This window comes from Artemia sp. Qi Xiang Cuo, chromosome 18, assembly GCF_049724085.1.
Source record: "Artemia sp. Qi Xiang Cuo chromosome 18, ASM4972408v1, whole genome shotgun sequence".
Classification (NCBI taxonomy): domain Eukaryota; kingdom Metazoa; phylum Arthropoda; class Branchiopoda; order Anostraca; family Artemiidae; genus Artemia; species Artemia sp. Qi Xiang Cuo.
Genome location: NC_142811.1, coordinates 57386641 through 57458729, shown reverse-complemented (window position 1 = coordinate 57458729; position 72089 = coordinate 57386641). Strand labels below are relative to the sequence as shown.

The 72089-nt window shown below is 35.2% G+C and overlaps 2 protein-coding genes across 2 annotated transcripts; both read right to left on the bottom strand.

Moving 5' to 3' along the window:
- Positions 1–19886: 19886 nt before the first annotated feature.
- Positions 19887–25702, bottom strand: LOC148941694 (pseudouridine-5'-phosphatase-like). The gene is made up of 4 exons (XM_089104630.1): positions 25544–25702; positions 22912–23136; positions 21105–21207; positions 19887–20266 (listed from the first exon to the last, which is right to left on the bottom strand). The coding sequence occupies exons 1-4, from the start codon at positions 25629–25631 to the stop codon at positions 19957–19959; spliced, it is 726 nt and encodes a 241-aa protein (XP_088960756.1). The 5' UTR covers positions 25632–25702; the 3' UTR covers positions 19887–19956.
- A 26156-nt stretch (positions 25703–51858) lies between these two features.
- LOC148941693 (pseudouridine-5'-phosphatase-like) lies at positions 51859–70988 on the bottom strand. The gene is made up of 5 exons (XM_089104631.1): positions 70805–70988; positions 68353–68577; positions 63900–64002; positions 55219–55348; positions 51859–52424 (listed from the first exon to the last, which is right to left on the bottom strand). The coding sequence occupies exons 1-5, from the start codon at positions 70890–70892 to the stop codon at positions 52251–52253; spliced, it is 720 nt and encodes a 239-aa protein (XP_088960757.1). The 5' UTR covers positions 70893–70988; the 3' UTR covers positions 51859–52250.
- Between the last annotated feature and the right edge of the window lie 1101 nt (positions 70989–72089).

Here is a 72089-nt window from a genome sequence, read left to right as displayed (position 1 = left end):
AAGTTAAGGAAGAAATACTTTACTTACACTAGAACTAAGGGTACTTATGCACTTAGAAGCCTATTCTTTTTAGGAGCTGAAACCTCTACATAGTTCTCTTATAGGCTGAAATTTACGGTGCGATTTTTATCAAGATCAGCGGGCCTTTTTAGAGATGTTTTTGAAAAAAGTGCTTAGCTTTCGATCGGTAATTTGGGATTAGAATGAAATGTTGATTCTTTTAATGTATTAATTGTTACAAAAGCTTCCTTTTCATCAAGATCAATGGCTTTTTTTAGGGATGTTTTTGAAAATACTTCCAGGCCAGTCTGCATTTACGGTGTGATTTTTATCAAGATCAGTTAACCTTTTTAGGGATGTTTTTGAAAAAAGTGCTTAGCTTTCGATCGGTAATTTGGGGTTAGAATAAAATTTTGATTCTTTTAATGTATTAATTGTTACAAAAGCTTCCTTTTTAGAGTTTCGGTTACTATTAACCTGATTTGTTCCTTACTTATAGTTCGTTACCAATTTTAAATAGTTTAGAAATAAAAAAAATTAACAAGAAATGGCTGAAAAGTGTTTTGAGGGAGTTGAGTTGCACGAGGGTTCAGTTACATGCGGATTCAGTTACACGGGGATTAGTTAAATGGGGTCGAGTAGCACGGAGGTTCAGTTGTACAGGGTTTTGGTTATACAGGAGTTCAGTTACATGGGGGGTTCAGGTGCACGGGGGTTGAGTTAAATGGGGATTGAGTTCCACGAGAGTAGTGCTTTTTCGTGGTTTAGCTTGTCACAGTTTTAAAAGAGCTTTACGGGGATTGAGAGACTCAGTTGCCGGATTCCGTGTGGTTTTTCTTTATTCCAGTTTTTCTAAAAACCAGTATTGTCTATAACTTAATTTACGTTGGTTAAACTTCCGATGGTTAAGAAAGCGTAACAGGTAATTAAAGTATGAGGAATGGGATGCTATAATTAGAATGATTTTAAGTTGAAAAATTGTGACGTAAAAATAACTCAGTTATTTGCTTGCGTGTATAGGACTTCCCATGTTATTTGCTTGCTTGTATTTTGTGTTAAAATAAGTAGTTTTTGTATCTTTTAAAAGAGCTTTAAGGGGTTTGAGAGACTCAGTTGCCTAATTTTGTGTGATTTTTCTTTACTTGATGGTCATTAAAAACGAAATTTTTGTGTTAAATCAGTAGTTTTTGTATCTTTTAAAAGAGCTTTAAGGGGTTTGAGAGATGTACTGCATAATACACAAGTGATGTTTTGGAGCGTATTGTCAATTTAACGAGAAATGACTGAAAAGTGTTTTGAGGGAGATGGGTTGCATGGAGGGTTGAGTTGCATGAGAGTTCAGTTAAAGGGGGTACAGTTACACGGAGGTTTCGGTTATACAGAGGTTCAGTTACAAGGGGGTTCAGTGGCACGGAGGTTGAGTTAAATGGGGATTGAGTTCCACGAGAGTAGTGCTTTGTCGTGGTTTAGCTTGTCACAGTTTTAAAAGAGCTTTACGGAGATTGAGAGACTCAGTTGCCGGATTCCGTGTGGTTTTTCTTTATTCCAGTTTTTCTAAAAACCAGTATTGTCTATAACTTAATTTACGTTGGTTAAACTTCCGATGGTTAAGAAAGCGTAATAGGTAATTAAAGTATGAGGAATGGGGTGTTATAATTAGAATGATTTTAAGTTGAAAAATTGTGACGTAAAAATAACTCAGTTATTTGCTTGCGTGTATAGGAATTCCCATGTTATTTGCTTGCTTGTATTTTGTGTTAAAATAAGTAGTTTTTGTATCTTTTAAAAGAGCTTTAAGGGGTTTGAGAGACTCAGTTGCATAATTCCGTGTGATTTTTCTTTACTTTATATTAATTAAAAAAGAAATTTTTTGTATATTTTAAAAGTGCTTTAATGTGTTTGAGAGACTCAGTTACCTAATTCCGTGTGAATTTTTTTTACTTGATGGTCATTAAAAACAAAAGTTTTGTGTTAAATAAGTAGTTTTTGTATCTTTTAAAAGAGATTTAAGGGGTTTGAGAGATGTACTGTATAATACACAAGTGATGTTTTGGAGCGTATTGTCAATTTAACGAGAAATGACTGAAAAGTGTTTTGAGGGAGATGGGTTGCATGGAGGGTTGAGTTGCATGAGAGTTCAGTTAAAGGGGGTACAGTTACACGGGGGTTTCGGTTATACAGGGGTTCAGTTACAAGGGGGCTCAGTTGCACGGGGCTTGAGTTAAATGGAGATTGAGTTCCACGAGAGTAGTGCTTTGTCGTGGTTTAGCTTGTCACAGTTTTAAAAGAGCTTTACGGGGATTGAGAGACTCAGTTGCCGGATTCCGTGTGGTTTTTCTTTACTTAGTGGTCATTAAAAACGAAATTTTTGTGTTAAATAAGTAGTTTGTGTATCTTTTAAAAGAGCTTTACGGGGATTGAGAGACTCAGTTTTACCTTGTCACAGTTACATTCTCTTGATTTTTCAAAGTTCATTTTGAATTTCTTTCGTTGAAATGCAAGAGTTGGAATATTTGACTAGTGTTTGGTTGTGGTTTACCTTGTCACAGTTACATTTTCTTGATTTTTCAAAGTTCATTTTGAATTTCTTTCGCTGAAATTCTAGAGTTTGAATATTACATGAGTGATGGGTATTCTTAGACCTTGTCAAATTTACATTTTCTTTGTTTTTCAATGTTGATTTTGAATTTGTTGGTTTGATATGCAATAGTTGGTCAAGTTTAGTAGTGTTTTGGTGGGGATTTTCCGTTTCACAGTTACATTTTCTTGAAGTTACAAAGTTCATTTTGAATTTCTTTCTCTGAAATGCAAGAGTTGGAATATTTCAATAGTGTTTGGTTGTGGTTTACCTTGTCACAGTTACATTTTCTTGATTTTTCAAAGTTAGTTTTAAATTTCTTTCATTGAAAAGCAAGAGTTGGAAAATTTCAGTAGTGTTTGGATGTGGTATACCTTGTCACAGCTACATTTTATTGATTTATAAAAGTTCATATTTAATTTCTTTCGTTGAAATGCAAGAGTTGGAATATTTCAGTATTTTATTTTCTCGTTCAGTATTTTATGGTCTTCGTTTACTATTTACGAAGCCCGTATGTTGCGGTCCTCGTCTGTATCTTGTTTGTTGAAACATATCAATTTTTCAGTAAAAAATGGTACAGATTCTAGCATGTTTTCTTTTTATCATCTACTTGGAAACAAACTACAAAATCATTTCATGTTACCACTAAAGATTGGTAATGAATAGTATGCAGTATGTATGACTATTTCCTCAGAATAAAAAAGAAAATTGGATATTTCTGGCCGTGTATGCGCACCTCACAATGGAAGTCAAATATTTCAGTAGGCAAAACTATCTAAATTGTTCAATTCTATTTTTCAGTTTTCTTAAGAAATAAGTTTATCTGCCTTTTAGACACGAAATTCTTTTTTTGTTTTAACTTTTTAAATTCTTTTTTCGGTACACACATCCCAAATTCTATGGCAATTAGGCAATTAGAACTTCAAATTATTAAATCTTATAATTAATTGAATTATTTAAATTATATTATCAAGTTCAGTTTTTAATTTAATTTGATAATAAATAATAATTCAAACTGATTTTCTAATAAAAACAATCAAAAATTTAATTTTAAATTAAATTATTTTTATTGCATTCACAAATAGCATTCGAGAGAGCTTACGTGCAAAAAACCGTATGACTCGGAAAATTTTAGAATATTTTAGAGTGGCGCGCCACTCTAAGTGAACCTAGATCAACCTAACTTTTTGGATATCTCTCTCACTATGACTCTGTTTGTGTGTCGTGTCTGTGCGTGTCTCGTCTCTATGTGTGTGTGTGTCATCTCTGTGGGTGTGTTGTCTAAAAAACCAGTCTGGTTGAAAACGTGGAGTTTTCGTACTGCTCACTTTTTTGCAATGTGTAAGAACCATCCCCGCTGGTTTGGAAAGGTGCCAAGGACAGGCATGCAAATAGCATGTAGTTTAAAAACGTGTTTAATCACGTTTCTTGAATGATTCAAAATGAACTTTGAAAAATCAAGAAAATGTAACTGTGACAAGGTAAATCACAAGCAAACACTACTGAAATATTCCAACTCTTGCATTTCAACGAAAGAAATTCAAAATGAACTTTGAAAAATCAAGAAAATGTAACTGTGACAAGGTAAACCACAACCAAACACTACTGAAATATTCCAACTCTTGCATTTCAACGAAAGAAATTCAAAATGAACTTTGAAAAATCAAGAAAATGTAACTGTGATAAGGTAAACCACATCCAAACACTACTTATATATTACAACTCTTGAATTTCAGCTAAATAAATTCTAAAATAAATTTTAAAAATCATTAAAATGTATCTGTGAAAATGTAAATCAAAACCAAACACTACTGAAATATTCCAACTCTTGCATTTCAACGAAGGAAATTCAAAATGAATCTAAAAAAATCAAGAAAATGTAACTGTGACAAGGTAAACCACAACCAAACACTACTGAAATATTCCAACTCTTGCATTTCAGCGAAAGAAATTCAAAATGAACTTTGAAATATCAAGTAAATGTAACTGTGACAATGTAAAAAACAACCAAACACTACTGAAATATTCCCACTATTGCATTTCAACGAAAGAAATTAAAAATGAACTTTGAAAAATCAAGAAAAAGTAACTGTGACAAGGTAAACCACAACAAAACACTACTGAAATATTCCAACTCTTGCATTTCAACGAAAGAAATCCAAAATGAACTTTGAAAAATCAAGAAAATGTAACTGTGACAAGGTAAACCATAACCAAACACAAATGAAATAGTCCAACTCTTCAATTTCATCAAAAGAAATAAAAAAAGAAATATTAAAAAAAATGAACAAGTAAAATATAAAAGGACAAAACCGAACACAAAAAACAGAAAAATAAAAACACTTGAATAACAACGAAAGAATATCAAAATTAACATAGAAAAATCAATAAAATCTATCAGTGACAGGGTAAACCACAACCAAACAATACTGAAATAGTCCAACTCTTGCATTTCAACTAAAGAAATTCAAAATGAACTTTGAAAAATCAAGAAAATGTAACTGTGACAAGGTAAACCATAACCAAACACTACTGAAATATTCCAACTCTTGCATTTCAACGAAAGAAATTCAAAATGAACTTTGAAAAATCAAGAAAATGTAACTGTGACAAGGTAAACCACAACCAAACACTACTGAAATATTCCAACTCTTGCATTTCAACGAAAGAAATTCAAAATGAACTTTGAAAAATCAAGAAAATGTAACTGTGACACTGAAATATTCCAACTCTTGCATTTCAGCGAAAGAAATTCAAAACGAACTTTGAAAAATCAAGAAAATGTAACTGTGACAATTTAAACCAATACCAAAAACTACTGAAATATTACAACTCTTGCATTTCAACGTAAGAAATTCAAAATTAACTTTGAAAAATCAAGAAAATGTAACTGTGACAAGGTAAACCGCAACCAAACACTACTGAAATATTCCAACTCTTGCATTTCAACGAAAGAAATTCAAAATGAACTTTGAAAAATCAAGAAAATGTAACTGTGACAAGGTAAACCACAGCCAAACACTACTGAAATATTCCAACTCTTGCATTTCAACGAAAGAAATTCAAAAGGAGATTTGAAAAAACAAGAACATGTAACTGTGACAAGGTAAATAACAACCAAACACTACTGAAATATTCCAACTCTTGCATTTCAACGAAAGAAATTCAAAATGAGCTTTGAAAAATCAAGAAAATGTAACTGTGACAAGGTAAACCACAACCAAACACTACTGAAATATTCCAACTCTTGCATTTCAATGAAAGAAATTCAAAATGAACTTTGAAAAATCATGAAAATGTAACTGTGACAAGGTAAACCACAACAAAACACTACTGAAATATTCCAACTTGCATTTCAACGATATAAATTCAAATTGAACTTTGAAAAATCAAGAAAATGTAACTGTGACAAGGTAAACCACAACCAAACACTACTGAAATATTCCAACTCTTGCATTTCAACGAAAGAAATCCAAAATGAACTTTGAAAAATCAAGAAAATGTAACTGTGACAAGGTAAAACACAAACAAACACTAGTGAAATATTCCAACTATTGCATAAAAACTAAAGAAATACAAAATGAAAAATGAAAAAACAAGAAAAAGTAAATGAGAAAGGGAAAAAAACACACACAAAAACAAGAAAAATAAAAAATAATTACTTTCAATGAAATTAAATCAAAATGAACTTTGAATAATCAAGAATATGTAACTGTGACAAGGTAAACCACAACCAAACACTACTGAAATATTCCAACTCTTGCATTTCAATGAAAGAAATTCAAAATGAACTTTGAAAAATCAAGAAAATGTAACTGTGACAAGGTAAACCATAACCAAACACTACTGAAATATTCCAACTCTTGCATTTCAACGAAAGAAATTCAAAATGAACTTTGAAAAATCAAGAAAATGTAACTGTGACAAGGTAAACCACAACCAAACACTACTGAAATATTCCAACTCTTGCATTTCAACGAAAGAAATTCAAAATGAACTTTGAAAAATCAAGAAAATGTAACTGTGACACTGAAATATTCCAACTCTTGCATTTCAGCGAAAGAAATTCAAAACGAACTTTGAAAAATCAAGAAAATTTATCTGTGACAATGTAAAACACAACCAAACAATACTGATATATTCCAAATATTGCATTATAAATAAATATATAAAAAATTATATTTTAAAAATAAAGAATATTTATCTGTGAAAAGTTAAACCACAACCAAACACTACTGAAATATTCCAACTCTTGCATTTCAACGAAAGAAATTCAAAATGAACTTTGAAAAATCAAGAAAATGTAACTGTGACAAGGTAAACCACAACCAAACACTACTGAAATATTCCAACTCTTGCATTTCAACGAAAGAAATTCAAAATGAACTTTGAAAAATCAAGAAAATGTAACTGTGACAAGGTAAACCACAACCAAACACTACTGAAATATTCCAACTCTTGCATTTCAACGAAAGAAATTCAAAATGAACTTTGAAAAATCAAGAAAATGTAACTGTGACAATGTAAATCACAACAAAAAACTAGTGAAATATTCCAACTCTTGCATTACAATGAAATATATACTAATTGTAAATTGAATTATCATCTAATTGTAACTGTGACAAGGGAAAAAACAACGAAACACTACTGAAATATTCCAACTCTTGCATTTCAACGAAAGAAATTCAAAATGAACTTTGAAAAATCAAGAAAATGTAACTGTGACAAGGTAAACCACAACCAAACACTACTGAAATATTCCAACTCTTGCATTTCAACGAAAGAAATTCAAAATGAACTTTGAAAAATCAAGAAAATGTAACTGTGACAAGGTAAACCACAACCAAACACTACTGAAATATTCCAACTCTTGCATTTCAGCTAAAGAAATTCAAAAAGAACTTTGAAAAATCAAGAGAATGTAAGTGTGATAAGGTAAACCACAACCAAACACTACTGAAATATTCCATCTCTTGCATTTCAATGAAAGAAATTCAAAATGAACTTTGAAAAATCAAGAAAATGTAACTGTGACAAGGTAAACCACAACCACACACTTCTGAAAGATTCCATCTCTTTCATTTCAGCGAATGAAATTAAATTTTATCTTTTATAATTCAATAATATGTAACTGTGACAAGGTAAACCATTACCAAACACTACTGAAATAGTCCAAATCTTGCATTTCAGTGAAAGAAATTCAAAATGAACTTTGAAAAATCAAGAAAATGTAACTGTGACAAGGTAAAACTGAGTCTCTCAATCCCCGTAAAGCTCTTTTAAAAGATACAAAAACTACTTATTTAACACAAAAATTTCGTTTTTAATGACCACCAAGTAAAGAAAAACCACACGGAATCCGGCAACTGAGTCTCTCAATCCCCGTAAAGCTCTTTTAAAACTGTGACAAGCTAAACCACGACAAAGCACTACTCTCTTGGAACTCAATCCCCATTTAACTCAACCCCCGTGCAACTGAACCCCCTTGTAACTGAACCCCTGTATAACCGAAACCCCTGTGTAACTGTACCCCCTTTAACTGAACTCTCATGCAACTCAACCCTCCATGCAACCCATCTCCCTCAAAACACTTTTCAGTCATTTCTCGTTAAATTGACAATACGCTCCAAAACATCACTTGTGTATTATACAGTACATCTCTCAAACCCCTTAAAGCTCTTTTAAAAGATACAAAAACTACTGATTTAACACAAAAATTTCATTTTTAATGACCATCAAGTAAAGAAAAATCACACGGAATAATGCAACTGAGTCTCTCAAACCCCTTAAAGATCTTTTAAAAGATACAAAAAATTTCTTTTTTAATGACCAGCATATAAAGAAAAATCACACGGAATTAGGCAACTGAGTCTCTCAAACCCCTTAAAGCTCTTTTAAAAGATACAAAAACTACTTATTTTAACACAAAATACAAGCAAGCAAATAACATTGGAATTCCTATACACGCAAGCAAATAACTGAGTTATTTTTACGTCACAATTTTTCAACTTAAAATCATTCTAATTATAACACCCCATTCCTCATACTTTAATTACCTATTACGCTTTCTTAACCATCGGAAGTTTAACCAACGTAAATTAAGTTATAGACAATACTGGTTTTTAGAAAAACTGGAATAAAGAAAACCCACACGGAATCCGGCAACTGAGTCTCTCAATCCCCGTAAAGCTCTTTTAAAACTGTGACAAGCTAAACCACGACAAAGCACTACTCTAGTGGAACTCAATCCCCATTTAACTCAACCCCCGTGCAACTGAACCCCCTTGTAACTGAACCCCGGTATAACCGAACCCCCCGGGTAACTGTACCACCAATAACTGAACTCTCATGCAACTCAACCCTCCATGCAACCCATCTCCCTCAAAAAACTTTTCAGTCATTTCTCGTTAAATTGACAATACGCTCCAAAACATCACTTGTGTATTATACAGTACATCTCTCAAACCCCTTAAAGCTCTTTTAAAAGATACAAAAACTACTGATTTAACACAAAAATTTCGTTTTTAATGACCATCAAGTAAAGAAAAATCACACAGAATTAGGCAACTGAGTCTCTCAAACCCCTTAAAGCTCTTTTAAAAGATACAAAAACTACTTATTTTAACACAAAATACAAGCAAGCAAATAACATGGGAATTCCTATACACGCAAGCAAATAACTGAGTTATTTTTACGTCACAATTTTTCAACTTAAAATCATTCTAATTATAGCATCCCATTCCTCATACTTTGATTACCTGTTACGCTTTCTTAACCATCGTAAGTTTAACCAACGTAAATTAAGTTATAGACAATACTGGTTTTTAGAAAAACTGGAATAAAGAAAAACCACACGGAATCCGGCAACTGAGTCTCTCAATCCCCGTAAAGCTCTTTTAAAACTGTGACAAGCTAAACCACGACAAAGTACTACTCTCGTGGAATTCAATCCCCATTTAACTCGACCCCGGTGCACCTGAACCCCCCGTGTGACTGAACCCCTGTATAACCGAAACCCTGTACAACTGAACCTCCGTGCTACTCGACCCCATTTAACTAATCCCCGTGTAACTGAATCCGCATGTAACTGAACCCTCGTGCAACTCAACTCCCTCAAAACACTTTTCAGCCATTTCTTGTTAATTTTTTTTATTTCTAAACTATTTAAAATTGGTAACGAACTATAAGTAAGGAACAAATCAGGTTAATAGTAACCGAAACTCTAAAAAGGAAGCTTTTGTAACAATTAATACATTAAAAGAATCCACATTTTATTCTAATCCCAAATTACCGATAGAAAGCTAAGCACTTTTTCAAAAACATCCATAAAAAGGTTAACTGATCTTTATAAAAATCACACCGTAAATGCAGACAGGCATGGAAGTATTTTCCAAAACATACCTAAAAAAAAGACATTTATATTTATAATAAGGAAGCTTTTGTAACAATTAATACATTAAAATAATCAACATTTTATTCTAATCCCAAATTACCGATCGAGAGTTAAGCACTTTTTTCAAAAACATCTCTCAAAAGGCCCACTGATCTTGATAAAAATCGCACCGTAAATTTCAGCCTATAAGAGAACTATGTAGAGGTTTCAGCTCCTAAAAACAATAGGCTTCTAAGTGCATAAGTACCCTTAGTTCTAGTGTAAGGAAAGAATTTCTTCCTTAACTTAGTGACAAGACAATTTCTTTTTATTATAATAATGAGAAAATTTTACTCACCAGAAATTGCTTAGAATTATCCATTTTCTATGTAAATATTCACAAAAAATGTCAGTAGTGTTAAGTTGAATAAACTATTCAAAACTGTTGAAGAATCTAATATGAAACCCGAACATATACAAAAAATAATTGCATAACAGCAAAACAAGACATGCTGGTTTTGATTTATCACTAAAAAAAGACATTGAACTTTGACATTGCGTAAATCTCTTGACAAAGAAAGAGTGTAATGACCAGTAGAATAGAAAATCTATCAGAAAAAACTTGTTTGGTACGGAGGGCCCATAGAAATATAAGGCTATGTGAGAGGATACTCACTCTCTTTGAAAGGTGTAATGACCTGTAGAATAGAATTACCAGAAAAACCGGAAGGAACATAGAGGCCGCAAAATAGTACCTCTTACCCTACTGACAGATCCTCCAACATAACCCCCCCCCCACTACCAGAAAAAAACCCACCTGAAAACTTCTGTATATTTCCCAATAACCAATGCCATATGTTAACATTGGGTAAAGTTCATAACTTTTAGCCCTCCCCCCAGGGACTTTGGGGGATTAAGTCATCCTAAAAGACATAGTTATCATATTTTCGACCATGCTGAACAAAATGGCTATCTCAAAACTTTTATCAGGTGACTTTGGGAAAAAAAATGAGCGTGGGAGGGGGCCTAGTTGCCCTCCATTTTTTTTGTCACTTAAAAAGGGCACTAGAACTTTTAATTTCCGATCCAATGAGTCTTCCCACGATATTCTAGTACCACTGGGTCGATAAGATCACCCCTGGGAAAAAAAAACAAATAAACACGCATCCGTGATCTTCTTCTGGCAAAAAATGCAAAATTGCACATTTTTGTGGATAAGAGCTTGAAACCTCTACAGTAGGGTTCTCTGATACGCTGAATATGATGGTGTGAGTTTCATCAAGGTTCTATAACTTTTAGGGGGTCTTTCCCCCTTTTTTTTGAAAATCAGCCAAATTTTCTAAGGCGCGCAACTTTTGATGGGTAGCACTAAACTTAATGAAAGTTATATATTTGAAATCAGCATTGAAACTGATTCTTTTGATATATCTATTGGTATCAAAAACCCGTTTTCTAGATTTTCGGTTATCATTGAGCCGCGTCGCTCCTTACTTACAGTTCGTTAACACGAACTGTTTGATTAAGATTACCTCTATGTTGTTTTGTTTTGTTCTTTTTTCTTCTGCAAAGCACTGTTAATTTTATGGATAACAATGCTACATGGGTTGAGGGGCATAAGCCAAAGATTTTCGTTTTTTTTTTCTTTTCTTTCTTTTTTTTTATTGATGGAACCACACAGTTTGGCAGTGCTGTTAATTTTATGGATAACAATGATACATGGGTTGAGGGGCATAAGCCAAAGATTGTCGTTTTTTTCCTTTCTTTCTTTGTTTTTTATTGATGGAACCACACAGTTTGGCAGTGCTTATAGCATTAGATTTTCTACAATGCCGACTGGTGATATGAAGCCGCATTCGATTTGCGGTAGTCACGCTTCACGTTTCGCCATTTGGTCCAAAATTCTGAACCTGTTAGGCGGTCAGATTATCAGTAGTTCTTCAGGCTAAATGGGAGAACGTCGCAGAAAAAATACAAATAAGCCCAAAACGGAGAAGGACGTAACTGAAACTACAGCAAATCGAACGCGCCTTTAGCTTATTTGCGATCTGTCGTGACACCCGAATCATTCATTCAAGGACTACTGCAAAGGCTTTTTGCGACTTGGGTTGCTATTGCATTAAGCCCAAAGTTTCTATTATTGTCTTTACGGGTAGATAAGGATCAACGCAAGTATAATCATCCGAAAAACGCCCTCTTTGGCTTTGCTGAAATTTCCTGTTTTTTTCCGAAGCTCGATATACTTTAGTAAACTATCATACCATGGAGGAGTTCTAGCACTATTGTTCCCGAATTGCTGTGCCGAAAGCGGCAACTGCTACGCAGTTTGGACTTAACATACTAAAAAACGAAGGACGTGGTAGTCGGTCAGACCGAGCTAGTAGAAAACGAGACGACTCAAAGAGACACTGTGCCTGTCACTGCTCAAGAGGCACAATCTGGACGAGATACGACTCGAGATGAAGAGCACCATCATGCGAGTGGTCCAACTGATATTTCTTCTTCCTCCCACGACCATCCATGTCAACCACAGCTGCTACGGTACCCCGCACAGGTTTCAGCAATTGGAAAGCTAAGACGTAATTTAATATTTCGTATTATGGAAAGCATCCTTGTTTTGAGTACTCAGTTAAGGAAAAGTCGGTTTTCTGTTTCTGCTGCAGACACTTTGGCGGCACGTCAACCCTTCGCGGACAGATATACGGGGCGAGGCCTTTCATCGAGACCGGCTTTAGAAGATGGAAGGACATCTCAAGCGTTCTAGAAGAGCATGCGAAAAGTGACCGCCACAGGGACAGTGCAGTTTCGTGGACGAAGTTCAAAGCAATACAAGCCAAGGAGATGCAACCTATCGCATCTGTTTTGTCAACGGACAGGAATAAGGAGATGAATGAAAACAGGGAACACGTAAAGGCTTTACTGAAAGTAACGGCCCTACTAGGGCGACTGCGTACAGCCTTTCGCGGCCACGATGAGACTGAATCTTCGGCAAACAAAGGACATTTCGTCGACACTTGCAATCTTCTCGCCGAGTATTCTCCCACGATTTTCAACAAGCTACAAAGACGATACGGACACTATACGTACCACGAATACCAGAACGATCTATTTTCAGTTATTGGATCTAGGCTTCGGTCTACAATAGTGCAAGAAGTTAAGCGTGCCAAATACTTTGCTGTTCTTGTCGACGAGACAAAAGATAATTCAAAGAAAGAACAGCTCGCCATTCTTCTGAGGTACTTCGACGAGCGAAAAGTACGAGAAAGACCAATAGGATGCTACCATATGAAAAGCCTGGATGCTGAGAGTTTAGCCAGCTTCCTTCACGACACAGTGGCGAAACTTGGTCTCGACTGGAACTATTGTGTTGCTCAGTGCTACAACGGAGCAAGCGTGATGAGCGGGCCCTTCTCTGGTGTTCGGTGCCCTTCTCTGGCGGGCCCTTCTATATCGAAGATAAGACTCCGATATGAATGTGTTCTGGCTGTACTGTCTGCAGTCAGTGAGGGAGCTGATAGTGAAGCTCGAGCAGAAGCAGCTGGGCTCCAGAGAAAAATGGAATCTTTCAGAGTGATCTTCCAGTTTCTCTATATGGATACAATTCTGAGGACGACAAAATCCCTTTCTGAGCAGCTTCAGGCAGTCTATCTGGTAATATCTAGGTCTCGTACCTTGATTCAAGCAACAAGGAAGGAAGGAAATAGCTGAACTGCGCTCTGACACTTCATTTGCATCGCTTTTGGAGAAGGCAAAAGAGTTTGCTGAAGGTCTTGAAATTGAAGTACCTGACGTGAATGGACCCGCGACCAGATCCTCCTCTGCGGGTCAGAAGGAACGACCTAGAAGAACTCAAAAAATATCTAATACCTGAAAGAATTCATGACCACTTCGACGTTAGGAAAAAAACTTTGCTGAATCCGACAATAGAGCTCCAACTCTAGCGGAAAAACTGAAGAGAATACCTGGAGACTGTAGATCGTCTGATTGCGGAATTCGACAGACGGCTTACAGATAACCTTCCAGTGCTCAGTACACTCGAAGCACTGGACCCCTGCTCTACCATGTTCATGGATGCAGGGCTCCTCAAGCAATTCTCTGAAATTTATTCTGAAATGGACATTGACCAGATTCTTCTTGAGGCCCAAGCTGGTATTGCCAAGCGGTTTTTGATCGAGGAGGAGGCAAAGCCGAAAAACTTCATGGATGTCATCGATAATATCGAGACACTTCCAGTGGCCTATTCAGAAATTATCAAAGTTCTTCATATTGATGTCACACTTCCTGTCACGACAGCCAGCAATGAACGCTTGTTTTCTGGGCTGGAAATAGTGAAGAACTATCTGCGCTCAACCACAGGAGACGATCGTCTTAGTCACCTGCTTTTGATCTTTGCAGAGAAGCATTTAGTTAAAATTTGGATTTCGACCAGCTTGTTGACGACATTGCGAAGATGACACCACGACGGTTCCCCTTGTTGCCTTGAGTGTTCACCGATCTATTTCAAAATTTTGTATTTTTTGATTTTGTAAATATACTTGATCGGCAAAGTTTTGCATCGTCATAGCCGGAGCGTGACTCCCACTTGGACTAAAGTATTTACTGTAAGTAGCGAGCTGAAGAATTCGGCTACAGAATATACTTTAGTCAAAGCGTGAGTTTCTACAGAGGTTCGGCTTTCGTCAAGTTATAGGTTCGGAATAGTGGAAGATTCCCAAACGGCTGTTTTTTTAACATCGCACATACCGTTTCCGCTTTCTTCAGGTATCTGGCCTTTCCCGAACCTATGGCATAAGAGCAAAGCAATTGAGACAATTTCCTTAATTTTTACGGTAACTCCCACGGAAGGCAGTTTTTTTTCTCGGATAAAGCTAGAGGCAATTTTTTTTTTTATACAAGCCTGCTTCGGGGCCCATGTAGATTGCTTGACCACCCTAAGGTTTGGCTGAAATGGCACCTCTGGTGGGAGGGGGCCTAGTTGCCCTCCATTTTTTTGGTCACTTGAAAAAGGCACTAGAACTTTTAATTTTCGATCCAATGAGTCCTCCCACGATATTCTAGGATCACTGGGTCGATACGATCACCCCTGGGAAAAAAAAAACAAAAAACAAACACGCATCCGTGATCTTTCTTCTGGCAAAAATGCAAAATTCCACATTTTTGTAGATAGGAGCTTGAAACCTCTAAAGTAGGGTTCTCTGACACGCTGAATATGATGGTGTAATTTTCATCAAGGTTCTATAACTTTTAGGGGGCTTTCCCCCTTTTTTCAAAAATCAGCCAAATTTTCTCAGGCACGTAACTTTGGGTATGACTAAACTTGATGAAAGTTATATATTTGAAATCATCATTGAAATTTGATTCTTTTGATGTATCTATTGGTATCATAAACCCGTTTTCTAGAGTTTCGGTTACCATTGAGCCGGGTAGTTCCTTATTTACAGTTTGTTACCACGAACTGTTTGATATAATTTCTAATCTCGCCCAATCTAGGGTTTTTTAAATTAACTTATATTAGTAACTATTGTTTGTTTGTTTACTATGATTGTTTAATTAATTTATGTTCGTTTTGGGTTTTATTTATGCCTCAATAGCAAAATATTTTTCTTAATTTTAACTTTTATTTGAATATTCAACATAAGCTTTACTCGTTTTAAGATTTATTTATTCATTTATATTAGTACCTGTTGTGTTTTTTTTGCTATTATTGCTTATTTAATTTCTATTCGTTTTGGGTTTCATTTATTTTTAATAGTAATTTCTGGTTGTTTTGAGTTTTGAGTTATTGTAGATTTCTATTGCTCCTGATTTTGAATTTAATATGGCCTTTACTTTTCTTTAGAAGTTCTTTTTCGGAAAGTTTTTTTTTAATTAATTATCTGAAAATGATCATATAGAAGGGACAAAACCGTGATTGAAAAAAAAAAAACAATGAATTGAACGCAAGTCACTAATTTGGTCCATTGCTGTACAAACAGAACGACGCCACTAATAATTTAATCTGATATATTGGTATTTGTACCTTAATTGTGCAGCTTATTAAGGGCGCTTGGGGAAGGAACGTACGATAGGTGTTCTTGCAAACCTCCAGTTAAGAGTTTCGAACCATAGTTATTACAATGATGATATCGTTTTATACTTCCAAGCTTTTCTACTTAAGAAGTGACACCGAAAGTGTTTTTAGTGCTATGTCTCACTTACGGATGGTAGAATTGATAAAAATCACCTAGATACGAAAAATAGCTTTCAATGAAGCCATTAAACATCACTAATTAGTTCTGGTAGGCCACTAGCCCCAGCTTTCCCACTTGAGACATGGCACCAAAAGTACCGTTATAGTGTCAATTGGAACTGACGTAGATATGAGCAATATATTTTATGAACTATTAAAAATCTGTAAGAAGCATGCGATGCCAATACGCCCAATAACAACAGGCCTATACCGACACGTATCATATCGATACGTCCGATACCGATACAGCCGTTTTCCTAGGGACTAAGGACGGTCATATCACCATCCAAACAGATAGGTGACCTTTGAACCATGTTGAATAAAATGGCTATCTCTAAATTTTTATTGGATAAATTTGTGGTGGGGGGGGTCTAGTTGCCCTCCAATCTTTTTGATCACTTAAAAAAGCACTAGAAAATTTATTTCCTTTCAAATGAGCCATCAAATCTATAAATGATGTTCTGGTCATTCACTAGCTCTGGTGAAAAAAAAGAAGAAAAAACAAAGATCAATGCTACCAATGCAAAAAAGTGGTTTTCCTTGGGAGTTCAATATGGACTGTAATTTTGCTACTTAAGGTTTCCGACCATTTCGTAATGGCGTGAACCCTTTCATTTGTTCCTGCTTATGGCATTGTATCAAAATTCTCATTTCAAAGTGCATTTAGGTATTCATCTTACCGATTTTATTCGAGTAAAGATAGCAGTAAAGCAAGGTTCGCTAGCTTTGTTTAACCCTAGAAAGGTAAGGTTCCCAAAAAGTTACGTAGATGGTAAGCTTTTATAAAAATTACTACTTGCAGAAACATTTACTTTTAAAACTCATCACTTAAGTATATTTTAAAAGTAAGTGGGAATTATCAAAAACAGATCTTCGGATAATGTTTTACACAGCACAAAAGGTTACTTTCATTTCTTGGAGTCACATGGTATGCATGACTTCGCACGGTGTTCACCGCAGAACGGCTTTTTGCAGTGGTTGTAAAAATTGGTAGTCATTCGGCGAATGCAGTCTGGGCAGAGGCTGAAGGTCGTTCTTCTCCCTTCCACAGACGTTCCTGAATGTATTTCACCTGTCACCTCCATTGTTTGACTGATATCAAGTCTGATCGAGCGCTGCAAAGTGGGGGTTTCTAAGCGAGTGGTCATATGCGGCTGGGTCAACTCTTTGAACAGAACATTCATGAAATCCTTTTGTGAAAGTGGTCTTCCACCAGATTTGGAGATATTGAAGGAGTAGATGGCATAACTGTTGATACACGCGATGTTGATCAACCCATAAAAAATGTACATGGGCCACGTGTTGATCTGCCAAGCTGTTGCCATTGAACTACACATTTGGTCAAACTTGTCTTCACCCCCGTTGGTGTTATTGTAGTGCTCAATAATCTCAGGCTTCTTGCTTGGATACATGGTACTGTTCACCTCATGGCAAGTTGACAGAAGCTAAACCATTTGTGATGGCTTAGGAAGATAAGACACTAGTCAGCTCCCGATCGAAACAGAAGATTGAGGTTCCTGTGATTCTCCCTTTGCTTACAAGCAGGTCTTCCGGAATTTCTCTCTTGTTTTTTCGTACTGTACCAACTGTAGTCAGTCGATACGGTTCTTTCAGTAGTTCTGCTGCAAACAGAATCGATGTAAACAATTTGTCAGTCGTGACATTTCTATTTGTCAGTGTGAAAAATTTTTGCTGCTCATTTGTTAAATCAGAAAATAGCCAAATTCAGCATTTTCATGTGCTATTTCCTCACGAAATTGACTACGAAGAATGTAAACAACGTTAAAAAACTGATCTAACTTCTTTGTGCAAAGAAGCTTTCTAGTAACCAAGTTTTTGTGAAAAAATCCCTTTTTCTGACATAGGTGAAAAAGTTAAGAACATGTTAAGCTTTCGTAAATTTTAATGCTCCCCTTTAATATCTCCCCAACCAGGTCAGATAAAAAAACCTCGGGGACGGCACAAGAGCTGGCTAGTCATAATATTAGCATATCAGGGAGGTCAGTTCGCAGGGAGGTAAAATTTACGAAAGCTTACCCTTCTAGGGTTAATAACTATCTAAACAGCTACTAGGCATTTTCTCCCTTTCATGATTGATCGATTCTATTTATACCTGATTTCTGTTTTCTTAACTATATTTTTTTTAATGCTATGTAAGTTCATTTGTTTTATCTTTCCATTGTGTATTTTTGTTTCTACTGCTTTTGTTTATTTTTCTTTTTTTCTTGTTTGCTCCTGTATAATAGGATATTGTTTTTAAACAGTTTAAAAACGAATGATTCTTTTAGTGTTAAAGCTTTTATTATGTAGTAGTATACCGTATTACAAAGGTACTGCATTGCGCAGTTTGTTAAATATTTGAACTACTCCACATGATTAATAGACCTCAAGAATGAAGTGGACCCATCACGGGGATTCAAGACTGCAGTGCTTGTGCCCACACAGCCTAAATAAGTAAAGGTTAGAAAAATATGGAAAATAGTATATACCGGTTCTTTTGTGTCTCCTTTAAGAAATATATGTTTGAAAAGGAATATTTTGATTATAGACTTAAGAAACTTTTGATGTAAAGTTAAATATTAAGAATTCACTTTCAAACGCTTGAAGATCGCCTGTATAATAATCCAGGCCGTATCCAGGGTGAGGGGGGTTTGAACTCCTCCACTCCCCCCCCGAAATTTTCGACTCGTAAGTTGCAGGACATGCGTTTCATGTGTTTGAATCTAGCCATTTTTTTTTTTAACAAATTAGAATGTTTAATCGATAATGGTCGTTCCCAAGATTACAAAATTTTCGAAAAAACTACCTATAAAATTGAAGGTGTTGAAAAAATTTATTTACATTGTTTTTTGTTCATGGTAGGCTTTCAGTTACTCCACAGCTGGCACCCTTTCCAGTGGTATCAATCACATAAATCTAGGGGTGGGGGCAAAATGTGTTTCAAAATCTAGGTAGTTTTGTTGAGGACAACTTAGGATAAAAAAAGAATCATTTACCAGCAAAATACCCTCCAAACAGCATTCAAAATGTAGAGGTAGGATAGCGAAACGAATTGGAGTATTAACTCCTTTGAAGTAGAGTATGAAAAATAAAAACTTAAACAATTCAGAGGCACATTTAATAGCCTGTGTCAGAGGCAATACCGTCAAATACTGCGTTACATCATCTTGTCTGACTTATAAATTTACTTGAGGATCTAGCTGTTTTAGAACACAAAACGTATAAGGATATAAGGAAGTACTGGAAAACTGACATTCTCGTGGAAATAAACTTGCGGCCAGATAAAATCTAGCTGAAACCAATTTAAGCAGTTCAAGCTTTGAAACAACCTGCAATTTGAGGTGTAGAAAGCCGTTTTAGCAACAGCAGTATCTGAAAATGCCCATAGTGAACAGTAGTTTTGTTCATTGCAGATTCTGACCAATAAAAACCCGCTGAATTTTCAAATTTTTTTTTATTTTTACTTAGGAGCTTCGGAATCCGGATCTATTCCTTTCAAAAAACAACCGCGCTACCAGTTGGGCCAACCAAACGTAGCTATTATCGGTCATAAGCTAACCCAACTAGAGACTATAAACAGAACTGGGATATACCTAAGATGCCCTACCCACAGACCTCTAAAATTTTTACACAACTTTGTGACGTGCAGTTGTCAAATGCTTTGAATGGAGACCTAAAAATACCAGACTAAAAAGGGAAAAAGAATAATATATCCAAAATGATAAATTGTCCAGTTTTAATACGATACGCTTGGTACAAAAATTGAAAGAAACAAAGAAATTAATCGTCAAAAGGTGGCAGACCAAATAGCTCAGGTCGGAACTCTAACAAGCTGTCAAGGGAGAGAGTGGCTTCACTTCGACTTTCCTCGTCCATGCGCGGATCAGGTACCATTACAACCTGCATGCCCGCAGACACTGCAGCTTTCACTCCATTGGGAGCATCTTCAAAAACAAGACACTTCTCTGGGGCAGGTGTGTCAGGGAAGCGACTTGCGCATGTTAAGAAAATATCTGGGTGAGGTTTCCCCCTCTTCAATTCGGGATCGGAGCTTCCGTAGATGTGATGGTCAAAGAGTTTGAAGAAATCTCTGCAAACAAAGAAGAAAAATTTAGAACAAGGAAACCCGATGACCTATTGTATTTTAGCGAAGTCTGTCAGACTTTCTGTGCTAGTGCTTTCTAGCCAAGTCTTTCTACCCGAAGTCTTTCTGTGCTAGTGCTTGCTCAGAGGCTCTTTCAGCAAAAGTTTCAGAATGCTTCCTAATTTTGATTTTCACTTTTATCTTGTTTTCAGATGTTACCAAGGTATTGAAATTTTGCATAGCAGGGAATATGGCGAAAAAATTGCAATTTTTGGATATAAAAAAAAAAATTAAGCAAACAGGAATTAAAGGCAAGATTTTTTGAGAATGAGAAAGAAGTTACATTACTTATTTTACTCGGAAATTTTTTTCTTCTTTATCTGTTATTATGAACTATTCTCTTAGTAGTCTCAAAATTATGCAAGTTGTAATTGTAAATTTCATTGTCTGGGAAATGTCAATTTTTAAATTAAGCTAGTAGGAAACTAGAGGAAACTGATAAACGTAGTACCTAAGCCCAAGATAGCCGTTGATCAGATAGCCACAGTAACTACCTATCTGACGCTGTATAAACAAGTGTTTCTTACTACGGGAACTATATTTAAACTTTAGTTTTTTGGTGTTTAGGAGGAAAAAAGGTACCTAGTTTAGGTTAGGTTCCGTATTTAACATATGCTACGCTTTACCCCCCCCCCTCCTAATGTGCAAATATATAGCCCAAATTTGTTCATAAACTATTATATGTTCATCCTACTATGTTTTATTTCATTAGTAGTAACCAAACTTCACTTCTCGCGTGTTTCCCATATTTTAGAACAATACCGAAAAATCAGTGAGTACTCACCTATGATAAGTTGACTTCATCCTGAATGTTTCGGCTGCGCTACTTGTCGCAAGCGCAATCGGAATGTTGTGGACTTTCAAATGACGGATTAATCTCTCAGCGCCTGAAATACAGTACATCAATATGAGGAAAATAGCGTACTAATCAGTGCTTATTCTCCTTATTTAGATATAAAATCTATAATGTTGTCGCCCCTAACCCTCTACAAATTACACAGATACCGTATTATTATCTTGGGAGCAGTATTGTAAAGCAGTGCTTCTACTGTCACCAAGCTTTTTACTTTTCCCTGAATTTCCCCAGAAAACAACTGGGTTCTCCAAATATTCCCAAAATTAATTTGCATAAACACGATTGGCGCCACAAGATACAATTTTTTATTTTCTGTTAACATTAATATTTGGAGATTTCGTAGAATTATTTTTTTTTCATTTTTGGGGGTGGGGGTAGGAAATATTTGAATGTGCTTTTTGCAAACCGTAAAGTTGTCTGTTTTTTTATTGCTAGAATATAAAGCCTCTGTCAATCCCGTTTGAAACATGCCCGTCAAGAGACAGAGAGTAGAGATATAGTAAGTCAGAGCTATAGCCTAGAGTCGACTCGGAGGGTAGAGTACAACTACCTCCTTCCCCCTGTATTTTGGACTATACTTTTTAGTGTCATTTTCAACGAAGAAAATTAATTTTATATTTATTTTAACGGTTTGGTTTGCGTTTAGTTATTTTATGGCAAATTTTAATAGTCAATGGTTTATGTAGCCCTAGGCTACATAAAGTTATAAAAATGTGATTTAGCATGTCACCTTCTGAAGAGGTCAAATTCTAGACCTTTAACCAGAACATTTACAACCAACAATTTTTAATTATTTCCCCATGATAATCAGGTCAGTAGCTATAAACACCCCTCCTTCCCAACTCATCAATCCCCTCCTCCCCAACAGAAAACGTAGTAACGGTTTTCTAAAAAAAACGTGGCAGCCAAAAATTTTTTTATTTATTTTGTGACGTGACGCAAATGGCTCAGAGGTTTGTATGTAGAGAACCAAGTATACTACCCTTTAACCTGGAAGTTTCACCCCCCCCCCCAACCCCCGAGTTTTTGCTCGTTTCCACGAAGTTCGCCTCCCAATCTAAGGTGTATCTGCAACCCTGGATTTGGTTTGTGACGGTGCCAACCATTGACCAACCATTTTTGGTTGGTCCAACCAGATTTGGTTTGTGACCAACCAAATCTCCTGATAGTCAATATAAAACTAGGAAGAGAAAACAAAAAACAATACAATTCATACTTTATAATATGCACCCTATTAAACAGCTTCTTTTTGTTGTTATCCGCAATTAAATCATTTGAATATTCAATAACCGACATATCTTATAATTTCTGTGTAATCACATAAGGTACTACTTTCGACGGACAAGAAACCTGTAACAAAGAAATATTCGAGATGCAAAACAACAGAGAAATAAATAATCTAGGCTATAATTGGGACCCCCAGGAGAGACGGGGGTGCATTGTCACAAACCAATGATATTTGGGAAGAATTTTAGCAATTTAATCGTTCTACTTTTGTGTTATCAAAATGTTTCATTCTATGGAACCCAGCTCCTGTAGACAGGGGCGTCCTGAGGCTCCATTTTATTATGGGGGCGATCTTCGTAAATATGAGGACGGCACGCCCCTTCCCGGCCCCCCTTCCCCCTCCCCATCGGGACGCCCCTGCCTGTGGATATCCCTAGCTCGATTTTCTTAGCATTCTAATGCTCTTTCACACAAAACTTATCACTATTAGTATATATTAAATATTTACCTGGCATCATTTCACAATGGGGGAAAAGATTTTCCTGAATGATTCTCGCCTGTGCAGTATATTCCTTGGGTTTCAGAGGAAGGTTGTATTCTCCAATGATCAATTCTGCGAGATCTGGTGCAATTTTGCCCATCTGCTTCTTCTTTACTTCCCAAGAAAGCTCAGTTGGGCCAATATATCGCTCCAAAATAGTTTCGATTGTGCGGGTATAAATTACTTCAGTGTCTTGAAAAGAAAATACCGACATTAGAAATTAAATTCGATAGTTTCTAGTTGATCAATTCCCGTAACCTGAACTATTTCTCGATTTTATTTTTGCTTGCACAATCCATGGAAATTACCCATGAGTGAGATACATAGCCTCATCCCTACCTTTTGTTTAAAATTTATTTAAATTAGCTGAAGCGAAATCAACGCTATACAAAAGATGGGAGCATGCAATTAATTCAAGCTCTGCTCTGTTGGCTAAAGTGGAAATTTTGTCATAACTGTTGTATTAATAAAGATTTACCTTTTATACAATAAACTATGTGGCATTTAAACATGTCCAGCGTGATAATACCAACCACGATACCACCCACGCAATGTAGTCTACTTTCAGAAGGAATTAAAACAAAAATCAACTAAAAGTAAAGAGCAAAATTAGCATACAGAGCTAGGTGTTGAGGGAGCATCCTTCCTCATACCGCGTAATGATTTCTGTTCGTTATAGGCCTTAATGTTGCTCTTTACTTTTAGTTGAAAATACTTTACTGAATTTCTGATATTTTTTAAATGATGCCATGAACGGAAGAATCACCTCCAACGGAAGAATCCACCCTCCCCGTGGAAAGATCCTCTAGACAATTCAATCCCGGTGAAAACTTACCCCTGACAACTAGCGACGAAGACCACCCAGCCTTTTTATCATAAACAAACTAAGTAAAACAATAGGTTTTTTTTTCACTGTGTTATATAAAAAGATTTCCCTATTGTTCTACTTGTTGTTTGTTTACCCCTGACAGTTATCCTAACATATCCACGCCTAAAATTGAGTCGGCAAGAAAGTAAGAAATAAAAATAAATTCGTATTCGAGCTCTTGCAAACTCGATGTAATATTTTTTCCACCCCTCGGAAACTGCCGATTGGTGGAAACTTCACCCCTCGGAAATTTCCCGCCCCATGGAGCACCCTGTGGAAAATAACGCCGCAGAAAACTCCCCCCCCCCCACCCCCAAAAATGTTTGCATACTTCCCAAAAACAAATACTATTCGTAAACAACAGGCAAATCTTATAACTTACAAGACTTATCCAAGGGCTGCGGATGGCTATGTTATATGCATAGGCATAGTTCTTGGGCCTTTCAACTATTCTGAACAAAATGGCCAAAAAAAAATTCGGACGATTTTGGGAAAAAGGGCTTGGGAGGGGCCTAGTTGTCCTTCAATCTATTTTGTCACTTAAAAAAGCACTAGAACTTTTGATTTCCGATCAAACGAGCCCCCTTCCGATCTTCTGGGATCACTGATTCGATACGATTACCCTTGGGGAAAAAATAAATAAAAACGCATCCGTCATCTTCCTTGTAGCACAAAACACAAAATTCTACATTTTTGCAGGTAGGAGCTTAAAACTTGTACGATAGGGTTCCTCCCTATTTAAAAAACCTGAGAAATTTTCTCAGGCTTGGAGCCTTTGATACCTAACACTAAACTTAATGAATCATATTTGGCATTATATTTGGCATTATCAGCATAATAAGCAATTCTGTTAATATATCTATTGGTATCAAAATTCCGTTTAGTTTCGGCTACTATTGAGTTTGCATTATCGATTGCACAAGTTGGGTGATTAAGCGAAATCCTCCACAAGATTTCAGGGGAAAATTGTTAAAATGGTAAAATTCTACTTTAGCTACTTTCGGCTATCTTGGATAGGGGTTAGGTTAGGAAAATGAATCTTTCAGGGATGGATCAACAGGCATAAAGTATTTCCCGAGAAGGTATTTTGAAGTACCTACCTCCACTCCTCCCTCTATAGGGTCCTGACCTTTGATGACAAATGAATTACAACAAAATTGTTTTCAGATTCACAGCTGTGGTCAATCCCAATTAGGTTTTAAAGATATACAAATACATTTCCTAAATTTTGAAAAAAACAAAAAACAATTGATATGGCTTAAAATTCCACTCAAATAACAGGAATTCCATTTTCAGAACTAAAGCCAGAGAAAAAGAAACTGATAACTGAAAATAAAGATAGATTGTTGTTTTGGTTAAAATTTCAATTTTAACGTAACAGGTACAAGCCTGTCACGTAGGCTAATTTCAGGGCCCTCTAGGCTAGAGGGAGAAGGAATGGAGGTAGGTACTTCCAAATACCTTCCCGGAACATAACTTTAGCCTGTAGACCCATCCCTGACAGTGGCAGATCCAGATGGGGGCGAGGGAGAGCGCAGCCCCCCCCCCCTAACGTAGTGCAATTTACTTAATTAACGCCTAACCCCGAAAGGGGTTAACCCCAAAAGTAGAATTTTACCAACAGAACCCTTCCCACTTTTAATAGAAATTACTCCCTCGCAGTGTTAGCCAAAAACAAGTTCTTCGTTATTGAAAGACTAGTTACGAACTGACCTAATGAAATAAACTTACTAATAAGTAGACCATCCATATCGAAGAGAACATGCGACACAGGCTTGAAAGCCTTTCTTTCAATTTGAGATTGCCAGTTGCTTCCCATCTTTGCAATATATACGAGCAGTCGAATGTGTTCAAGTATAGAGTGCAGAAGACCAACTGATGATGGTTACCAATTAAATTTCCTTTTTATACGAAAATTTCATAATGTTCTGGAAACGAAGGGTGGATGTTTGTACAAACAAAGCAACTTTGCGCAACATCTCCAGCGGTGTCAAGGGATGTTATGTAAATGTACAATGGTTTCATAACCCAGAAATGGGTTGGTATCACCATTGGCAATCACAACTGCGTGCCTGGATAGGACAAAATGCATATATGAAGTTCAGAATTCTATAATGTATTTGCAGTGCCGTATCCAGGTTTGAATCCCCCCTCCAAATATTTTCCCAATTCCTGTATTGGTCGTAAAAATACAAGTAATATGAACATCTCCCTTAGCCAAAGAGTTAAAATATATTTCTCTGACTTATAAATTCGTCTTAAAAATTCAAGTTAAAAGCCTTAAACCCCCCTTCAGGAACAAAATTATTTTTGTAAACTTGCCCCAACAAAAATCTTTTGATACCCCCCCCCCTCCCTGTACAAAATCTTGTGTGTGGGTGACAAAAAGACTACTCTTAGAACGTTAAAGAGAAGAATTTAAAAAAAAAATCCAATAAATCTTAGAAGCCGAAAATGGGATGCAGAAGTATTTTTTTGAATAACTGATATCCCGGATGGGGTCTCACTGGCCCTTCTCGGTACATGCCTCATTATGGGTAAATTTCCATTTCCCCATTAGCCCCTTAACATATTTCCTTATGAATAGGAGCATCCTCGAAATCTTTCCAAGACTATTCTATATTTTTTGACAATTCCCAATCCTCTCCAAACAATGTTCTTAGAATGGCTTGTCCCAATTTCACTGGTTCTTTGGAAGACTGTTCAATTTGAACTGTATCTATGAAGTTTGAACCTATGGCATTTTCACCGGAGTGGGATAACAAAGAGGAAGTTTTGGCCCCCTCCTAGATTTGAAAAATATCGAATCCCCTCCTGGATATAAGACTCAAACTAATGGTTTTTTTTTCAGTTATAAACTTGCTTGACTCCTGAGACGGTGTCCCAGCTATGTCCCTAGATTTGTATTTGTCAAAAAATCTAATTGGAAGGGCTTTTCAATCAGGTGCGTAATTTGCTTTAGAACAAGGGGGTAAGGTGTAAAATTGACCATAGACCCCTCCCCCCAGATGAAATTTAGTGTCTTCAAAAACTTTGTGAAAACTAAGATACTCGTAGGCCCACATAATTCAAGCATGCAGAGAAACAGATCAATTTTTTTTAGTATAAAATTTGCCTTTAGGGTACTATTTGGCTAATTTTCCCTTTTTCACTGTCATTTTCACTTGACTTGAGAGAATCAGCTCCAATCTTCCCCTTCTACGATTTTGACGGAATTACGCCACTGTCTTCAACCCTCAACCCTCCCACCACCACAGAAAAAACATACTGCATTTATAATGTGTCCTAATGGCTCACACATCATCTATATGATTTTTTATGGGGTGCATATATTTTTTATGCACCTCTCCCACCCACCTATATCTTTATAAGAGGCGCACTTTTTTCAAATGTTTTTTTTCAAATGTATATCAAACCAATGGCTGCAAAATATGGATAGAAGGCTCATTCAGACAATACCTTTTAGTTCAAATACCCTTTTTAAGTAGCAAATTGCATATGTCTCAATAAATGGATTTCTTGATCCGTTTCATTTCATTCTGTATCCTCTACATATCTAGAAGATAAAATGATCGCTGGGAATAGTGGCGTCGATTTCCGAAACGTAGGAGGAAGGAAATGTATTTATTAAAATCTAGGGGGGGGGGGCAATTTTGATGGTTTCTTCAATTTTTTGAATAAAAATACCAAAGAAAGGCCATTTTCCAAGAAAATTCCCAAAAAGGATTTTTTTTTTCAGAATTCAGGGGATTGAAAAACCTAGGAGAAAGGGGTAATACCCTCTGCCTTCCTTCCAATTGATGCTCCAGCTTCAGAAGCATACGCTTTTCAAAGACCTAGATAAAGCAATATCTTTCTAGCACAAAGCTGTACCTTAAAAGTGTGGCATGTATTTACAAATGAATGCTCTATAGCTGTTTTTAAGATTGTCCATCTTCTTCTTCATTAATATTAGAATAATTTATCTTCTATTTAATTGTTTATAGTAATGAACGGTAAATAAAGAACAACCACTGTCAAATCAGAAAATGAAATTTTCAAGCATACCATAAAAGCTTACTATCCCCCAAAAAGGCTTTGGACCCGGAAAAAAAATCACCATCGGAATCACCATGGCAAACAAGCCCTAATTACATTTCCACATCGGCTTTTCATAAGCCACTTTTATAACACCAGAACAATTTGGCAAATTGTACAGAAAATTACAATTTCCAGTGTCATTTTTGTTTTTTCAACGGCAGCAGCTTATTCGGCATTGTAGGTCGGAAATTCAGAGTTCATTCAGCAAATAACTATTTTGTTGGACAATCAGCTATTTATAAGCTCAATTTAGCAGCACCTGAGCAAAGAGCCATATGGCACAATTAGTGGTCTTTTCTGAATCTGTTATCAAAGTTAGCCGAGGCTGGTAAAAAAAAGCCCATAGAGGTTATGACATAGGTATTCTTTTGACATAAATGTAAAATTGACTAATTTCTTGAGGTCGTGCTAAATAAAAGGCCACCGCCAGGGACTGATTTTATTATCTACTTAGGCGATGAAGCTAGGGGCTATAATGTCTTTTTTCAATCACCCAATAGGTAATTGTTTAAAAAACCCATTCACCAATAGCGATATTTAACTAGCACTCATATGAACTATCCGGAATTCGAAAACTAGCGGTAGCTAAGTCTTGGTAAAGTAAAGTCTCAATGTCAATTGGCCTTAAAGGGCCATCAAGGACTTAAAGGGTACAAGAACCCCGTTAGTCTGCTCATTCCCGTTGTTGCAAGATCTGATGCAGGTGAAAATTACTTTGGTATATACTATGTAAAGTGTGTAGGGCCAGCAAGATGTAAAGACCCTATTTGTAGGTCTTGAGCCCTAATTCGTTTGTTCCCGGGGAGTTTTTCCCTATTAAACTCTCCGTTTCTTAGCAACAGAATTATCTGATTGGTAATGTAGTAATATTTTAAGATTATATTTATGTTAATTACCCCAATAATCTGTTTTGAAACTTTTAATAGATCTTTTCCTTACTACTTCAGTACAAACCAAGTCGGTTAAGTTTTAGCCTGACAATAAGTAATTTTTGTGAAAATAGGGCTTCAAACCTTGTTTTAGGCAATTTTTTAAGCATTTTTTTTTTTTTTACTTTGGAGATTCATGGGTCTTATAATGTTCAAATAATTAAGTAAACTATAGTCTATTTTGACCAATAATTCATTGGTTAAGCTGCAAGATTTTTTTTATATACTTTAATACGCAGTAATGATGCCAATTCATAAAATGTAACGGGGGACAATTTTTTAGACTTTTTATATTAAGGTATAAGAAAGTTATTTTTTTTTTTTTTAATGTAGGGGAAATCAAATAATTTCTCAGACGACATTGCCTTTCCATTTACAAAATTAAACAAATGAAAATATGGTGAAAATGGGAATCATATTTTATACAAAGTAGTGGACAATTTCCCGTTAATATAATACCCTTTATCACTGTATTTTCATTTATTAAATTCTGCTAGGGAAAACTGCCCCCCTGCAATCGGCACCCCTTTTACGTTGTAGTGCCTATTGTATTTGCTAAGAGGTTTTTTGGATTGTTTTAGTGACAATAGGTCTTTGCATTATGAAACTCGTCATGCTAGTGACGTCATTGTTCCGAACAGAAGTGGCACCAGGGCTGGTTTCCATATTGGATTTTCAGGACCCAATGTGTACAACTCTGTTCCTGAGAGCATTCGGGTGGCTGAGCACCTGGATTTATTTAAAAATAAATTTAAGAGATTCATAGTTTATTTATTCTTTTTTTCCTTTGTTTATGGTAAATTATTAGCTAGTAGATGAGTTGTATGTACCCGCCCAGTCACAAGTGCTTTTTTGTTTCTTTTTTGGGGAGGGTATTGGGATATTAGTTAAATGTATTTTTGATGTTTAATAAAATGAACTGAACTAAAAAAAAATAACAAAAATACTACAATTGACTTGTTGAAATTATTTCCGGTTTCCAGTAAGGCAAAAATGACACCTTAGCATCGAAAGTGAAAGGTTGGTCGACATACTGAGGTTAATAATCTCTCTCATTCGTGGGAGAAACCGAAACTAGGTTTAGCTAATAAATTGAAAGACGAACAAAAGTTAAACCTGAAACAATTTCGGTACCTGTTTGTTAAACAGAATACCCTCAAGATTTACGCTTTCTAAGATACGGCAAAACCGGTTTGAATCAGTTATGATTTGCTTATTTTGAGTGAGAAAACTACTAGATATGTATATTTTTAATTAAATATTTAATATTTAGAGATTAAGTTTAGTTGGGTGTTTAATATAATGCGTTCTGTGCGGCCTGCTTTCCACAGTTCTTTGTTATAGTTCCCATAATTTTGGTTCAAAAGTTCTATATTATCATTATTGGTATATTTCATTAGGATTAACCTAACTTCACTTCTTGCGGATGTTCCATTTAACAGACAAGTTCCAATATTTTTTTTTTTCAAATATAAATAGTGAGTAGTGACAAAACTTAAAATGGATAAAAATTAATCTGAATAGGAAGTTAGTTTCTTCCCCCTTTAGCCCCCACTCATAACGCTCAAGCAGTCTCTTGTGTTTACTAGATATATACTGCGGTGCAAAAAATGTCCGATTAGTAATTACCAATATCGCAATGATAAAAAAAAATAATAAGAAAAATAAATAAATAAACAAATAAAAACTTAAACCTGCTTGTAAGGGGAAAGCTGTCATACTAAGTTTTGCTTATTTTAAATTTTGGGGGTAGGATTTACCGCCTATAATTCCTTTATTTGAATAGATAAATGTGGAATAAGAATGCAATTTATGGCTTAGAGTGCGGGAGCTCCGCTCAACTGCGAAAGTCTTTGAACGTAAAATAAAAGCAAATATTTTTATGCTAATCTAAATTTATTGAGAGCTGAGGACTGTCCCCTAAGAACAAATGCTCTCTAAACAGAACTTCAAGACTAGGGAGCAGATAAAAGAGCAAGTGGTTTATGAGGAAGGGGGTTCACATTCTGATTAATCCTATTTATTTCCATAAATTAAATACACCTTAAAATGTTGTCAGTTTAGCTCAGGGGTTGGCAACCTTTTTGATTGTAGGTAAAAATCCGGGAAACCGGGAATATCAAGGGAACACTTGGCTCAGGAATTTTTTAATTTTAAAACGGTTTTTTAGTGCATAAATTTACGTGAACTTTTTGAACTTTACGTGAACATTACGTGAATTACGCTAATTAATTCATTAGAAAGCAAATCCATTTTGACCTGTTCGCTAATATTTTTGGCCGTGTCTTCGACACGACTAAATGGTTCTAGCTGACAGCGGCATTTTATTTATTCTATCAATTTTTTGTTTTCTATTTGCGAAGTCATTAAACTCGTTTTTGCACAAGTTATGAATGTGTTTTCGTAGAACTCAGCAAAAGTAGGCTATATGATTTTATTGGTACCAATGTTAAGATGTGCAACAAGTTCGGCAGATGTAGCGGTAACAAAACTCTTAGAATTTCTTTTTTTTTCAAATTTAATACAAGTTTAGCACGTATTCAGTTTTATCGCCATATTTGATTATACTCACATCTTAATACATTGAAGGTCCTAGCGGTAATCACACATGTGGATAGGGCAGGGCTGTATCCAGGATTTTTGTTTGGGAGGGGGGGGTTAAACAAGAGGTTTTTTTTTTTGGGGGGGGGGGCATAAAAAACATTAAAAAAACAAAAAATTGTTTATATTCATTTTTGTTATGTTATTTGCTAGTCGGACAAACATTTCGGGGGACAGTTCAAACCCCCTAACCTCCCTTCTGGATACGGACTTGCGTGTGCATAAAGTGCACGCCAAAGTGTCACCATCACGGTTGCAGCAATAGCTACAACATAGTAAAGAGCGAACCACAGCTCATAGTAACCAAAAGTTAAAGAATGCGTTTTGAAAAATACTGCCTGGTGAAAAAATGCCATCTGACACTGATTCAGGGATGGTAACTATTATTCAGGCTCGTCTTAAAAGTAAAAGTTTATTGCGAAAAGAAGTTTATGGTGATTATAAAAAAAGCCTGAAACCCCTCGAAAATGGCGTCAGATGAAAATAAAAAAATATACAATTGGAATCAGATTGGTCGAAAACCTGATACAGGTAAATCACTGTCCCCCTCCTTGAACAACAAGGAAAATCACTTATTTGCATCAGTAGCACTGATCCGTCTTTCGTTTTTTTTCTCTCTTTTTTTATTTTTTTTTCCAGGCCTAGCGTGTTACCAGAACATCATAGAGCGATGCTTAATGGCTGATTCTTAAGCTACTTCTCAATATCTACGGGCTTTTGATAAATTCTGCCATCTGCAAGTGCCATAAGGCATTAGCGGGCTACCAAAACATTGTAGACAAATTTTTTATAGCTCGCAAAGAAGGTATTGCTCATATCTACGCTCTCCATATAAATTCCACCATCTGCAAGTTCCAAATGGCACTAAAAACGGCACTTTTGGTGCCATGTCTCAAGTGGAGGAGCTGGGGCTATTGGGCTACCAGCACTTTTTAGAGTGATGTTTAATGGCTCATCTGAAAACTTTTGCTGATATCTACGTGCTTTTTATCAACTACGCCATTCGTAAGTGATATATAGCACTGAAAACAACACTTTTGGTGATACTTCTTGAGTGGAAAAGCTCTGAAGTACAAAACAAGTACTATTGTAATAGTTATGCTCCAGAACCCTTAACTGGAGTTTTACAAGAATCCCTCCCGTACACTCCGCCTTCCTGCCCCCTTAATAAGCTTCTTAAATCGTCTGCTCACCAGTAAGCTTCTACAACATTAGCAGGCTACCACACCCTCCTAGATAGATGTTTAATCGCTCAATTGAAAGCTATTGCTTATACTTACTAGGTTTCTACAAATCCTACCATCTATTAAATTTCACAGATTTCAATTTTAACTAGTTTCTTGGGAGAATTTGCAATGAACTCTTTGTCATGGTTGAAGCAGTAGCTGCAACCTAGTAAACAGCGAACTACTGCCCATAGTGACCAAAAGTTAAAAAACGTTAAAACGGTCTTTTTTCTTCTTCTTTTTTTCAGGCCTAGCGGGCTACTAGAACATCTTAGAGACATGCTCAAGAGCTCATTCAAACGTTTTATGTACATGGTTTATATAAATTCCGTCATCTGTAAGAGTAGAGTAAGAGGTACCATTTTGCCTAGACATATAGCAATTTCTATGTTATTTGCGTACCGCCATAGCAATTTCAACATTATTCTATAGAAGTTCTTCACCTTTTCAAAGAGATTCAGAGCTCCCTCACATGGCATTATACTATGTTCCATCTTGTGCTACTTGGGATTTGCATAATATGCTACGAAGGACAAGTTTTTTTTACATAATTTACGTGGACTAGATTTCTATTTCATGATATACATGTTTTTTTTAGGGTAAATCCGTGTCAGAAAAACCGGTGCGTCTTGTTTAGCAGCCAATATATTCAATTATTTTTTTATATATTCAAGTTTCAGATTAGAATTTTTTACAGTTTGAATAGTTCATTCATTCTAGCAGTATCAAATATTTTTGCAATCATTTACATAGATATGGAATATTCTAAGCGACTTCTGGTGAGTAAAATTTTCTCATTATTATAATGAAAAGAAATCTATTTTTTTTGTCTCGTCATTAAGTTGGGGAAGAATTTCCTTTACCTTCCTTTCTTACGCTTTTTTTTCACTGTGTTGTTAGCTCTTTTAAAAAGCATTTCGCTAAATATTCAAAAAACAGGATCAGTCAGTTTCGCTATAATAAAAAGAAATCTATTTTTTTGTCTCGTCATTAAGTTAAGGAAGAATTTCCTTCCTTACGCTTTTTTTTTACTGTGTTGTTAGCTCTTTTAAAAAAAGCATTTCGCTAAATATTCAAAAAAGAGAGAGGCAGATTCACTTTGATTTTGGCTCATTGTATATGAAAAATTAAAATAGAATTTGCATATTAGTTTCGGTAGATTTGAAAGGTCGCCCCTCTCCTCAATATCTTGCTCTTTACGCTAAAGCTGTTAGCGCTTTCAAAAAAGCTTCCTATTCTAATTAAAAAGTCCCTATTTTTTTTTTCATCAAATTTCGGTAAATATTCAAAAACAGGGCCAGTCAGTTTCGCTATAAAAATAATCAAATCGTTTTTCATCCTTTCCACCTGAAAAAAGGTGTTAATATTCAAACAGGACGGGTAGTTTCACCAATAAAATAATCAAATCACTACGTTCTTCTATATGTAATGGGATGTTTTCTTACTATCTGATTAAGAAGAACATGTTTACAAATTTGTTGGCTAAAAATGGCTTTCTCAAAATTGAGTTATGAATTAACTTACGAATTAACTTACATAACGAAACTTCTATATTTATATGTTTTTATCACATGTATTAAGGGGTTTACCCCCAAGTCAAAACCTCACTATTTACAATAAAGTTCGAATTTTGTTCAAATAACTAACTCTTTAATCATACAGGCCGGTTAATAAGAATATATATCTCTTTTGAAATTGCTAAAAAAAAACAAAAAAAACTTTAGCGTAAAGGGGTGAGATATTGACTAGAGGGTCACCCCCTTCATATACTTAATAATTTTTGGTTTAAGTTATGTCGGAGTCTTCCTTCTTCCTTTTTTCTGTGATTTTAAGTATTTCGCAATTTAGATATATAAAAAGTTTTAAAAGCTATGCATATAAAAAAAAAATCTATAATTGTCAACTTTTTGTGTTTGGTACTATGGAATTGATGCACTCAGTTCCCTCCATTAATATTCTGAATAAGTAAAAATTGAAGTAACTAATTAAATTGTGTCATTTTAGAATGTTGTTGATCAACCATCGCAGCAAAAACGCGCAAAATTGGATGAAATTCTGGATAAGACTGAGACGGGATTAATTGAATCATTGAATGCAAAAATATCAACTGTAATTCGTCTCGCACCCCATTCCAAAGCAGAGAAGTAATCTGGCAACCTAGCTGTTATTATCGACGTAAGTTTAAAACATATATTCTAAAAATATTTTAATAATTAATTAAATCGACTCCTTATATGCATGCGGTGAATAATGCTATTTCATGATTGACATGTAAAAAATTTGTGGCACAATATAACTGAATTAGCATGCATATATTTAGGCTAATGAGATACAGGAACCTTCAGGGTGTTACAAATTTTATAGGCCTGTATACGATTCAAAAATTACCAGTTTTATTGGAACTCAAACATCGTCTGCGGGACATCTACTCGCCTTGTTTTACTTGTTTTAATGCTTTTAAGGTATTACTAAAACCTTTATAAACATCAACTTTGATGGAAATCAACGCTACCAGTGGAATAGCAAATAAAATATATATATAAATATGAAATAAAATCCTGATTCATACAGCCTTGAGCATCCTCAAATTCAATGAGGAAGATTATTCTAGTTGATTTGTACACATACATGTCACGTGTGTGGAGATCTATTTATTTCTTAGAAGGGGGGGAGGGGGATTAGAAGTGTGGATCTAGATCCTAAATATGAACCAAATTTTGAATGCAGGAAGTTCAAACTGGACTTCAACAGCTCATTATGTTATTTTTATCATTATAAAACAATTTCAATTAAATACACGAGAATATTCAAAGCAAAAGAAGACATTGAACTGAAATCTAACGAGACCTTAATCTCGAAAGGTCATTATTTTATTTTATTATTAAACAATTTCAATCAAATAAACGAGAATATTCAAAACATCAAAAGCCTTGGCTATTCTAATTTTAAAATGTTAATTCCAATATGCAAATAAAGATATAATAATAAATGTTGCGTTTAATGTTCTATTAACCAAACCAATTACCGTTTAACTAGGTTTAGGTAGAGATATTATATGTCAGAGATATTAAAATGTTAATCTCCCCCCACCCCCGATGTGTGTGCGTGTGGGTGTGTGTGTGTGCGTGTGTGTGTGTCTGTCAGTGGGTGCGCTTTTGTGTGTGTGTGTGTGTGTGTGTGTGTGTGTGTGTGTGCGAGCGGTGCATGCGCCGCGTCTACTCGATAATTCATGAAATAATGCTTATTTCACATACAAAATAAAACCTTTTTCTACAGATTAATGAAATAGCGCCGCTATTGGATGATGAAACATCGGAATTTACAGGACCAATTCTGTCACCGCCAATGGAATTCAGAGACGAACCTACATTAGTTGTAGATAATATGGAATGGCAAGGGGGCTTCCTTAATGATGTTTTTGGGGACATAGCTAGCCTAGACGATTTAACTTGTGATATTGATATAATGGAGGATTCGGACTGGGTAGATAGATTTATGCATGAACGTTTAGGCGTTGTTACTAGTGCAAGTGAACCGGGTCCTCGTAAAGAAATTACGTCGCAGGACAATACAGGCTGGCTTGATCAATTGTCCCCAAACACCTTGGAATATGTACTAGGGGACCTTATGTCATCTCCAACCACTGCAGTTGAACAGACTGGGGTTATTGACAATTCTTAGTCACCCTCCACCATTCCGCTTAATGATACAACACTGCAAATTGTTGGGCCTAAATCTTCCGGGGTCACTTTTGACGATAACTTTACTATTAGTTAATTGGATCCTGTACAAATAGGTGCAGGACATGTAAATAGTGTCATGTCCCCGGAATTGCGTGAATTTTATTTGTTAGAGTCTGCTCTAAGTCACATACAAGCATATAGGGTAGATTTTAACCCTCCCGAGGAAAACGCGATTGACGGAGGCATTATTTTAATGACCCTGTGAATGTTCTCCATAGCTACATCGACAGAATTCAAGCGCAAATTAAGATTCAGATTCAGAAATGGGGGGGGTCACGGGGGGGTTAAAGCATCGGTGAATCAAAAAGTTTATTTACAGAAGGGGACATCCGGGGATATTTTTTATTTTCATTTTTCAACTGGCAACCAGACTTTTTACCCAGGTCTAAATGAATTTGAAGACAACTTTTTCAACTGGGTGAATAAACTAATTTCAACTTTGGACAAGTTTAATGAGAGAGGGAGTGGGTCCACAATTTTATATATTGAACAAATGTATCTGAATCTCAGTATATTTAAAAAAAACTTTATTTTAAGGAGAGGGCGGGGTAAAAAAATAAAATGCCACCCAGATTTGACGACTACAGGAGGGGTTCAAGGTTTCAAATTTGACACGGGGCTGCAATTCTTTAAATATGCATTTTTAGCAGCAGCCCATAAAACATTATATAATGAATCGTCAATGAAAAATCTCGATGGACTTGCTCGCAACGGTGGAAAAATTTTCCTAAAGTAAATTTTGATTGTTTAAAGGGGAAGTATTCGGTGTCCTTGAAGGAAATAAGCATATTCAAGAAAGCAAATGAAAATATGGGGGTGGGGGTGGTTCTTCTCCAGTATGACACTGAATTTGTAGATGGGGGAAAAAAACCAAATAAAAAGGGTTTTGTATTCAGTGGAGACACGGATGGTGGATAATTTAAAAAATTGGGTATGGGTCATTTATAAGCCTCCCAAAGATGTAAATTCCTATGGTAATCTTTTCCCCGTTACAGCAATAAGTCGACTCTTATCCCACGGTGTTCATAAAGGGGAACGTCTCTATTGCCCCATGTGCTTTTCCCCCTTTAGATCTGAGGGAACATTCCCAGATCACAAAAGCCACTGCAAAATTCATGGGAATCGAACAATTGAAATGCCGGTAGAAGGCAAAGATATTTCACAATGTAAAAATATCCAAAAGTCCCTGCTACAAATTGATAAAATATCTTTGGACTGTGAATCAAGACTGGTTGATGTATCAGACCCATCAAGGCCAAATATAGTCAAGGAGCACAAACTAGTTGCGTGTTCCTACGCACAGGCCCGTCGTGTTTCCAACAATAAATTGCAATTGGAAGAGTTTTTTTTGGCTGTGGACGAGGAGGGTAGTATGGAAAAGTTATCAGTTTCTTTAATAAAAACAGCAAACGGGGCAATTTCACGATTACGTCACATCAATTAACCGATGAAATTGCCATACAAAAAGCAACTGGTATTAGAAAAAGGGACGATTTGCTGGGTATGTTAAAATGCCCTTTTTCTAAAAGCTACGGTGCGGAACTACGACCACCTTTTTAATCCCAAGTCAATAGTGAAAAATAACTTTCGGGGGGTGGATTCTGAATTAGTGTAATTTATAAATAAAACAGCACCTCTTTCTCCCTTTTTTTATAAATAACGCTAAATATGATCTAAAGTATGTGCTGCCAGCAATGGTACATCTTCAAAGAAATGGAACAGGAGATGATGATGCATGGGTGATATACAGCTTTTCCTACAAAATCATACCTAAGTCATCGGAAAAGTTGCTTGTTTTGGAATTTATGTGGAAATTTATTGAAGCCGACGTTGATTACACGAATAAAAATAGCTTTTTAGATTCCTATAGTTTTTTCCCCAAATCATTGAGTAAATTAATTCAAGTGCAGAAAAACGATGACGGTTGCAATGCTTTCCCCCTTCTCAAGCAACAATTTACAATTGATTTATATGATTTGTTAACGGCCATGGGTATATGTCTGTATGACTATTAATTTTCCATGTCGGGATTCGTTGTGGAAGATAGTCTTTCGATTCAATCATTTTATGATAGTGTTTATGACCGTAATTGCAACCTTGAGGAACAAAGTTTTGCTAACAAGTGTTGGCAGACGGAAGGTGTAAAAAAGGCTTTGACTACTGCAAGCTGTATTTGTCGAGTGACGTGTTAACTCTGTTAGACATTATGTGTAAAAACACGGACAAAATCTATGAGGAATTTAATCTTGATTTGGGCTATTATTTTTCATCTCCTCATCTAGTGATGGACCTCATCCTAAAAATTAGTGGGGAAGAAATTGGGCTGATCACAGACATTGATCATCACCTGTTCATCGAAAAGTCAATGAGGGATGGATTTGTTTTTTACGGGGATCGTATCTTGGAAACTGATCCAACAGGAGAGAAGACGGGGACAAAATCGGATTCAGTTTTCCTTGATATTAATTCTCTCTACCCCTCAGCCATGTCCCATTATGCGCTACCTTGCGGTGACTATAAATGGTTCAATGACGCTCAAGCTCCCCATTTCCCCAACATTGACAGTGTTGAGGAGAATGGACCGGTTGGATTGTTTTTTGAAATCGATGGAGAGATACCAGTCGAGCTTCACGATTCAGTAAAGGATTTTGTTTTCCCGTGCATCAATAGACCTGTGACTAGGGACTCTTTGAGTCCTCGCAATAGGCGTTTAGTCGAGGTGGACGGATTGCATTGGTCACCTTCAAAACAAAAACTTATTGCTGATCTTTTGCCGAAAAAAACCCAACATCGGTTTATATCATGTAACTTAAAAATGGATATGCAGCACCAGCTTCAATGTCAAACCTGCTCCAAAAACACTTATGTTAATTCAAAAATCCTACTTGGAAACTTGTGTTGATATTTTCACCTACGAATGTTCTACCGTACAGACAAAAGCCGAAAAGGAACACTTCAAATTCAGTTTGAATTCACATTTCGGAAAAATGTTTGAGAGTATTCGCAATAGAAATTATTGTTACGTCGTGACCGATCCCATACATTGTTCTTGAAATACTACCTTTCCAAACAACAATTCCTTCTCACTAATTCGCCCAGATATGGTACTATTGAATAGGAAAAAAGACGCATTGTACTAAATAAAAATTTTGCTGCAGGCAGTGCGATCTTGGAGATCTCAAAAAAGCTCATGTTGGAATTCTACTACAATGTGGCTAGGGTACAGTGGCCGGAAAAGGGGCAAGTTGAGGTCTGCTACGGGGACACGGATTCTCTACTATTCAAAGTAAAAATCACAAATATAATTGATGATTTTGCGCACGGTGAAATTATTAGCTCACGGATGGACTACACTAATTGGAGTGGTCTTTATCCAGAGATAGAGAAAGGTTGGGCACCAAATCAGCTTTTTTTTTTAAATGAGAAACAGGAAGTGACATAATTTCCAGTGGTGTGTTTGTAAGTCCGAAGGTGTATCTTATACAGACACACGACTAGGAAATCAAGAAACGCTGCAAAGGAGTACACACACGCTGAGTAGATAAGAATTTCAACTTGGACACTTATAGGAATTGTATTGTTCAAAATATAATTCTACGAGCCAAATTGCTGGTGATTCGTTCTCTAAAATACAGGAACTTTACTGTAAATGTAAAGAAAATTGTCATAAGTACCGTCTTCGACAAGGTCTATGTTTGTCAAGACGGTGTGACCACCCTCCCCCTTGGAAACTATTTAACTTCAGACCGGGCCAAATGTGTTATCCATAGGGAAAGTCTCGGTTTGAATAAAGTCCGGTAAATTATTTCCTAAAACCTTGGGGGGGGGGCTCGCGGCCTTTGGGGGGGGGTGCGGCCGCCAGAGGGGGGGGGGCGCACCGCCACTATCAAAGTTATCTTCTTTTTTTTTACTTAGAGCAGATTTTTTTTTGTAAATGTTTCATTCAAAAAAAGTGATATTTTTTTTTCAATTGCTTTAATCTAATGTTGTATTTTTTCTCTATAAATAAACAAAAAAAAAGTGAATTTATTTAAGTGTTTTTTTTTTCAGTGTGCCTATATAAATGTTGTATTTTTATTATAAATAAATTTAAAAAAAAAGTATATTTTTTCATGTTTAATGTGCTTTTTTTTTCAATGTATTGTTACTTTTTTTTATGTATATAATAAAAGAAAATATTATTCTTTATTCGTCTTCTTCTTCTTGAACAGAGTAGTAGTAGTAGTAGTAGTAGTAGGGAAATTATTTAGTCATTAGACAATTAGGGTCTACAGTTAGTTGTACATGGGAACTGTTGAGGGGAACACGTATCAATTTAAAACACCATTCAGATCGTCTCTGTGTGGACCGTCAATGTCGGGCAAAACAACACTCTTAACTAAAATAATAAAAAATTGCGGTAAAATGTTTGCGGAAAAGCCGAAAAAAATATACTATTGCTATAGTATTTGGCAGGAGTCATACGATAAAATAAAAGCAATTGCTGCCACCACCATGGGATTGGTGCAGATACAATTCATACAGGGACTTGATGTTTTCAACATTATTGAACCAAAGTCTTGGCTGATCATTGACGATCTGGCTGAATCTATTGAACAATGGTCCCAGGAAATGCTGCAATTGTTCACTGTTCGCTCTCATCATGAACAGATTTCCGTTACTCTGGCTCTAAACAATATCTTTCATCAGAGCAAATGTATGCGAACACTTGCTTTGAACTGCACCTACTATATCATCTACAGAGTTTTTCGTGATTCTAGCTCGCTAATAACCCTCAATAAACAAATCCATCCAGGTGTTCCTAAATGTTAACTCTCGGCATACAATCAGACAACTAATAAACCCCACGGTTACATCCTATTGGATCTTAATCAAAATACAGCAGAGGATTTTCGTGTTGTCACATATACTTTCGACAGTGAAATTACAGTATATCTCCCTGTGAACACTAAAAAGACCTATTAGTCGCTATCATGACGCTGAAGAAACTACATGAAAATAGACATTTGTTTTCAGTTCTAAGCACTTCAAAACCTCCGCTTAGGAAAGCAATGCTCAAACACGGTATTGACAATGATTTCATTAATCTAATATCCAAACTTTGTTTAAATTTGACCGAGGGTAATGTTTAACTGCCAGAAGTAGTTAAGCAACAGGCAAAGCAACATCGTTCTTTTGTACGTACATTGACCTCTAAAAAGAAAGGAAAGAATTTTAAAAGGAAACGTCTTCTTCAGGCGGGCGGTATCTTTTTCACACTTTTAATCCCAATAATTGCAGGACTTGTAAACAGTTTTTTATAGTGAGAATGGCAAAACCATACAAATTGACTCCAATAGAACTCGCTGTCTCAACCGTCGAACACTTTGAGAACAATCTGAGTAAATTTCTTGACAATGAAAATATTGAGGATGATAAAAAACTGCTTTTACTTCAAGATGCACTTCGCCGAGTGGACAAACACAAGTCCTATCGGTCGAAGCCCACTGCTGCTGCTGGTCCCAAAAAAGAAACATCTTCACAAGAGTCTGCGGCTGGTAAAAATTTAACGAAGTAGTTTTGGTTTTAATTTTTTTTTAAATTGTTAATAAAAAGCCCAATAAATATTCTTGAAAACATAACACGAGTCTTAGCCCATCTTTTGAAAAGTCATTGAGGTCATATTCAAGTTCAGAGTAAAGGGAAAGGGAATATAATTCAAGGCAAAAGCTATAATCTACTTGATTTGATCAATGACATGGTTACAAATCGTAAAGCACTATTATCATTTGACACTCATCTATACAACTTTCTAAATACATTAAACTTCCCCAAAAGTCTTATTGGCAATAGACAAATTCTAAAAAAATTAAATGAACATGCATCATCATCATCATCAACAACATTGACGCCTTTAAAATATGAAGAAGAAGGAGATTTTAAGTCAATTTTATTAAACACTAGCACACCACTGATAGCTAGACAAAAGTGAAGACGTATCAAGTCGACGTCACCATCACCATCAACAGGCAGTATACAAAAGGATAGCGGACGTTACACAACGTGTTTACGTTCAAAATGGTTGAAGTTCTGAATGGTGTTTATGAAAATATTGGTGAGGCGGGGAGTTTAAGTTCCCCCCCACTCTTTCCAAAGGCACGGGGGTTCACACTAAAAGTTTACAAGACTATCTACAAAATTAATCAAGTTACACACTGCATAGAAATAATATACTTAGTGCCAATCAAAATCGAAAAACTAAAGCCTTTTACCCATTGTATATAATGCAAGCAGATCTCCTGAATGTAGATGAGCTTCAAAGACGTCACAATACACCTTACAAGTACATTCTACTTGCAATCAGTGTTTTTAGTCTCTATGGACATTCAATTCCATTGCGATCAAAAAGAAGTGTTGAAGTTGCTCAGGCCATTGAAAGTATTCTCGAACAGGATTCATATAAAAAAATTCAAACGGATCGCGGTAGTGAATTTGTTAATCCCCATGTTGCAAAAGTACTAGAGAAATATAGTACACTGCTCAATCATAGTCACAGTCCTATAAAGGCTGCATTGGCCGAACGATTGATAAGAACTATACGACTTTTAATTTCAAGATATTGTACATTGAAAAATACATCGGCTTTTATTCATGATCTAGATAAAATCATGTTGATTTATAATGAACGACCTCATCGATCATTGTCCAACTCTACGCCAACGGAACTTCATCATTCTGATCATGATACACTAGACACCTTTCTTAAACAGTATTCCAATGAAACGATTGTCAAGAAGAAAAATGAATTCAATTTTGATGATACCGCTCGAATTAATAGAACCGCTATTGTTTTTGAAAAGGAGACTTACTTGTGGTCCACTGAACTTTTTAAAGTGGCAAAAACCCCAGACACTAAGCCCTTAACTTATCGTTTGCGTGATACCAAAGATGAAGAGATTCTCGGTGGTTTTTATGACTATGAACTACAAAAAGTAAAAAATAATAGTGAAATCTATCAAATTGAAAAGATATTAAAGACACGTACTCACAGGAGTAGGAAACAGTTACTTGTTCGGTGGCTAGGATACAACTCTGATTTTGATTCTTGGATCGGTGTTGACGATATTGACAATGCCCCATGATTTCTATGTAACTTTCATGTCCAAAGTTTCCGATACTCTCTACAATGACTTTAATACGAAAAGTGATTTTTGGACAAAACTCTCCACCGCCATCAAATTTGACCGTGCGTATGAAGTGGCTCTTGTATAATTTATTCTCAAAAATACCTATGAAATCCTGAGAAAGGATCCTGCGTATGATATAAAAATTATACCACTCGATTGGACTATGAAAGGGTTGAACTCTGTCGACTATGAATGGGTTGAAGCACTTAAAACTAGCGACTATACCCAAGCTAAATTAAAATATATTGAATACGATAATATGACAGATTTGTGTCGTACAATCAATAGAAAAATCTCATATCGTAGGAATGGTACATTCCATTTTAATTATTCATTGGAACACGATAGGATGTACATTACCTCCCCTGATGACACTGAAATAATTATTCTCAATAATAATATGAGAGATGTTCTTGGCTTTAAGCAAAATATGATAAATGAAAAAAATGCTGGCATCGTTTACGGGTTGAATGTAGTTATTTTTACTGATTATCCACCCGGTTTTTGCTCAGACTCTTGCATATTTCTCTATGTATCCTTTTTGGAAACATCGAGAGTTGGTAATTCAAATGTCCCCCTGCTACGTGTTCTTGAACGAAAAACATCTCATGAACTTGTTCATCCCTATAATATAAAGCATCTTCAGTATTTTACTGTAAACACGTCGCACTTGGAGGTCTGCAAGACTACATTTTGATTCGTATAGAGCGAACCTCATGATACAGAGAAGAGCCAAGCCGGGATTACTGGATATTTCAACCTTGTTATCAGCAGCGCTTAGCTCAAATAGAGCGCAAACGTGGAGAATTCCATCTGTTGGCCCCGAGATTTATCGCTATTTTGCGTCTCTGAGTCCAGGTCAAATTGGGCATGGATTGGACTATTACAAGGGGCGTACTACAATGTCTGGTTATGGTCTTGGTAGCTGGTATGCGTTTCTATTTCGTTCTGCACTACCCGTTCCCAGAAATAATCATGTGACTGCTGCGTCGAATTTTGCTGCCTCCACACTACAGGACTGGGGGTCACGCAAGAATTTCGAGGACTGTGTTAAGGAAAATATTAGATCTTCAGCAAGAGCCGTTGGTGAGCAACTAAAATCTCGACAAAATGGGAAGGGATTGAAAAGAATGCATTCGCGTCATTCACTCATCAGTCTCCACCCAGGCAGGAAGCAAAGGACATCAACAAGGACTTTGAGGAATAAAACAAGGAGGACCAATAAACAGCAGAAGAAGAAGAAGAAAAATATTGTTAGATCAAAGAAGGACTTCTTTTCTTAAGATGACTTATCTCCCCCACAAGGAATCCTATCCATCAATCAGTTCCTAATTGAATTTGTTCAATGCTGAAAATGTTGATTTCAGTGTCAAGTATGGCTAGTATGAACAATTCTATCCCCAGCGACCCCTCTCGGAGAATATACACTTTCAAATATTTTCCAATGAAGACTATTTCATTGATTTGTCATCAACATTTATTGATTTAAACGTTGTGGTGAAGAAAAAGTCAGATAATACAACTCCAAATGCCGGTGACGGTCTCTCCTATGAAAGCTGTATTCTACACAACATATTCAAACAAATTAATGTATTTATTAATGGAACGTTGGTGAGCAATACCAACAATTTATCAAAATCTGCATGCTACATACAATTTATGATGATGACACCAAAGGCATACAAGGAGTTGAGAGGACAATCATTAGGCTATGAATATCGATCAGGTGTTGATATTGACGGTGAGTTGACTACTTCAGTGACCCAGGAGTATCATCTAGTTGGGAAATTAAATCATGAGATAGTCAATATATCCCAATTGCTACCCCCCAATGTCAAGATTGACATAAAGTTACAGATGGCCCCATCGAATTTCATTTTGAGAAAAACACTTCCTGCAGCACCCGATGCAAATGTCATTATCACATCGGCAATTCTCCACGTCCGAAAACAACAGGTTATGAGTTCTGTTACATTGGCAGTGGAAAAGCTAAGAGCCAATGGTAACAACAATAAACTTCTTGTCCCCCATACAATCACCAATCAACGTCACATTGCCACTGACTTTCGTAGCTATAGCGATTCATCATTTATCAATGGAGAAATCACCTCAAAACTGGCTTTGCTCTTTGTGAAAAGTGATAGTGCCGTTGGATCCTGGAGTGAATCCACCCATGATTTCAATTTTTTCGTTGTATCTAACATTGTGTGCAAAGTGAATGGTATTCCACTGTACATTCTATCATTTAACAAAAAATCCTATAGAACTCTTTACGAGTTGACCACGCAATCCCTAGATCATGACTCTCAACTATTTGAAAAAAGAATAACCGATTCAATGTTTTCAAAAAATCATGGGGTTATTGTTTTGGATTTGTCTGGCACACAGGATATGAGCATAGTACGAACAGGGAATGTACGTTTAGAGTGTACATTTGCCGATGCTCTGACTGAGAGTATCACCCTAATATCACTGAGTCAATTTGAAACATATAAGGAAATCACACCCGATGGCAGTGTTCCACTAGACTTTTCACCATTAACACAAACCAAATAATCAATGTATTTGGTATGGACCCATTAATGTGTAAGTACAATTTCTAGTGCATACCATTAGACTACATTGAGAAAATTCCAAACGTTAACGATACCCTAATCATTGTTAATAGCAGTCTTTCGACTTTGAAGACCGGTCATTGGCTCGGACTCTTTCAAACAGCGAAGAATATTGAATTTTTTTATCCTCTTGGCCTTTCGTATAAATTCTACGCTCTAGACCTTAGCAACTTTATCGAAAGCAGGGGAAAAACCATTATTCAAAATCAACAAAGAGTACAAGATTTAATCACTAAGACATATGGCTTTCATGCATTACTCTTTTTCATGTTCAGATGTCGTGGCTACACCTACAAGCAGTTTCTCAACATCTACGTTGACTTACCTCGATTGAACGACTTTCTAGTGGAGAATATACTTACAAGTGTATTTAATATTGATTTTAGTGCCCTACGAATAAAATGTTCTAAAGATGTATGTGAAATTGTTTATTAATAAAAAAAAAAAATTATATACATGATAAAACGATTTTTCTACTCTTTAGATTTCATCCACTAGTAGGAATTTGTCGACAACAACTAGTGCAGGTAGATTCTCTGAATTCACAGTAAACTGATCCTGATGTAGTGCAATGTGGATATCGCATTTAGAGCAGTAGAGCATGCATTTCCTCTTTTCATATCTCTTTGTACAGTTAAAGCTACTCTTCACATTCTTACTGAAGAATCCACATGTTTAAAGTTGCTTATTTGAAATAACTTCATAAAAAGCATCATCAAGTGTCGAATAACATTCCGTCACAGCCAAATAAAAATCAGTGGGCTTATAATCATAACACCCATTGTCTTCACAACAATGACATAGAAACCATATTCTTTTGTTGTTCCAACAGTTAAATCGTTGACCCGGTTCCTCCTCCCAGAACAATCTAAAATCACGACGATACCAATCTCGTAGCAATATACTAAAATCATACTTAGGATTCTTTCCAATCATACCGGGATATGTATACTCCCACTGATTACACTTATCATAATGTCAATTGGAGCTTAGGTGTGCTCTAGGATGATAGTCACACACGTCTTCAATACAGGAATTACAACCTTTAATTTGTACAGCATATCCTCTTTGCAATTTACACGGGTTGCATAATCCACACTTTTCATCATACTCATCAATCATTGTGCAATTCTCACATGATGACCAGCTGCCCAGTGAGTACATAAATAACGGACATGTATGGAAAATTTTGTCATGTGTTGACACTCTCACTACCACAATGAATTTGAGCTAGCAACAACAACAAAAAATTGTCTGAGATAGAGAGAGAGGAGTAAATCATCCTTGAGCACCATCTTTCTCATGAAAAAAAGTCCTAAGTTTCTTAACTAAAGTTTAAAAGAGTATCTACAATATCATTTTGTCGTGTCGTGATCAATATATCAATAAATTGTAAAAATGTATTTGAACCACGATGTAAAAGCTTCATACAGTAGTTTGATGATGAAGAATCAGTTTCCACTATATCGACAGGCATTCCCCGAGAAAATATCTGCCTTTCAATAGACGGTTCTAGAAAATCGTCATCTAGAATCAAACGTTTTTCCATAAGAACTAGATACCTCATGATTCGATCTTTCTCAAATCTATCCATTTTTTAGAGTCCCAACACTCTCACAACCAACTTCAGACTAACCAGAATTTTTTCTACTCTAAAAAATATACGCTAGTCTGCTATAGAAAGAAAAAAAATACCATTGATTTAGAAACAATTTTATTGAACATAATTACAATAATAATATTCACTGATGCATTTTGTTCTCATCAATATATTTTGATAGGACATCTAATGCTGATCGAAGTTTATTTATATGGAGAATATTCACTTTTCCAGCAAAACATAGCTGCTCCTCCTGCTTAAATTTGCTTAATGATATCACATATCTGGCATACATAGTGTCCCATTCAAGACATAGTCTACAACCAGTGGTTATTTCCACAGCCACATTGGGTACTCGTATATCGTTGCCGCTGTTGTCAGCTCCATCATTAATCTCCAATAATGTAAATGCACCACTCATTTTTTCTCCACTAATATCCTCTCAAATAAACTATTCTCTCTGAATTCAATTCTCTTACTTATATGATTTGTAGTGAAAACTATTCCTTTTATTCAATTACCAATCACCAATCAAGTTATACTCACTCTCTTTGAAAAGGTGTAATGCCCTGTAGAAGTATTACCTATATCCATAGGAATAGTCACTCTCTTTGAAAAGGTGTAGAGATGCAAGCAAATAAGTTTGAAATTGCTATATGTCTATGCAAAATGGTACCTCTTACTCTACTTGTAAGCGCTATATGGCACGAAAAATGACAATTTTATGCCATTTCTCAAGGGTAGCGGGCTACCAGAACATCGCAGATAGATTTTTAATGACTCATCTAAAAAATATTGCTCATGTCTACATAATTCTTATAAATTACACCATCTGAAATTTTCAAATGGCACTAAAAACGACACTTTTGATCCCATGTCTCAAGTGGAAAAGCTGGGGCTAGTGGTCTACCAGTACTTTTTAGAGTGATGTTTAATGGCTCATTTGAAAAGTTTTGCTCATATTTACTTGCTTTTTATCAGTTCTGCCATTCGTAAGTGAGATATAGCGCTGAAAACAACAGTTTTGGGGCCACTTCTTAAGTTGAAAATCTTGGAGGTATAAAACGGTATCATTGTAATAATTATGGTCCAAAACCCTTAGCTGGACGTTTGTAAAAACACCTCCTGCATGTCCCTCCTCCAGACCCCCTTAATCAGCTACGGAAATGAAATCCTACAAACACCAATATATTGAATTAGATTATTAGAGGCGTAGTTCTGTTAGTACAGCACTGGACTTCTAATTAGATTTTCATACGTTCGATTTCTGCTTGGATTTTTTTTTCAATCATGGTTTGTTATGATTCTGTTTCTTATGATTGCTTTTCAGATAATTCACTATTTCTGCCAATGTGATGCACTCATTTTAAAACCATATCCCGGAAGGCTTATTTTAAAGCTATTACTCATATCTACGCGCTTCTTTTTGTTTTATCAATTTTACCATCCATAAGTACCATATAGCACTAAAAACGGCACTTTTGGTGCCACTTTTTATGTGGAAGGGTTTGGAAGCATAAAACGGTACCATTGCAATAATTATGGTCCAAAGTCATTAACTGGAGGTTAATAAGAACGCCCCATGTATACTCCCCCTCCAAACCCTCTTAGTAAGTTTCCAAAATTATTTACTCATCTTAAAAGTAAGATTATTGCGAAAACAAATTAACTAAAAGTGAAAACTTTTCAACTAAAAATATACTAAAAATTAAGCTTGAATGATCAACAGTTTTAAATTGAACCTTCAAACTTAACTCTGTGACGAAGCCTATGTGCTAGTTCTAGGATTATAGGAAACTAGGGCTTTACTGAAAACACAAAATAATATAGGAGTTTTGGTACAGTAAAAGTAAACTAATCAAGGAAACTTTTTACATAATAAAAATAAAGTATTTTAGGATTGTTGCTTTATTTTTTTTTTTCGTTTAATTTGGTTCGACTTCTGCTCAGTGGCTCAATTCAATTGCTGGCTTTCGTTTTGGTTCTGAAAAAGACATGTCATGATTAGCTTGTAGACAAGTTCGAAGTAAAGCCTTCTTGATAGTATTTGAACTATAGACGAGCTTTAGAATTTGTATCATAGCTTATAATATATAGAAGTATATATAGAATATATAGAAGAAATATAGAGAAGTAACCGGATTTCCAGAGTTCATATTATGTCTTATTTGATCTTCATTTCAAGTAATACTTAAGCATATTTCTTACAATTTAAGACCGTAAATTATTCACTATTGGTGTTATAGCTGGCGAGACCAAAATGCTACCTGATAAATATATACAATATTTCTGTATGCTGTTCAATGACTTTGCGGCTATTAAACAAATGTTTAATTTTACGCTTATGTTTTTAAGAAAATTGTAATTGTATACTGAATATTACTGATGTCACAACTAGTGTAAGACTATGAAAAGTTTTAGAGATTAATTTATTGTTTTCAGACTACATGCTCACTTTTGACTCCCAAATCAATATTCCTGGTTTTTTTTTTTTACTTGGCTTTTGTGTTTTCAATAAAGCACTAGTTTTCTGTAATCCTTAAAACACAGGGAAACATAATTAGTTGTTTTATTTGTATTAGTTTTATTGATATATATTAGATAGGCTGTGAAGTAATAATTTTTGTCCGTTTTAAGTTTTAACCTCGCTCTCTAGTTCCTTCGCAAAAACTTTGTTTTTCTAAATTAATTTCCGATACATACCAATGCATATGCATACTTCGGATTTGACATAGGGATGTCAGTCACTTCTGCTAAAACTGAATTTCTTTTTGAATCATCACCCTTCCGATTCAAAAATTCAGGTTGGTCCTGCCACAATCTCTGCCTCTACACCTCTGGGGTAGCTTGGGCTTACATTCGAGACCTCGATTCGCGCATCGCGGTAACTACTAATCAAAGTGTTGAGAGAGAAGTTGAGTCATATGGATTTCTCTCTATAGAGTTAAAAGCCAATTTGACAGCAAAACGTTTGATCGGCTGTATAGCTCGCTTTTCGCATAACGTATGTTGTTTTTGACACAATTTTTGAAACTTTTCTCCACCTCTGATGAAAATCAAATCCGATCGTTGTTCTTAAGATTCTGCAAGTAATTTCTCAGTATCCCCATTTGGACCCATAATAATTACATTTCCTGGCAGTATGGTGTTTTTGAAATTTGTCAAAAATAGATAAACTGCCACGTAGATTTGCTGACGCTGCAATTGAACTGTCAATTTTCCACTGATCTGTCTTCTACCAAATGTTTAGTGTCGTACTGGGCTCCTTGCTTGGGTATAGGATCAATTCGATAATAGAACCCTTGGTTGGCTTTTTCGCACCACATGTCTTGTTTTTGAAACTTTTCGCCGCCTCTGATAAATACGTAGTAAAGCCGATAGTTATTCTTTCGGTTCTGCAAGTATCTTCTCAGTACCCCTAGATGGACACGTAATAGTTACATTTCCCAACGGTACAGTGTTTTTTTTGTTTTTTTTTTACATTTGTCAAATATTAGATTAATTGTCACGTAGACTTGCTTACTGTTGAAACAAAATTGTCGATTTTCCACTGGATCTGTCTTCTGTCAACTGCCTAGTATTCTCAAAGAATTTGACCCTTCCAAATTCTCATAGAATTTGACCCTTGCTGAATGAGTATTTAAAAGTTAAATTGTCAGTATTTGTGAATAATTTTTGTTAGTATCCATTTCGTTTTTATTTTTATTTATGTTCATACTCCTCTTAGTACGTCTTTGTTATGTGTAGAGGGTAACAATAAAATTATTATTATTTTACATATCTGTCGGACTGTCTTAAAAGTTGAAATACCCTCTTGGTAATACTTTTTGAATTTTTTTTTTATTCGGGCAATTGTGTAATACTTATTTAGGTGCGTAACTGCATCACTATATATATATATATATATATATATATATATATATATATATATATATATATATATATATATATATATATATATATATATATATATATATATATATATATATATATATATATATATATATATATATGCATTACATTCATTTTCAGAACTAAAATGTTTTACATGGAATTAGTAAAAGAGACACTTGATAAGAAAAATCAAAAAGGGCCTCCCAGGAAAATTTGTAAATTTATATCCTGAACACGTTCAGTAATGACTTGATTTTCCCGCAGTGGACTGTTATATCGAAATCATTTCCTGGATTCTTCAAGCTAAGGGTCAAAAGTTGTATAAAACCTTGTAAATGACCTCCAGGAAGAAGAAATATAACTACTTTTTGATGTGTCTGGCTCCTCAAAAGCGGGCAGGGTATGCCTACCCAAAGGTATGCCCTTCAAGATATGCAGGGTATTTTGGGTACGAGTCAAGTGAATAAAGGGTTCCCTGATTAGATATTTTCAAAATATTTTTAAAAGGTATCAAAAACACACTTATTCCAAATAAAGACTAAAAAACAAACAATAACACACACACACGTATAACGGTTCAGTCATCAAATTGGAGGCAGGCCAAATAATTCTGGTTGAAAATCTTCCAAGCTCTTAATGCACAAAGTTGCCTTTTCCTTTTCTTCTTCTTCCATTCTAGGATCTGGCACCATAACAGCCTGCATCCCTCCAGCCCTGGCAGCAGCAACTCCGTTGGGAGCATCTTCAAAAACAAGGCACTAGAAAAAAGGGTCAAGGTCAAATAAGGTCTGTCAGATGACTTTTAAATGTGTTAAATTTACTTTAATTATTTCACGTTGAATTCACCAATTAAGTATATTAGAATTTGGATTAAGTGCGACCTAATTGTCTACCACTTCCAACAGACTGGAATAATCTGAATCTTCCCAATAGATTAAGAATTTTCCTACTATGCGGTATTTTTGGGGATGGATTAGGACATTTTGTTTTTTATTAGGCGCTATGACTTGGCAAATTTAAGGGCAGATTTGTTTACTGGTGGAAATGATGGGCTGCTACTGAGGATCATTAAATCAACGTCTACTTAAATTAACGTCTAAATGAGAAAAATCGGAAGAAAAAATGACTAAGAAACGAAAATCCATGCCAGTGAAATTCACAGGAAGAAGATACACCTCGGATAAAGAGATACACCGCGGAGAAGATACACCGCGGATACATCGCGTATATGCAACAAACGGCACTGTTAGTGCAAACTAACAATACTGATGTAAATACAATAAAACATAAAAAAAATCAAAGCAAATAAAAAATAATAATAAAAGTGAAGTTTTCTCAAATGGAAGTAAGAAGCGATACTAAAAATTTAAAATGAACAGAAACTCTTTGGTTTATCATGGGGGACAGGTCCCTTTTCAAATCCCTGACCTTTACACTAAAATCTTATAGTGCTTTAAAATGACTTACTATTCTAAATCAAGGGCCTTGTATTTTAGTAGTCGTTGTTCAAGAACTGGGCCAAAAAGACGAGCTTTGAACGTCTAAACAGTAAGGTCTTAGACCAAAAATATTCCCTGGAACCAAGAGGGATTAAAGGTTAAATTCTAAACCCCCTCCCTTTCCAAAAATTTATTCTATATTTATCTGAACGCTCACTGACAATTAGGAAATTTGGAACAAAGCATGTTTTATGCTTTTGGCACGCTCCTTCCAATTACAATATGATCCACTTCCATAATTTTATACCACTCGACATAATTTTATGAAATATCAAGCAAATCAACTTAGTTAAATGAAGCTTTAGAATTAATGTCTATATTAACAATGGATCTTATATGGACAACGTGACTTTTCAGGAACAAATGTGCCACCGTGCGATACTAATTTTTATTCAACTAGGAAGCTCTCTCTATATAGTTTTCCAATTTCCTGTCTCGAAATTTTCAATCGACAGGAACCTAGCCCTCTTTGGGGTAGAATCGTATTTTGGTGCCTCAAAATGGCAAAAAACGCCCCTTTCGCACGGTGTAATCTTTTTGGATACTTAGAAAGAGCACTAGAACTTTTGATTTCTTTTCGAATATGCCCATTCCGGTTTTCTATGACTATTGATTAGATACGACTGCCCTGAAGAAAAAAAAACAGACATGCATTCGTGATCTTCCTTCTTGGAAAAAATGCAAAATTCAACATTTTTACAGATAGGAGCTTGAAACCTCTATCATAGGGTTCTCTGATATGCTGAATTTGATGCTGTAATTTTCATCATGATCACTTGATTTGTTTGGTTGTTTCCTTTCAATTTATAAAATCAGAGTTTTTGATGGATAAATTCATACTGGGTGAATTATACGTTTATAGAATCGACCATAAAAAAATCCATTAACGAAGAATGAAAAAAAAACAGATTTAATGCTCACAGTCTGAATTTTTAGTCCTATATTAGCCACATAGAGAAGAATATATTCAGGAGGGAAGGGTGATTCATCACGCTTGTAAACAGCAAACGGATGATAAAAAAAAATCAAATTCATAGAAGTCATGAGCTTTAAGTCGGGTTGGGATCTCATTGCTTGTGTGTGCATCAATTCTACATCCTGATACTCATAATATTAGTAAATATATGAAAAGAATTTTCACTTTTATACTGTTAATGAGACTGTATCTGAAGATTAAAATTCAAAGCGAATAAATATTACAAAATTAGGTAGAAGTTAACCCTCTATAACCATAGACAGTTGAATTCAGGTTTTAGCCCTGACGGTTGGCGACCCTAACTCTCTACATATTACACAGATACCGTATTATTACCTCGGGAGCAGTATTGTAAAGCAGTGCTTCTACTGTCACCAAATTTTTTACCTTTCCCTGAATTTCCCCAGAGGATAACTGGGTTCTCCAAATATTCCCAAAATTAGTTTCCGTAAACACACGATTGGCGCCACAAGATACAATTTACAAGCATACCAGTACCATCCCGCAAATTTTTAAGGGATTTTTAAGACAAACAAAATTTACTGAGAGAAACTTAACAGAACTTGATAAAGAGAAAACTTCAATAAAGCGACAAATTTTGTTTGAAGAATGAATTTTTATGAAGAATATAATTTTTTTAGAATATACATATATATAAATAATTATATATATATATATATATATATATATATATATATATATATATATATATATATATATATATATATATATATATATATATATATATATATATATATATATATATATATATATTATTTATATATATGTATATTCTAAAAAAATTATATTCAAATTTTGTTTGAAGAATGAATTTTTATGAAGAATATAATTTTTTTAGAATATGCATATATATAAATAATTATATATATATATATATATATATATATATATATATATATATATATATATATATATATATATATATATATATATATATATAGATATTTATATATATATAAATAATTATATATATATAATTATTTATATATATAATATGTTCAAATTAAAAGATTTTTGAAAAAAGGAATTTATGTTTTCTAGTTTCCAAAATCTTACCTTTTCTGGTGAGGGTGTATCAAGAAACCGGTTGGCACACACAAGAAACACGTCTGGCGCTGGCTTTCCTTGCTTCACTTCGGGATCCGAACTACCACACACTATGTGGTCAAACATCTTGAAGAATTCTCTAGAAATAATTTGAAACTTATATCAAATTCGTAAATGTACAACGAATAAACCTGAACGTATCCTTGACTACATGACAAAGAGATAAATAAGGTGATTAACTTGAAATTAAGGCTGCTATAAAAAACAGCCTACAGAGTTAAGTAGTTCAGCGTTTATAATATCGAACCACTTAACTCACGTAATTATCAAGTAAAACTGTGTCACGTGATCATTTATGTCAAGGTGAAAAAACTGAAAAATGTGTTTCGTTGCACTTATTGACTGGTAGTAATTGCCTGTTGTCTGTAGACAGGAGATTAAATTTAAAAAAAAAAAAGTTTTTTCCGATGGAAGTAAAGAGCGAAGTTGAAACTTAAAACGGACAAAAATTATCACTTCATAGTATATATAGCATGCATCAATAAAACTTGTTCAAATAAATCAACTGATAATATTTCCCTATGTTTGTGAGATTACAGAAAACTAGCGCTTTACTGAAAACGCAAAAGAATACAGGAGTTCTGGTACGGTAAAAATAAATCATTTAAAGACGCTTTTAACGGTATAAAAGTAAAGCTTTTTTAGATTGTTGCTTGATTCTTTTTTTTCGTTTCATTTGGCATCCCTCCGCACAATGAGCTCAGTTCAATGATTGACTGTCGTTTTGGATCTGAAAAAGACATTTCATGATGCTTTATGATAATTTTGTAGAGAAGTTCAAAGTGAAGCAATCTTATTAGTATGAAGAATACAGACTCGCTTTAGGATTGTATCACAACTTGGAATTTTCCGTGTTATAGAGGGATTAATTTAAAAAAAAAAAGTTTTTCCAAGGGAAGTAAAGAGCGAAGTTGAAACTTAAAAAGGACAAGAATTATTACTTCACAGCTTATCTAATATATATCAATATAACTAGTACAGATAAAACGATTAATTATGTTTCTGTATGTTTCTAGGATTATAGAAAACTAGGACTTTACTGAAAACACAAAATTCAAACATAAAAAACAGGTATATTGATTTGGGAGTCAAAAGCAGCCTGACAACAATAAACTAATCTATAAAGCTTTTTATAGTCTTACAACAGTTGTGACATCAGTAACTTTCAGTATACAATTAAAATATCTTAAAAACATAAGCGTAAAATTAAATATTTTTTTAATAACCCTAAAATGCTAAAAATTATCCTAAAATGGATTGTTGCTTTATTTTAAAAGGGATTGTTCCTAAAAGGGATTGACAATATTTTTATTCTGTAAAAGTGTCCTTAATTGGTTTGCTTTTACTTTACCACAACTCCTATATTATATTGTGTTTTCATAAATACATTCTAAGACCCAACTGGCTATACATGACATATGAAGCTTAGAGAAGAAGGGAAATAATAATTAAAAAACAAAATCAACAAGGTGAAAAACCCAGTATTTTGTCAGCCAGTGGCAAAATATGAAGACGAAGAACAAGCAAATATTTCGATAAGGACCTCCGCCAAGTCGTCCTCAGTGCTAAAAAGAAAAAAGAAATTACCTTTCGAAGAGTACTTGACAAAAAGAGAACAGATACCCACAGGAGGAGGAACATGTGGGAGGTGTTCTTGCAAACCTCCAGTTAAGGGTTTTGGACTATATTTATTACAATCATACCGTTTTATACTTTCAAGATTTTTCACGTATTTGTAAGAACCTAGTAAATATAAGCAATAGCTTTTAATTGAGCCATTAAACATCTATCTACGATGGTGTGGTAGCCTGCTAATGTTCAGTAACTTACTGGTGAGAAGACAATTTTTGACGCTTACTACGGGGTCTGGGCGGGTGTGTGTACGGGAGGGGTTCTTGTAAAACTCCAGTTAAGGGTTCTGGAACATAACTATTACAATGGTCCCTGGCTTGTACTTCAGAGCTTTTCCATTTAAGAAGTGGCCCCAAAACTGTTGTTTTCAGTGCTATAACGCACTTACGAATGGTAAAGTTGATATATAAAAAAAAACACGTATATATGAGTAATTTCTTTCAAATGAGCCATTAAACATCACTCTTATAAGTTCTGCTAGCCCAATAGCCCCAGGTTTTGCATTTGAGACTTGGCACCAAAAGTTTAATTTTTAGTCTCATTTGAAACTTGCAGATGGCGGAATTTATAGGAAGAACGTAAATATGAGCAATATCTTTTATATGAGCTATAAAAATCTTTCTACGGTGTTCTGGTAGCCTGCTAGTGCCACCTCTTGAAAAATGGCACAAAAGTACAATTTTAGTGCCATATGGCACTTGCAGATGGTGGAATTTATAAAAAGCGCGTAGATATGAGAAATAGCTTTTGAATTAGCTATTAAACATCTCTCTATGGTGTTCTGGTAACCCGCTAAGCCTGGGGAAAAAAGGAAAAAAACGGGAGACAAATCAGTGCTACCAATGCAAAAAAGTGATTTTCCTTGTTGTTCAAGGAGGGGCACTGTCATTTCTCTGTATTATGTTTTCGACCATGCTGATTTCAATGGTACACGTTTCATTTTGATATGACACCTTTTTCGAGGGATTTTCAGGCTTTTTTCGAAATCACTATAAATTTCTTTTCGCAATAAACTTTTACTTTTAAGACGAATTGAAATAATAGTTACCATTCCTGAATCAGTGTTAGATGTAAATTTTTTTACTAGGTAGATTTCTTCTAAACGCGTTTTTTAAATTTCGGTTACTATGGGCTGTGGTTCGCTCTTTACTAGGTTGTAGCTACCGCTGCAACCATGATTTTCTTTAGCATCCAACATACGTAAACGCTGAATTGAATATTTTAAGCTAAAAAATTGCTTATTTTTATTTGGAGATATCACTCAATATATTTATATGCTATAAACTATTAAATATCCTAAAAGCCACCTAAGATATTGTACAACTGACCGAAATAATCGAACATGCTGTGCTTAAGGAAATGTTCACTAGTTATTGGTTTAAAAAAGAAGTTATATTATATATTTTGAATTTTGACGGCGGTTTTATATTCGGAAATTAGATTTGGTCGTTTTATACTTGTTAATTAGATTTGCTCGTTTTATATTTGATGATTAGATTTGGTCGTTTTATATTTGGTAATTAGATTTGGTCGTTTAATATTTGGTAATTAGATTTGGTCGTTTTATACTTGTTAATTAGATTTGCTCGTTTTATATTTGGTGATTAGATTTGGTCGTTTTATATTTGGTAATTAGATTTGGTCATTTTATGTTTGGTAATTAGATTTAACTGTTTAATATTTAGTTTTTATATTTGGCCTTTCCAAATTTGGTAGGGAAAGTTGGGTTTTACAAAATCTCCCCGATAATTTTAAATTTTTTTAGAGAATTTGGAGACCCTAATTTTCTTTTGGAAAAATTTGAGGGAAACCCGAAAAATCCAGTAAAGTAGAAGAACCGACTTTAAGATTTCTGGCAGATTGGGACTGAATCTACAACTTAACGAGTTGCCCCACCACTCTAGCAAAAGCTATTAGCTAACAACTTTACTAACATTGGTGCTTCCACAAGTCAACATTGTTAGTGTATTTCTCTAAGAAATTGAATTGTTTTATTATAAAAAAGACAGAGAATACGCAGTTCAATCAGGGCCGTGTCCATGGCCTTTTCAGGGGGGGGGGGTTAAGAAGGAATTTTTCCACGGAATTTTACAAAAACTTCAAAAAACGCATCAAAGATTGGTTGATATTCATTTTTTTACGTTTTTACGAGTCGGAAAAACATATCTGGAAGGGGGTTCAAACACCCTAACCCTCCCCCCTGGATGTGGCCATGAGTACAATATTCAAAAACTGATGATACGACAAAAGAGAATGACAAGTTTCTGCACTGCAAATGTTCCAGAAAATCTACTAATGTTAATAATAAGTATAATATAATAATAATAAGGCAATAATAATAACGTTAAATGTGCTAATAATAATAAAACTGCTAATATTATTCAGTTATCCAATCCTTTTATTGGCTTCCTACAAATATCTTAGGCAGCGCATTCGTGCTGCCTACGTAAAGAACGATGTTGGCACAATGTATTATTTTTTTTCCATACCAGGGCACTTCGTATCGAAGTAGTTGTCGCGAAACTTCGAAAAGGGCTCATTCGACTTGAAATTGGAGTAGCTAGTGCCTTTTTTCATATCCGAAAGTGATTGGAAGGCATCTAACACCCCTTCCACGCCCACCATTTCCCCAAACACATCCAATCAAAATTTTGAGATACCCATTTTGTTCAGCGTAGTAGATTTCCAGACAGATAATATGTTTTTGAGGAGGACACTCACCCACAACCCTCAGGGCAAGGGTTTTAATTTATGCCCTTGGGTCATATATGAACGATGTATTTTTTATTATTTTTTTCCGTTAGACCAAGGCACTTCGTATCGAAGAAGTTGTCACAGAAACTTCAAAAAAGGCTCATTCGATTGAAAATTCAAAGGGCTAGTTCCCTTTTTAATAGTCGAAAGTGATTGGAAGGCAACTAACACCCCTCTCACGCCCACCTTTTCCCCAGACACATCCAATCAAAATTTCGAGACAGCCATTTTATTCAACGTAGTTTTAAGTTCTGGAGATTATGTCTTTGAGGATGACAACCCCCCCCAACCCTCAGGGCAAGGGTTCTAAGCTATGCCCTGGGGGCATATAAGGTTTTTCTAGAACGCGTTGTCGTAAAAAAATCGAAAAGGGCTCATTCGATTGGAAATTAAAATGGCTGGTGCCCTTTGAAATGGCAAATGGGTAGTGATTGGAAGGCAACTAACATCCCTTTCACCCCAACCATTTCCCCAAACACATCCAATCAAAATTTTGAGATTGCAATTTTGTTCCACGCAGTTTAAATTTTAGGAAATTATACCTTTGAGCAGGACACTCCCCCCACAGTCTTCAGGACAAGGGTTGTAATTTATGCCCTGGAGGCAAATAAGAATTTTATTGAAATCTTTGTCGTAGAAACTTGAAAAAGGGCTCATTCAATTGGAAATTCAAAGGGCTAGTACTTTTTTTAAGAGTCGAAAGTTATTTGAGGGCAACTAACTCACCTCTCATACCCCCCATTTACCCAAACACATCCAATCAGAATGTTTAGATAGCCAGTTGATTCAACGTAGTTGAAAGTTTTTCAAATTCGGTCTTTGAGGATGACAACCCCACAGCCCTCAGGGCAAGGGTTGTAAGTTATGCCCTGGTGGCCTATAAGGTTCTTATAGAAAACGATGTTGTAGAAACTTCAAAAGGGCTCATTCAATTGGAAATTGAAAGGGCTAGTGCACTTTTTAATAATCGAAAGTGATTGAAGGGCAAATTACCCTCCTCTCCCAGAAGGGCTAATGCCCTTTTTAATAGTCGAAAGTGATTGAAGGGCAAATTAACCCCCCCCCCCCACGCCCACCATTTTCCCAAGCACATCCGATCAAAATTTTGAGATATCCATTTTGTTCAACGTAGCTGAAAGTTCTGGAAATTAGGTCTTTTAGGATGATAACCCCCTCAGACCCCTCAGTGTAAGGATTGTAAGTTATGCCCTAGGGGCATACAAGGTTTATATAGAAAATTGTTGTAGAAATTTCAAAAAGGGCTCATTTTATTGGAAATTGAAATTGCCCTTTTTAATTGTCGAAAGTGAGTGGAGAGTAATTAACCCCCTTCTCACGCCCACCATTTCCCCAAAAACATTCAATCAAAGTTTAGAGCTTTCATCTTGTTCAACGTAGTTGAAAGTTCTGGAAATTATGTATTTAAGGATGACAAACCCCCCAGAGCCCAAAGGGCAAAGGTTGTAAGTTATGCCCTGGGGGCATATATGGTTTTTGCAGATAGAGTTGTCGTAAAGACTTCAAAAGGGGCTCAATCAATTGGAAACTGAGAAGGCTAGTGCCCTTTTTAATAGTCGAAAGTGATTGGAGGGTAACTAATCCCCCTCTCACGCCCACCATTCCTCCGAACACATCCAATCAAAATATTCAGATAGCCATTTTGTTCAACGTAGTAGAAAGTTCTGGAAATTAGGTCTCTAAGGATGACACCCCTCCTCCCAGCCCTCAGGGCAAGGGTTTTAAGTTATGCCCTGGGGCTATATAAGGTTTTTATTGAAAGCGTTGTCGTAGAAACTTCAAAAGGGCTCATTTGATTGGAAATTGAAAGGGCTTGTGCCTTTTTTTAATAGTTGAAAGCGATTAGAGAGCGACTAACGCCTCTCTCACGCCCACCATTTCCCCAAACATATCTAATCAAAATTTTGAGATAGCCGTTTTGTTTAACGTAGTTGAAAGTTCTGGAAAATAGGTCTTAGAGGATGACAACCACTCTAACAGCCCTTTGGGTAAGGTTTGTAATTTATGCCCTGGGGGCATATAAGGTGTTTATAGAAAGCGTTGTCCTAGAAACTCAAAAAGGGCTCATTCGATGGGAAATCGAAAGGCCTAGGGCCCTTTTTAATAGACAAAAGTGATTGGACGGCTTGACATTTTTATAATAAAGATCGATGTGAATATAATGTATTATTTTTGTTGTTGTTGTTTATACCAGGGCACTTTGTATCGAAGGATTTGTCATAGGAACTTCGAAAAGGGGCTCACTCGGTTGAAAATAGAAAGGGCTGATGACGTTTTTAATAGTCGAAAGTGATTGGAAGGCTTGACATTTTTATAGTAAAGATCGATGAGGGTATATTGCATTATTATTTTTTTGTTGTTGTTTAGACCAGGGCACTTCATATCGAAAGAGTTGTCATAGGAACTTCGAAAAGGGGTTCATTCGATTGAAAATAGAAAGGGCTGATGCCCTTTTTAATAGTCGAAAGTGATTGGAGGGCAACTTCCCAAGGCCAGAACATAATTTGCACTTTACTGAAAAAATACAAATAAATGTGCATTGTCAGTTCAATATACATATACTTATATTTAGTAACTAAATGTTAATATTATTTGATTTATTAAAGCTATAAAAGTAAAAACATTTAAATTTTTTCAGTAAAGTGCAAATTATGTTCTGGCCTTGGGAAGGTATAGGGGTTTTTAGCCCAACTTATGTACTTTCTGCTTGTTTTGAGTTTGACTCGGTTATTTATTGTAACTTCTGTTTTTCTTTGAAAAACTTATTTTGTGGGAAAAGTTTTTTTTTCAATTAATCTTCAGGAAAAGGCTAGTCTTGTAAACTTTAATCATTTTTTTTTTTGTAAGTTTGTAGGTTTGAAATAATATATTTCTGAGAATTTTCATTTATTAGTTTCTATTAGCTAACACTTCTGTTCAAACGTCCACAGTATAGCCCTCAGCCCCCTGAAAAAAATCCTTAGTTGCTCCAAATTTGAGGGCATTTCCTATTCAAGTTATCAATTTTTTTTATCATCAGGACCCCTCCCATTCTCCGAAGGAAGTTCTTGTATATCCGAATTTCCGAAGGAAATTCTTTTCGAAGGAAATTCTTTCCGAAGGAAATTCTTTCCGAAGGAAATTCTTGTCTGCTTCTGTAATTTCCTGTAAATTCATGTCTGCTTCTGTAATTTCCTTCGGAAAAGAATTTCCGAAAGAAATTCTTGTCTGCTTCTGTATCCAGCAGGAAACCGAAAATTGTTAGCTAAGATTTATAAAGTTAATAACTGGACAGCAGAAAAAAACTTAGATTATCTCATTTCTTCCAATTATTCTCTACTTTCTTAGAATGACTCAATTACTCTTTATCCTAAAATTAAGCACAATCTTTTTATTGGAGGGGAAAGTTAAAGTTGGCTGCAGGAACTGCTTCCGAGGTGTTCTCTGTCGTATTGTACCAGGTGGTGTTGAGACTGATAGAAATCACGATTTCTATTTTTATATTTTCATTAATTATAGAATACTTCATTTTTTTTATTGTCTAAACAAAAAAAATCCCTAAATTCGCACATAAATCACTAGAATATAGAAGAAAATCACTAAATCAACGAAAAAATCACTAAAATATAGCGATTTTTTTCGCCGGGTGGCAACCCTGGTGAGTTGTGGTGTTGAAACTGATGGACAATACACTGAAAAGATAATAAGATAAAATATATTCATAAACAAAAAAATAAGAGACACTGATCCATACAAAAGCTCCATGGCCAGTATAGAAAAGTGTTATTACTATATTACTAGTACTATTTATACTATTACGATAGACTACTTATACTATTCAAACATTAACTCACAAACAATACAAGAACAAAAGAGAGACATAGAGGGAGAAATATTTGAGCGATTTACAAAAATTTATTCCTGATCACTCAGGGAAAACTAACCCGGATCTGATGGAACCAGACAATTATAACAATAATATAGAAAAGTTATAATAACAATAAGCAAAAATCACATATGGATGTGATAGTTCGATCGATCCAATAACGAAAGGTGAAGTAACCCTAAGGGATCAGGGAAGATCACCGTGGAGTTGAAGAAAGGTTAAAGATATACAGGAAAGAATATAAAATTTATATTGATAAAACAGAATATTGGCAATTTCATATATTGTCTACCCTAATGAATCAACGCCTGTTGGAACTGAATACTGGCATTTCTCTGCTTATTTGTGAGAATGGACTTACTTGTGATTGGTGGATTTCATTCTGAAAGTTTCACTTTGACTGCTAGTGGCAACAGCAATTGGAATGTTATGCCCTTTCAAATGACGAATCAACCTTTCAGCTCCTTAAAGAAACAATATTAATTGACGTCAAGATATTTATGTTAGAAGATTTTATTAGGCTAGTATTGACTAATGACTAGTGGCAATAACAAATCCAATATTATATGTTTTCAAATTATACGAATTAGCCTTCCAGCTCCTTAAAAAACGATATTAATTAACATTTAATGTTTTATTCTAAATATATTTTTTAAATTGATATTGACTAATTGACATTTTTCTGTAGGTCTTACTTGTAAAACTAGTGCGAACAACAATTGCAATATTATGCGTCTTAACTGACGGATCAGCAGTTCGACTCCGTAAAGAAGTGATGTTTATTGACCTTTCATAATTTTTGCTAAAAGATTTTATTAAATTAGTATTGACTATTGATCAGTGGAAATTTATTCGAAAGGTCCTTTTTGCATTCAGAGGCGTATCTCCAGCAATTTTATTGGGGGGGGGGGGGGCCCCCGCATCTGGAGTCGAGGGACATGGGTTATATAATACTTCTTTCTCCAAATTACTGGAGGGTAACCGACCCCCCTCGCCCACCCAAATGACCCTACTGCTTGTATTGCTACTGGCAACCAATATCGCAATGCCATTCGTTTTTGAAGGAAGAATTTTATTAAAAACCTGCAAAGATTAATTTGAAATAACAAAGTTTTCCTGAGGGCAGCAAAGAGCGAAGTTGAAATTTAAAACGAACAAAAATTATTACTTCATAGCCTATCTAACATATATTGATAAAACTAGTGCAAATAAACCAGCTGGTGATATGTCCCTGTGTTTATAGCATTATAGAAAACTAGTGCTTTACTGAAAACACAAAAGAATATAGGAGTTAGCGACAGTAAAAGCAAACCATTTAAGTACATTCTTAACAGTATAAAATATAGCATTTTGGGATTGTTGCTTTTTTTCTTTCTTTTTTTAATTTGGCATCACTTCTGCACAATGAGCTCAGTCCAATGACTGATTCGTTTTTAAAGGAAGAATAAGCCTTTCAGCTTCTTAAAAAAAGGGATATTAATTGGCATTTAATATTTTATGCAATAAGATTCATTAAATTAGTTTTGATCGGTTGACATTTATTCCGAAGTCTTCCTTGCACTGTTATTAACAACAGCAATTGGAATGATACGTGTTTGAAGGACCAGTCTCTCAACTCCTTAAAGATGCTATATTATTTGATATTAAAAATTCATTTTAAAACATTTCCTTTAGAGATATTAACTGATTATTATTTACTCAGAAAGTCTCAGTTATATTATAAAAGGTAATTGCGATGTAAATGATATGGATTTTAAATGACGAATCCGCCTTTGAATTCTCCAAGGTATGATATTAATTCACACTAAATAATTTATATTAAATTATATTGGCTGAGTGACATCGACTAATATAAAATTGAAATTGAGTAGTCAATTTTTCTGAAAATTGATATTTTTTCAATTTTGTCCATATGATTTTGGGAAATGCATCAACTTTTAATTCATAATATATGTTTGATAATAACATTAAAGCATTGAATCAAACAAGTGGGGAATCAGCTTTAAATTAATTACAGGTCAAAGGAACATTCAAAGAGAAGCATCGCACTTTGATCAAAATCATATACAAAATTAGAGCTTTGAATGAATGCGATTAATTATAAAACTTCCCCAGATTAGGCTTGCCCGAGCAGCATATGAGAATCGTCTCCTTCAGTGTGACAAAACACCATGGACAGCACAAATCAAAAGGATATTAGACGAGAATGGATTTTCAAGTTCGTGGGAGAAAGGAAAACGGCCAGAAGATCATGAACAGTTCTTCAAGGAATTTAGTGCAAGACTTGAAGACCAAGAAGTGCAACTATGGCAATCAGCTGTGGATCAATCTCTGATTCTTACTTTGCATAGAGAAGTAAAAGAGAATTTTGGACCGGAGTTTTATTTTGAGCTGATGGGGTTGCCCATTAAATATCTGAGGATTTGGATTCAGATTCGAGCTAATTGTCTTCCAATTTAAGGTAAGGTTGTAAGGAAAATGAGGGAAGGTCTGGAGGCCGGGTGGGGTTGATTGAGATATTGGGAGAATGATTATGGGTTGGGCCATGTCCTATTCCGGTGTAAGCAGTTTTCTCATTTAAGGCGATGAATTATCCAGGATGGGGAAGATAGGCTGCTTCGTGGTTTAATGAGGTCTAGGACTCCCCATTATATTGTGGCAGTAGAAAATTTTGTATTGAACGGAAGGATATCAAATGGTGTAATTTCTCTTTAGTATTTGTATTTTTTGTATATGGCTTTAAAAGGCTTTTAAATACAGATTATTATTGTTATTATAAATAAAAAAAAGGGGAAGGCTAGTATTGATGGCTAGTAAAACCACTAGAGACCAGACCCGAGCAGAAGAATCTTTTGAAGAGATTACGTTTCGAGATAAGTCGTCCGTGGTTGGGGTGGAAGTATGTCGTAAGGAAAGATTTAAGGGAAATGGGAAGTTCCTGGGAGGGTGTAAAGAGGGAGGTTTCAATAAATTAGGATGGAGGAGTTTGCGTAGCTGTGTTGGCCACGGGCGACTTGGTGCTGCGGTGAGTTGTTAAGAGTAGTATTAGTAGCGTTTTGAGATAAGTAAGATTTATTCATATTTTATTGAGTATAATCCCCCCAAGGCTCGTAAAGGAGGGGAAGATTTGCGATTAAACTGAGCACTAAATAAAAAAAGATTTTAAAGATTGAAATATAATAAATAATTTAAGATTTTTTATAATTTATTCTAATTTATAGTTAAAGAAAAGTCAATTGCATTAAATAAATTAAATAGAATTCAATCAAGTCTGGGCAAAAAAAAAAGATAAAAAGAAAGGCAAAGAAAATAAGAAAAAAACATGTTAGAAGACGAAAAAATTTACGATTTTTTTGTTTTTGAAAAAAAAAAACAAGTGGCATCTTCGAGCTGATTCGCGCATCTTGTTCCACGCAAAAGGACTCGCCTCACGGAGGTGATTGAATCTGACCTCACGGAGGGAGTAAATGGAATTTGAAGGAGATTTGTGTTACAAAGATGATAACTATTTTGAGTAGAGATCAAAGAGAGGCACAAATTGGCCAAAGCAGTAAAAGAAAGTAATTCGGTGAGAAGTAAAATAGTAAAAAACGGTGGAACAGTTAAAAAATTAAACAGTGTAAAAGATAAAACTATAACAAAATGAAAAACAAGTAAAAAAATCATGTCTAAATATTCATCCCGACTGCAGTTTAAAACTGACTGTATCAAGGACTTCTCCCTGAAGAATTGATAGTCTGAAGGTAAATATGGCAAGGACACTTCCATGACTCTGCGCTGTATCAGCCTCAATCGGCTTTGCTTTGCGATCGGTTGTCTTTAGTAGTAGTGGTAGCAGCAGTAAAAAAACACAATTTGTATTAAGAACTTAATGATTCAAAAATTATGCAAACCCCTTTTTGTGTGTTTAGGCAGGGGTGTAATTATCTATGGAGCAGGGGGGGAGCAAACCTTAGTTTGTCCCCCCCCACATGAAATTTAGCGCCTTCAAAAATCTTGTCAAAACTAAGATAGGTCTACATAATTTAAGCATCGACGGAAAGAGATCAGTTTTCTTTAGTATATCTTTGCCTTTATGTTACTATATGGCTTATTTTTCATTGTCATTTCCACTGGACCTTGGAAAATTGGCTCTAATTTTGCCCCCTTAGGATTTCGTCACTGGATATAGGGGGGCTTACAATCAAAGCCCCCTACGTGGCTGTGTGCTAGAACTCAGTTACTAGAGGCCACCAGATGATGATTCTCTCTTGCACAGACTTGCACGCCATCCGCCCCCCCCCCCCTCCTACGATAAAAATGAAGTACTGTTGATAAAAATATATAATAATTTGTTATTATCATACCTCTAGTGAGACTAATCAAGAAACGTAGAACCCGTACAAGACTTTGTATCCGAATTAGAAGCTTTTTCAGATCGAACACCCACCTCCCCACAATAAGAAAATAGAAAGACTCAATATTCGAGGTAAATATTGAATTTGTCTCGCAAAATAAGATTCCTTTCTATCCCCCTCTCCCCAGAAAAATCTTGCAGCCTTGCTCCCCCTCCTCATAAAGACTAATGCGCGCGTTCATGCTGGGCAGCAATACTCAGCCTATTGTACTTCCTCAGTTTTGACTTAGGTTCTCAGCCTTCTTTTTTTCGTTGAATGTCATCAACTTAATTTCGTCTGCTGTTTAGAAATCAACTTTTTTTTTTTAACAAAGGAGTTTTTTTTTTTTACAGCCCCTTTCTTTATTTTCAGGAAATCAAACATGAGAACTTCATAAAACAAATATTGGTGAAGATAAAATTAAATTTGGATGCTTACCAGGCATCAAAGTGCACTCGGGGAAAAGTCCTTCCTGAATTTTCAGAGCTTGGGTAGTGTATTCCCAGGGCTTTAATGGTAATGAATATTCATCAATAATAAGTTGTGCAAGGTCAGGTGCAATTCTCCCAAGCTGCATTTTCTTGACCTTCCATGGAAGTTCAATATACTCTCTATATTTAGAAACGATGGTTTCAATGGTTTTTGTGTAGATTATCTCAGTATCTGAAAAATAGCAGGCATAGTCACTTACTATCATCAACTATAAGTATCATCAAACTAACAACGCTATCTATTTTACAGGCGGTGAAAAATAACTTTCTATTAAAAATAAAACACAACGGTTGTATAATAATATTCAAGGCAAATTATGCCCGTGCCCAATAATGTCAAAGTTATGGATCAAAAACACTGGATTTATGAATGGCAAATAGAATGAATTCGTTAGTTTCTTTCAGCTTCGCTTGAGACAAGACAAAGAGCAGTGACAAAATAGATGGAAAATACATAATTTAGGCTATATATTTGCACATTAAGGAGGGGGGGGTTAAGTATTTGGACGGCGTGAAGCTTTGAAAATTTAAGAATTTGAAAAATTCTTACTACATAATATGCAGAATAATTGTACCTAACACATTAGCCATGCAGATCCGCTATACTTTACCCCCAACCCCTCTAATGTTCAAATATATAGCCCACATTTGTTTCTGAAGTATTATATTTTTACCTTACTTTGGTATATTTCATTTGCATTGAGCGCCAGAGAAACACATTAGAAGAATATTAGGTAGGGCGTGTATCATACAAGTACCTTACTTTTTTGTACTTGTTGGACGTTCAAGCCATATCCAGGCTCATAGTGGCGCCCAGCAGATGACGACATGTCTCCTTCCATAGGTTTCGCTCGAGGGTGGCAGGCTCCACAATTTCCAGCCATTGGCGATCCCAGCGACGGCCGTTTTTTCAGAATACTCCGATTGGCTCCAGATTAGACTTAACTGTAGCTAGCCACGTCTTCTTTATGCCTCCTTCCCTCTTCTTCCATGCCGGTAGTGGTAGATATTTGAGGCATTTTTTGCTTATATGGTCATCTGGTCTGCACATTGTGTGGCCAAATTGTCTGCGCATTGTGTGGCCGCTCTGGTACAAGTACCAGAGTGAATATTTGGAGAATAATTTTAAAAATTGAGAAATGAAGGGCTGGAACAGTACTTTTTTGTCATAATGACGAATCTCGCAAAAACTAAATAGACCTAGCATTAAAAAACAAAGGTTGTAATCGATTTGTGTAAATAAAAGTTTTTAAAAGTTAATTTTTGACATTGCAATTATCTGCCTCCGTAAAGTAAGTGTGAGGCTAAAATCAAAGAAACACCCAAATTACTCACATTTTTTTTTTTTTACTAACACATGACTATGATGCGATATTAGCATAATAGTTGTATCACATTTTCAAGGGCGTATACAGGACGTTCGTTCAAAAATCTTCAAAAACCTAAAAAATTCGGTTTCACGAAAAAACATCAAAAAACGCATCATAAATTCGTTAATGACATCCTCCCACCCCAATCGAAGACGACGTGCTTTCCGTTTAGCCCTAAGCGGTTGGCCGAAAAGGATAATCTTTCTCAATGTGCCATCCGTCAACCGCAGAACGTGCCCTAGTCATCTCAACCTTTCTTTCATTATAACCCTAGAAAGCAGGACTTCACACTTTTCGTACAGCCTACTGTTTGAGATACAGTCAATCAGTCTGGTAGCATACTACATTAAATATAATTACAATAATACAAAAAGTGGCAATCCATTATCAATCAAGACTCATCACTGATGAGTGTTGATTTATAGAAACCTGAGAAATGGGGAAATTTTTGTACGTTAAGCATAACAATTTTGCTAGGAGTAACATTTATCTGTAATCTGTTAAACTACTAAATTTTAAAATAGCTAAACCTTGCTAGCACTTACATTTTCTAACTGTAACATCATATGCAACTTCTGCTTCGTAATTGGGGAGGGGATGAGTTTCGGACGCCAGTAAATCTTTCATTATGCATTAGGGGGTGGGGTGATTTAAATGAGAAATATACTCTAAAGGAACGAAATAACATAAAAATCCCTACAAGATCTCAAAATATTAAATTACAAAAGGAGGATAAGGTAAATTTATAACGATGTTTTTACGTGTTATACTAGTGTTGTTTGAACTTCCACCCTCGAAACGCTGATAACCCAAATCACGCCAAAATGTTTGGGCCTCTATCTACTACCAGAAAAAAAAAAAAAAAAAAAAAAAAATGTTCCTGTTTTTTTTTTGTGGCGTACAATTTAAAAATATCATTTTTTTTAATACATTTTTTTTAATACATGGATTTGGTGTTTTAACATTAACACTATAGTAACTATTTTTTTGTAGAAAAGCAGACAGCCACACAAATTGGAAAATACTTACTAATCAATAAACCATCCATATCAAACAATATATGGGTTACAGGCTTGAGTGTCGTCTTTTCAAACTGTGATTTCCAGTTAACGGCCATTTTATTTAAATCTGTATAAAATTCACTAAACTCTATACAGACAGAAATCACGACCACTTTGAAAAAAGCCGAATTTAGCTAAACTTCTGTATCCTCGTAAAGACGATACGAATTTGAGTTTTTGATTGAATTAAAGTTTGTTGACTCCGTTTCTAAATGTATGCCAAGTTAAACGGATTCCCAGAAGAGGGTGTTTTTTCAAGATTAGTCGGTCCAGTGGTTTTTGCGCAAATTTAAGGGATTCTATGTACAAGAGTGTGGCCATATATACTGCCGCAGTGGTAATATGTAGTATATATATATATATATATATATATATATATATATATATATATATATATATATATATATATATATATATATATATATATATATATATATATATATATATATATATATATATATATATATATATATATATATATATATATATATATATATATACCCAGGAGAGTGCTAGGTGGCCAAAGACCCCCTGGGAAAAAGGAATACAGTAAAAAGTTTATTTAAGCCTAGGATTGTGGCTCTTAAGAAGGAGACATGTTATGAAAACAATTCTTACTTCATAATATGCAGAAATATTACTGTTAATGCATTTTGAAGGCATGAACTATCTTTAAGCTATATTTTAGTTATTAATGCCTATAACCCTTTCACAATATTTAACCCCCAATCCCCCTTCTAATATGCGAATATGTAGCCCAAAGTGTGTATTTCCCATGGGTTGTTCCGTTTCTTGATTTTGTTAGCGTTGATTCATTTTATGGGTACAGGGAAATTTTGTAATTTGGAGCTGTATATCTGCATATCAGGGGGGTTGGGGGTAAAGAAAATTAGAAACACCTTTTAAATGTGTTAGATACAATCTTTCTGCACATTATGATTTTTTTTTTCTGACATGTTTCCCTCTCAAGAGCCCCAGTTCTTGGCTTTAACCCTGATCTATTTAAACCAGGATATTTTTTTTCAGTGAAAACGCTATGACCTATAAATAGATTTATAGTATTTTAACGTACTATTTATTGTATTTAGTATATTAGTGTATATATACTTAGTGTAATTAGTATATTAATGTTAGTCTATTATTTAGTGTATTATTACTACATCAATCAAAATTCCTAGCCTTTACCAATCAGTGGCAGATCCAGGGGCCGAGGGGGGTGCCCCCTTACATACTCTAAAGTATTGTAATTTACT

Excerpts from the sequence above, each read along its gene's own strand:
- LOC148941694 (XM_089104630.1), bottom strand. The coding sequence starts at position 25,631 with ATGGGAAGCAACTGGCAATCTCAAATTGAAAGAAAGGCTTTCAAGCCT. Across the intron at positions 23,137-25,543 it reads TATGGATGGTCTACTTATTA|ACACTGAAGTAATTTATACC; the intron begins GTAAGTTTATTT and ends TTTCTTTTCAAG. Across the intron at positions 21,208-22,911 it reads CCATTGTGAAATGATGCCAG|GCGCTGAGAGATTAATCCGT; the intron begins GTAAATATTTAA and ends ACTGTATTTCAG.
- LOC148941693 (XM_089104631.1), bottom strand. The coding sequence starts at position 70,892 with ATGGCCGTTAACTGGAAATCACAGTTTGAAAAGACGACACTCAAGCCT. Across the intron at positions 68,578-70,804 it reads TATGGATGGTTTATTGATTA|ATACTGAGATAATCTACACA; the intron begins GTAAGTATTTTC and ends GCTATTTTTCAG. Across the intron at positions 64,003-68,352 it reads CGAGTGCACTTTGATGCCTG|GAGCTGAAAGGTTGATTCGT; the intron begins GTAAGCATCCAA and ends TGTTTCTTTAAG.